Raw genomic sequence first — 71,348 nt, forward strand, 5'->3', positions numbered from 1 at the left:
AATTATATATTTTTTACAAAAATAAACAACACATTTTCAAGTAGACTATAGGCCTATATAAAAATATATTACCTTAAACCTAATTCGAAATGAATGGATATTAATTTAAAAACATTGTAACATTTATTTAATACAGTAATACAGGTTAATAAAAACATTAAAAATTACATGCATTGTAGTGATGAAAATCATAACAAAGAAAGAAAAAGAAAAACAAGAGTAGCCTACCAGATGCAATTTCTTCTTTTTTGTCACATTTTGCGTTTTCCTGTTTTTTAAATTATTTCATGGGTTATATAGCCTTAATTCTTTCACTGTTTAAATTTTACTTAAAGCCAATAGATAATGGCTATGTGACATCTTAAGCCATATTGTGACAACATGACCCAAAAAGGTCAAAATGAGGTCAGTGAATTGTATAATTTCCTGAGCATTGACACATAGAAGAAGAAGAAGAAGAAGAAGAAGAAGTTTTATCTATATAGCGCCTTTCCGTAGCTCAAGGTCGCTTTACATTGTAATTTACGATACATTTATACACTTACAGACACATTACAGTCACGGACTGTAATGACACATGGAAATGTTCAAATTTTTGTAGCCAATAGCCTACCTCATTCAATATTTGAACCTACCGTGAGAATTAGTAAAGAGGCGGAGAAACCCCCTTACCTTAATCTACATCCTTCCTCATAGTCGTTTCATATCTCTCTGGATTATCTCAAAATCGCTATTAAAATCCACCCAGAGGACAATTAAAAACTAAGAGGCCAACTTCGACCCAGCCTTTCTGATTCCTGTACGCCTGAAACATGTCTGGGAACTCCACCAACTCATGCATTGATGCACTCGATCCTTCCAACCGGTTCCTGGTCTCGTCTGTCGTGTATGGACTGGTTCTGGCAGTGGGTCTTCCCCTCAACGCGGTGTCCCTGTGGATCCTCCTGCGCAGTCACGGGCTCCGGTCACCATGCGCCGTGCTCATGGTGAACCTCGCCGTGTCCGACCTGCTCCTCGTGCTCTCCCTGCCGCTGCGCGTCTACTTTTACGCAACGCTCCAGTGGCCTTTTGGAGTGGGCACGTGCACCGCTGCCATCCTACTGTTTCGCGTCAACATCAGGACGAGCTGTATCTTCATCACTTTAATAAGCGTGGACCGGCTGCTCGCCCTGGTCTTCCCTCTGCGCTCCCGGTCTCTGCGAACCACCGCGTGCGCCTGCAAGTGCTGCGTGGCTGTGTGGATCCTCATCACCATCCTTTGCATCCCGGAGATTTTACATCTTCGCAGCAAACTGAAAAAGTGCCCCAACTACACACCGTGCTTCGAGTTTCAAGTGCTCGCCAAGGGTTCGCCAACCTCCGCGATTGCACAGGCGACATTTATATTAATTCTGCTGGTGGTCAATATCGTCTCCACAGTCGTGGTCATAGTCGCACTGAGTAAGCGTCCCAGCACTGGCGCCGCCAAGATCAACAACAAAATGAACGTGATACTGATTTTTGCAGTCAATATGTTGGTGTTTATTATATTTTTCCTGCCGTTTACTATAATACTCTTAATAAAAACGCAGGACAAAGAAGGACAGATTTTACGAGGGCTCATCTGCCTGGCGAGTGTCAACTGCTGTCTGGATCCGCTCATCTACTATTTCTCCCTGGACTCCTTCTGGCAGGACAAGGGGAAAAGACAAACGGATGTGGGAACGTATTCTCTCAGCAGGACGATGGAAAGGTCTTAAATAGCTGGAAATCGTTAGGATATAGCCTACAGTAGATAGGCTACTACGGAGACTCTAAGGGGACATGTTTGTCATGATTAAAAACAAAACAAATATTTCAATGCTTTAGCGTTCCCTCGAAAAAGCACTGAATATGTTTTTCTTCCGCGTACTTTTGTTTTCTTCGCAAAAGTTTGGACTCTGAAAAAACATCTGTGCCCTCAGAAATTTGGTAAGGAAGACACTTTGGGTGTCAAACGTGATTAATAGATCTATGGTGTTTAATCTTTCAGAACAGCTGTGTGAACTTCAGAACTCATTTCATACACCATGAGAGGGTTAAACGGCATAAAAAAAGATGGTTGGATATTTTGTTTAAAGTCTCATTGAAATGTCCAAATACGTGGTCTAAATACACCACATGCTATTGGATCTGTTTGACTAGAATATCGTATTGTTATTATATATATATATATATATATATATATATATATATATATATATATATATATATATATATATATATATAAAATAATATTTAATTGCATTACATTTTAACTGGCTTATATGTAAAGACTTATTAGTCAGTATCACATGTGGTTTTCAGAATATCTCCAACAGAGAAAAGTCATATTTTTGTTGATAATGTAGTCTATAAAACATGTTATTAATTGTATATATTAATATTTATTTTCACGGTGATGACTGGTGAACCACATTGAAACTATGCCTTTTTCCACTTCCTGTGTTAACAAGATGAGACAACTGTGTCAATGTAACCTTACCGTTTTTAAAAGCAAAATATTTGGGCCTAAAGTCTAATGTGTGCATCTGTTGTGCATCACTGGCAACCACAAAAATGTAAATTATGTCTGTGGGTTTCGTCTAAAATTCATATACCATGAAGTCTGAGATCAGGTGGGGACGCAGATGATCAGACTCAAACTTTAAACTTGCTTAAATATGATAAATGTGTCTGTCATAAAACCTGCGTCATTAATGTCTGATCCTAAATATGGATTATTTATATACATATATATTATATGGATATGCTTATTTTTGTAAAGTTAATATATAGGTGATTTTAAAGAACTTCTTCGATTTTCTTTAAACTCTTAAAAAATTTATCAATTCAATTTATCAAAGAAATTTTTTTTTTATTTTAATGTCCAGAATAAAAAAGTTTTAGGACTTTGTTTTTGTTTCTAAAAAGTCTTAAAAGTGACCGCTATAAACCACAACATTTTTTTTTTAAATTACATACGTGTGTGTGTGTGTGTACAGGTGACAGGTAAAAAGTCTTAAAAGTGACCTCTATAAACCACAATAATATTTTTTTTAAAAAGTCAACATGCAATCAGCAATCAGCATGATTCTGATGTTTCTGGGATTTCTCAATCAAGGTGTCTTTGATCATATGAACTAATTGTTGTCATATTATATTACAAGGGTGTTTATATTAATACCCTGACATACAGTATATGTTTTTTGTGTTTATGGTTAACATAAATTTTAAAATGTGTCAAAACTGTTGCCTTGCAGGTGTCATATTTTCATGTTGAGTCATGTTTCCTGTTCTTTCTCCCTTTGTGCCAAACAACTAGATACACTAATACAGTATAGATTTAAATATAAAGAGCAGAAGTGGAAATTGTAAACTATTTTAGATTGACTAATGCAAAATAGTGTTTTTGTTGTTTTATAGCTGCCACACACCTAACAATCTTATATAATCCTAATAAACCCATTTGGTGAAAGTCTCAAGCATGACTTAACTGCTGAGAATTTGTTCTATAAACTGTGTTTAGATTGTGTAAACTAACACTGCTGATGCATAAAGCAGAAGGATTGGTAACTATGCTGTGTTTGGAAGTGGTCCTTTGGACTTGGTGGCATATTTCATCAGCTTTCCTACGTCCCATAATGCTTTGTGTGAATTATTTAAGTAACTTCCGTTAAACTGTAAACTGGTAAAAGGTTCGCTTTATGAGTGTAATAATAAGCATTTTCAAAAACTGTGTACAATGAGATGACATTATTCTACTCACCCTTCAACCATCGACATTAAAAACACATTTAAAAGTGTAAGAAAGTACTTCAACAGAGCATGAATAACCCTAAAAGTTAGATTCTTTAAGCAGCAATATTACAGTATTATGTAACATGTTGCCTTAACAGCAATGTTCATTAACTGGAACATTGAGTAATAATATTTCACAATGCTTTCTGTTTTGACAGATAACTATTATTCTTTATGTTCCTAATAGGGATTAGAAGTGAAAAGGGGATTTGAAATGATGAGTTTCTGTCTTCTTGAGTGGAAGTTCCCCAAACCTGACGTGCCTAGTCTGCACATTATTCAAAACGCAGACGACTCTCAGGAAAAAGGTGGACACAATAACTTCAAAAATCATTACATGATACAAAGGGTCAAAAGTCAGAAACACTGCATTCAAATAACTTTAATATGAGTTATTATATTGCTCGCAGGGTTTTTGTCAGTAATATCTAGTTTACTCACATTAAAAACTATTTTACATGAGGATTCTGTGATTTACTTAGGCCTACCTTCATGTTGTTCAAAACCTGTTAGGCCTACTGTTTGAAGAATCCATACAGAAATAACAGTTCATAGCGCCAGATCACACCAAGAACGATAACAGATAACTATATTAGCGTCCACACCAGCGGACGATATTGGTCTGTTTATTAAACGCGTGCTGAAGTTTTGTCCTCTGCCGCTATTAAAGGTGCAGTATGTAATATTGACAGCTAGTTGAAATGAGTACTGCAGTCCGAATTTAAATATTGAGGAGAGTTGTTTCCCTGCTCCCTTTGCCTCAGACTCGAATGCCATATTGAGGACACACAAATAGAGCAAGCGCAACTGACAATGGAAGGCGAGGACACTTATGGTGTGTTCACACCGAACGCGAATAGAGCGTCAAATACGCGTCTATCGCGTCTAGTTAGACACTTGAACGTTCGCTCGAGTTCAAATTTTTCAACTTGCGCGGAAGACATTCGCGGCAAACGCGTCGCCCAATTCGCGTCATTCGCAACGCCCGGCGCGAATCATGCGTCTATTCGCATCTTTGCATTGACTTTGTATGTTATCTACTCGCGCAAATAATAAAATTCGCGTTCGGTGTGAACACACCATTACACTTTAAATTGAAGTAATCCAGATATACTACATTCGCCATGCTGTCATTATCATGTGACCTACCAGCGTCAGTTACTGTCGCTTCACTGTCATTCACAATCCTCTCCTGTGGCCTCATGGGCCTCAAAACACATACTGTTTTTGGTCTATATAGGGAAGCATGTAGGCTAATTTCGGATGCAGCCTTTGATTAGGTGTGGGGTTAGGATTAGGCAACCAGGAGGGGGGAAATAATTTGGCAAGGGGTTAAAATTCGGCACAACACCGGGAGTCTCCCGCATATTTATAACGACTCCCTGACGCCCACAAATTATACGATATGCTGGAAATTGAGCGAGCGAGAGAGAAACCCTGTTCTCTCAAATGCATCTCCAGTTACCATTTGCGGATTATGCGAAGACCGTCACACTTTATTTTGTCACACTCAACTACATCACTTTCAGTTTTGGCGCACGTATATGCTACTATAGAATGAACAAACCCGTCTGAGGCTGCTTAAGTGAATGAGTATAATGTAATTAAGTCGCATTTTTATATATTAGGCGAAAAACAGTATGTGACAAAAGAAGTATGTGTGAATTCACAGTACTCATAAAAGAGTAGACACAAAGTACCCGGATGACCTACTACTTCCAGCGAGATTCCGAGTGTGCATACGACGGACACTTTACTATCCCATGAGGCCACGGGAGAGGATTTGAGAATGACAGTGAAGCGACAGTAACTGACACTGGTAGGTCACATGATAATGACAACACGGCAGATGTACGTCTGGACGTCTACACACATTCATACTATGTAGAACATACTTTTTTAGCGGTCGTGGAGTAATTACTTATTCAAAATAAATACTTTTTTGGAATATAAAAATAAAATAAATACAGCAATATTATACCTATAATAGTATATCGACGGGTGAGAACCAGAGGGGTGTTAGTAACATATTGGGTAAAATGGAGATATATATTTCAAATTAAAGCTTTTAGGGATTACTAATTTGATGCAAGGACATTTTATGTGATATTTAATTTTTTATCACAATAGATTGTTATTTCTTTTAAACTCATTAATGTAATGCTTTGCTCATATTGTCATCAGATGTGCCCATGTTTTCATACATACGAAATGGAATCAAACCTAGATGCCAAAAAGGTGCATGTGTTTTTATTTTATTTTTTTATTTAGATTAAATTTTTCTGATTAAATGTTAAAATAGTGTTCAATAAGTATACTGTCATCCATGTGTGTACACAAGTTTATTATAAAAGATTGAAATCAGTACAAAGTCAGATCAAACTATGGTCATTTTTTGTTTTGGCCCTCCTGTAAAGTTGGTGAAATGTCACCCCTCGATATGTTTATGTTATATATTATATTACACGGCTCTGTGGAATACTTGATTCTGCTGAAAAAAGATAACAGTTCTTATTAGGAGTGAAGCTCCAAAGCCAGTCAAATTTGTTAATACATTATTATACATTAATACATTATTCTAATTCTTTTTAATAAACCAGTTGATCTCACAAATCGAACTGAATGATTTGTTCACAAAGTGAACTGATTCAGTTCTAATCAACTCACTGACTCAATTGTCCAGTCGCAGTGTTTCTCAAGTTAACAGTGAATGTAATAATGACCTAAATGATTTCAATTTGTTCTTCCCACAAATCTATCACATGCCTCCAAAAAACTTAGGGCATCATATTGATTATTTTTATGGTGCCTTTTGTCAGTTTGGAACTTTTCAGATGAGTGTTTCATGGTGAGTAAAAGAAGACAGAATGTTAGCTTTTGATTGAACCATTCATGTGCTGTCAAACTAGGAATTATACACTACATATGACTCATAAGTAACAATCTTACAGTCTTATTTGTAACCGCTGACTAAACCGAGAGGGGGAAGATTGGCATATGTAGATCACTGATTAATTTATGAGAAGAAGTTTAGACAAGATCATCTTATGACCTTACAAGATTATTTTGAAGGCGTGCACAAGAATAATGGTTCACAATGAAACGCATGTATTTAATTTCCTCTTTCTTACAATTTTTCAAAGTTTCCCTGCTGATTTCACATCACAATGGTCTACGGTATGTGTTTTGCAAGCTGTTTGGTCAGCAGGATATCTTTATAGTCCCTGAAAAGGGTGTGGAACAAGCAATTACGCAACATAAACTACAATTTTTGTAATTGTGAAATGTGCTCGCTCATGCTGTCAGTGTTTTGTAACAGAAAGATGCTCAATGACTTAGGTAGGTCTTAATGGTTTATTTACATGTTTGATTCACCTAACTAAACCAGTTTTTTTTTAAGTTCAACACACACACATAAACACGAAGAGCTTTTGAGATTGTATACATTAGTCCAGGGCATGAATCTGGCCTAAGGCTTCACTCATATGATAAGAAAATACTCAAACAATGCATGTGTTCTCTTCAAAAGCATGCAGAGAGAGAAAAGAAATGAGGAAGTGGCACAGGAAGCATGTTGTAGAAGCACTACAAGTGGCATACGCCGAGTACTGGATATTGAAATAGATACGTAATAAACGAACACGTGTGATAAATGTAACCAGGTGCTATAACTGGCTCTAGGATCAGTTAGGATATCCATGAGTAGTGATGCACCGAAAGAAAAGAATATACACAACACAGGGGCAAGACACAGTTTTGCTAGAGAAGTTAATTCACCTTTACAAATGTGTGACGATTTGTCTTGACGTTTATTATACAAGAAGTTGAGCAAAATAGCCTTTAATAATGTGCCTTTAACCAAGACTGTGATCGATACGTTTTAAATTAAAGTACAACGTGAATAGTGAATTTGCCATTTCTACCACAATATGCTTCGACTTCAGTGAGTTATTTGTGCTCATCAATCATACAGAAAGCTGTAAATGAGATATATTTCCATTTACATATGATCTAACGTCATCTGCACTGAACAAAATTGAATTTCTAGTGTCTAGTTTTCCAGTACAAAATATCTAAACATTCTTAAATCAAGATACACTTACATAAGAAGCGAAATGACCTAAGATATTAAGTCTCGCTTTCTGAAAAAATATACCAAAAATGAAGCAAGTTTGTTTAGAATAAGAAAAAAATATGTCAATGGGGTCAGAAAAATAAACTTACCTGAAAAGGAAACCAATATTATTTTTTTTCTCACCCTAATCACATATTAGTTCTTGTTTTATGCATTTTTGTCCAGAAAATAAGACTTAATATTTTCTCAAGAAAATGCATTGATTTTGATATAAGATTTTTTTTTGTTGTTGTTGATATTTTTGATGGAAAACGAGAAAAAAATACCAAGAAAATCTTTTTGGTAGTGTACATTTAGCTACATTAAAGATCGGATGTTAGAGTAACGCTTCCTGTGAGTATTTTTGGCCAGTTTTCTCTTCATTGCATGGCATTTTGACCAAAATTTCGATGCATCCCTATCCATGACTGAGAAGAATAGATCTAAAAACACGCAAATATATAAGAGAGCAAAGAGGACTTTGATGGAGCACAAACAGCCAGTGACACGCAGGTACAAGCATGCAGGCATTGTGCAGCTTAATGCCCATGTGTTCTTCTCATTTTAAGACTTCAGATGCTACGGTTACATTTTTAATCAAGTTGAAAATGCTCATTATTGCAAATATGCAGAAACAAACTGTTCAGATAACTTCAAGGGAACATTTGTAATGATACACATTACTAGAGAGAGAAGTACAAAAAGAGAGAGAGAAATGGGATTTAAAGACATGAGGGATCAGAGGTAAAGAGTGTGATTTTCAAAGGGGTGTGGCTACCGAGAACAACGGATGTGATCTCATCAGAAATGGGCGGGGCAATGAGGCAAACAGCCTATGGAGTCTCACAAATCACTGTCTCCACCACGAACGTGTTCTCGAAGTGGCGGATTCGGTGACAGTTCTGCGCATCACGCTTGGTGATACCTAATGGGAAGAAAACGAAAATTATGTAAACAAAACAAAAAATAGTTACGAATACGAGTTACTTGCATTAAAGTCCCGCCTGTGGTGAAAATCAAGCTTTTAATGTTGTTTATATGTCTATGTGGTGTTTTTATTACGCTTTAAGACAAACCATGTGCAAATTCATGAGTCAACAGTATTTTCTCTCTTGCAGTGAACCAAAGACAGTTTTAAATCGCTGGTGTTTCTGACATCACACACTACCTTGTAACCAATCAGGTCAACGTGTGATCGTCAACGAGTGGATCTCTGAGCTGGTGTGGAGGCGGGGTTCATTTGCATATTTATATAACCGCGTATGCTAAATGAGGCAAGGGTGTAGCGTTACATTTAAGCCATTTTAAGGCATTAATAAAAAAAATTTCAAGGAAAAAACTTTTAAATAAGTCATTTTGGTGATCAAACGATGAGTTTTAAGGGATACAATTATTGACTACAGGGGGGCTTTAAGAAATATTTTAAATACTTACACTATTATTTATTTAGCGTATGGATTAGTATCCCAGCTAACAAAAATATGTTCTAAGAACATTTTGCTAATGTTCCTATTAAAAGGAAGAGTTCACACAAAAATGCTGGAATCATTTACTCATCCTCGAAGTTGTTCCAAACCTGTATGGATTCCTTTCTTCTGCTGAACACAAAAGAAGATATTTTTGAAGAATTTCGGTAACAAATCAGTTGATGGACTGCATTGACTTGAATGGGGAAAAAAAAATACTATGGAAGTCAATAGGGCCTATCAAATTATTGGTTACCGGCATTCTTCAAAATATCTTTTTTGTTCCACAGAAGAAAGAAACTCATAAATGTATGGAACCACATTGAGGGAACATTTAATTTGATAATGTTACACATATTATGGGAATGCTTCTTATGAATGTTCTGAAAACGTTGGACGACCATTTAGTTTAAAAAAGTTTCATGAACGATGTATAAATAACGTTTCTGTGCTAATGTTTTGAGAACATCATTGAAGACCAGATAACTGTCTGTTATTGAAGGTGTCAAATAAGGCGACCGGACGTTCTGAGATTGTGTGAGATTGTGAAACATTCCCTGTTAGCTGGGACTCTGTGTACAAGAACTGTATACACACATAAGCTCACATGAATTTCAAAATATGCTATACAGAAGTAACACAATATCAAATATTCATGGATCATAATAGCTTGATCCGTTCTAACACAGATGGCCTCCTTCCATGAAATCGTCCCAGTTTTCCCAAAGTTTGTGGTTGTCATGGATATTATCATATTATATTCTCACAAAAAAGCCTTGGATCTCCAGGAACCAGGGAGAAATAGATTGCTTAATACAGGAAGCCATAACGTGGGTGTTACTTAATTGTTCCGCTAATTAGCTGCAATGAGCTATTAAGCTGGACGTCAATCAGATTTGCATGGCAGCTGTGAAGCCACACCGGAGCACAGTTTCCTCCCACCAAGAAGATGAAGAATTAGTTAGGCCGTAAGTTGGCATTGCCAAATTGGACTCGTAGATGTCAACATTGACTAAACCGTATCCGTCGACCACTACTATAAACACTTATGAAAAAAGACAAACATTTGTCAACTTACGACGGCGTGAGTTGCGGCGACGGAGCCTGTACGTGTCTTTACCGTTACACAGACGGTAAATAAAGCGGCCGAGCTGATGCATATTATTAACACGTCCAGCCACGACCATCTCTTCCTGGACAATGTATGTCTGGGGGAGGTAAGTCCCCTTCTACAAAAAGATAGAAAGGCAACATCAAGTAGATATAATTCACATTTCAAAACTGCCATTACACACAAACAATAGAAGCACCTTGACGTTGATGAGCAGTTCCCAGAGGTTACGTGGAGGCATTACCACACTGGTGTTGAGCTCGATGACATAACACTTGTCTAAGGCAATGTCATGGTAGGCCGTCAGACCCTAAAAAACCCAAACACATTCATATAATTCAGATAAAACTCAAGTCAAGTCGTCTTTATTTATATAGCACACATATAATACAGATTGTTTCAATAAACAAACAGATTCAATGATGCAAACAGTTCAATTCTAAAGGGACAATTGTAAACAATAATGTGAAAAAGTGCATAATGGAAACTAAGTCATGTGTAACTGAACGTTTGTGAGCTGTTTTCAAGTGTGTTACCCTGTGGAAATCATGAATGATATCAGCAGGGTCTGTGTTGCTGAAGTCGGGCACAGGCACGCTGATTTGCTCGTAGTTTTCCTTCAGATAGATCCCCACGTTCTCCTCCAGCTCGTGAGAGCCTCGCAGTGGAGCGGCCACCGAGTCCTCGTACACAACACGGCAGTGGAACCGACTCTGATCCGGAACCTGAATCGCCATCATTCAAAATACATGATTTAAAGTTATGTTATAGTACTGTTTTGATCTTATGACTGCTATCTTTTAACACAAGAACATAAGATAACAACAGTATTTATATTAGGGATGCACTGATAGGACTTTTTTGGGTCGATAATGATACCTATTTTAACAAACAACTATTGTCCGATACTTGTCACTTGCTCTCTTATTTGAACTTTTTTCATTAAAATAGATTAGTGTTTTGATCATGTTTTAAATTAGAAAAGTCCAAAAAACCCATGCATTAAGGTATACTTGCTACAGTAGTTTATTGCTGCATCATCAAATGATTTCTATTGAACATGGATTAGATACATAAATACTACAGAACAAAGATACATATGAAATAAACAGTGCTTTTCAGGTAGGTCTAAGTAGTTTTCAAGTAGTAAAATAAAGTAATCACATGTAAAATATGTTTCATTGTATAAATTAAATATATATGTATCCTTATTTAAGTTACAAAAGGTATTTAGTCAAGAGTAGTGAGTGATTTTTTAGTCTTTTGTGGTTTGAGTAACATTAAAACAGGAATATTAGGCTGTCACAGATCCAATATACTGGTACACAAGAGTATTATTTCTCAACTGTTTATGTTAATTTAAGACATAACTGACAATGTTTACAAGGACACTCGCCAAGATGGACGTTTTGATATAATTTTGAGTGAATTAGAAGATAACTCAATTCAGTATTTTTGCGCTGTCTATAACGTGGCGTCTAAAACGTCTTTATTGTCGAGTATTTTGTACAGATTTCATTTTGTTTTAGCAAATATTTAATTATTTTACCAAGAAAAAGTAGAATTATGCTAAATAAAGTCTTTTTCATGCTATAGCCAATATGCCGATGGTTTAAAATGTATAAAAAATCGGCCGATAAATATTGGCAGCTGATAAATCAGTGCATCTTTCTATCAAATAGGGCTTGGAAAACGATTTTATAGTATCCTAATTGCGATCTCGACCCCTTAAATCTACAAATCGATCTTTACTATGCACCACTTTTAGCAGGTGTGCACCTTGTGTCTCACTCTTATGTATAAATGCTTTTGTCAATCATAACTATGACGTAAAAAGTCGAAATCATAACACCTAATAAACACCTAATAACACCAGAACATAAAACATAAGCTGTGGCTGAGCCAAAAAGAAACAATTGGCACTACTGGAATCTGCCGCTTATCATCTAATTATCTATTCATTATTTTGAGTTTTATGCCACTCGTATAATTGTGTGCTACCTGAGGAATGATGTAGTACCGGTAGATATATATTGAAGCATATATCAAACTGCAGGTGAAGACAATCAGTGCAGTTGTCAGACAGCAAAGTCCACTCAGAGAGGAGCGTTTCCGTCCGACAGGCAACACCAGCTCCTCTTCCACCTACAAACACACACATTTTTATAACATTTTGTTTTTATTTCCCTTAAATAAAGCATATAATATTACCCACAAAGTAGCTAATTTCATGTTGTAGCCTACTATACTATCTGAGGACATTTGGTCCTCATCAAGATGGCAAGACCCAATCACACACTGCAGGAATAAATGCATCATGTCCTCAAAATACCGTGCCACTTTCAATACGATCACCCACACGCTGGGAGACATGCTACAATCGGCACTACGCTCACTTGTATCATGTGCGGACAAGAATGGATTATTCAGTGCTCTCTCGTACTACAGAAGGAAATTATTAGATGTGCGATGCCAATAGGCAATGACTAATAACGCCCCCAGTCTTGCAACCCATCTGCCAAACTGCACGGCACATGACCTGAGCTGGCCTCCTTCTTAACTTACACACGCACATTTGGTTTACTATTATGGTGGAGACTTTCTTTTGACTAAAAGGCCTATTGTATTAAGATAATTAGATTTAAAATATTTTGAAACACACCAACCCAACACTTCTTACACCATACAATCACTTTTTAAAATAAAAAACATTAAAGTGAAGTGTGTTTTTTATTTTTCAGTTATGGCTCCTCAGCTCCCTTGGTTTAGGGGATAGCTAAAAGATTTTGTTATTGAATATATTAAATTAATGTTCAAAAGGTCTGAGAACGCTCCCTGTTAGCTGGTTGTTCACATTTGACATGTTTTCTGTATAGTAGGCAAGTATGTGTACATACTGACTAAGTGAAACATTAGAGATAGACTAAGGCTCAGAAATGACATCTTCTTTCAATTGTTTTCATCGTGGGGAGATCATTTGGCCTATAAAGACAGCGAACACATACACGCACCCCTTTGAGTAAAGGAGCGATATTAAACAGCTAAAGCTCTCCAAAGTCATTTCCCCTCACCGTAGCCATCTGCCATTTTGTCTCTGTTGGATTTGTGTGTGTGTGTGTGTGTGTGTGTGTGTTGCATAGACACATAAACCTGTGCTGCACTATGTCAAATTTCAGTCCCTGCCATTATAAGCTCTTAAGAATAAGGCCTTAACCTCTGACAATAACAACCCATATATTACAGGTAATATCTTTTAAAATGCAGGGCAAAATGTTTTAAGCTATTTTATATTTATTTTATCAATATGTTTACCCCATCACTTGGTTAAATTATTAAAGAAGAGCAATCTGATAAAAAAAAAAAAAACATCACAATAATGCACACATATTGAGTGCTCAAGGATATAAAGTGCACATTTTATGGCAGAGATGGATATGATGAATGTTGCATGATGTGATGTTATTGGTGCAGGTGCTGCAGCATCCATGTCCTCTTGTTATGAAACCAAAGGGCAACAATGTATATATGCAAAATAGCTACAAATATATACACGCGTGTTGATAGAGCATTATCAATAGATCATTTTGCTCCACCAAATGACGTGATTGGTGGTTTAGCAGGGATGTTCTTTTCTTTTCCGGCTTTTGGTTACTTTGAAGCGCTGTTTTCCGTGACATTTCGGATGATGCACACAAAAAGCGAAACTTACGTGTGGATGCGGTATGAATATTTGAGTTTTATCTCCATCTCCCTCCTCTTTCTCTGTTTTTTGTCCTGTGATGGGCTGAAAGCTGATCTTCACCATGTTGAAGGGAGAAAATAACGCTGTTTTTAGCGTGCACGCAGATCCTTTGTCCCCTGGCTTTGTGACACAATATTTGCCGTTTTAATAGACCGGAAGAATCTTTTATAATTTATTTATATATTTCTCTCTCTATATATATAAAAGAATCGTTCTTAAAGTCACAGTGCTAGCGACACTGGTGATGATGCGCGCGACCCAGGAGGAGCAAGCGCGCGCACGTTTTGTATACATCATATGTCTGTGTACGATTTTTATTTTAAATATTCAGTTTTATCTATCTATCTGATGGTAATACTGTGGTACTTGCATATATGCCATATAAAAATGCCTAATAGGCCTACAAATGATAATGACCGAGGATAAGTAAATGTGCTAACGTTCAAAAATCATAACAATACGTCTTTATCTATCTGGCTACAGACAAGGTGCCAGAATGTTAAACAAAATTATTCCAGAATGAATATAGGCTAGTATAATATAGGCTAATGTATTATTATAATATAATTTATGGCATTACTAAAACATGGTTGTAAGTTTGTTGAATAACCACCGCTTTTTAATCAAAAACAAAAGACAGTAGAAACATGTATTTTATTCCAAACTTTATTTCCAACTGTTAGTCTGTCTACGGATCAACATTTTAGATGAAAGTCCAGGTTTCTGTGCCCAAGTCTTATTCCTCGGGCCAGATCTATATAGGTCAGATTGGACTGTTTAATTGAACAGACAGCAGGCCAAGAAGTTTCCAGCTTGTCCTTTAGATGCCCATGCTTAATCTAAGGCTGCAAAATAGAAACATGCACTGATGCAAGATAAGTTTACTAATTATCAGAAATCTTAATGCTTTGGGCCATTATAATGTCAGGCTTACAAGATGACTGTGATTGGCCGTTGTTAAATGTGCCAACCAAGGAAAACTAGTCCAACCTGAACCACAGATGCAGACAAAACCACAAATGATGGTGAGTTGCCTGTCCCCATTTAAACAGGATATGCTCAGACTGAAATATGAAAAATGTGCATCTTTAATCTCCGTAAGGTTTATTGTATTTTCCACTAAAATAAAATACTGTTATAGTCATGTCAATCCCTGTTATTCTGACCAGTACTGTAAACATTCGACAGAACGTGTTTTGATGGGAGTGTTCTGCATTGAAAATGAGCATGGATGCCATTATGAATTACAGTTGCATTTGTTTAAGGGAGAAATGAAGGATTTATGGCAGATGATTGTGGGTAAATCTATCTTGTGAGTAAAGGCAATCATAACTTGGAAATGATCGACCAAAACCCTCCATATCACTTTCAGGTTTGTGTAGTTTTGCAGACTTGCACCAACTTTAAAGTATTAAATGACAACCCCCATCAACCACCGCACTGTTACTAAAACAAACATAAGTTAAAACATTCATAAAGGAAGTGAGTGCTCAAAGCGGCTCCTCTACATCCAACCATTTCAGATTAGTCTGCTGCTAATAATATCACATTTATTTCTCCCAAACTAAAAACAGCAAGGCCAGAGATACAGTATCTGAGCTGGTGCATTTAGTCAAATTACACAAAACCAGAAAATAACTTGTCCAGGTCACATTTCACCTCAAACTCAAAAGCAAGACATAGGGAATTATAGATTATAGCTTGTGTAAGGTTATTGGACTATTAAAGATTTGTCCAATTATTTATCCCCCCGACATCCATATATATATATATATATATATATATATATATATACACATTACTGTAATTTATACTTGTTGTAAAGACTCTACTACTCTGGTAAAAAAAATAAAAATAAAAAAAAAATATTTAGAATTTAATGAAAAGTACTATTGACAATTATTAAAAAAATTATTAAATACGCAAAAATTAAAATACAATTAATTAAGACCAGATGCTTTATAGTAATAGGAAAGTCTCAACATATTATTTTCCCTTTTGATTTTGAGGTTAAATGTGATTTGTTTTGTGAGATTCACTCATGCACTCACCAAATGATCAAAAGAATTGCCCTAGTTAACACAAATGTATACAGTATGCCAGTGGGGGTTTAGTTTTACTGAAAACAAGACTAAAGCAGGGCACAAATCTTAATGTCACGACCACAAGAAAGCTTTCAGATTTCAAGTTAACTTTCCATTACTCCCACTTAATGCAGTGACTAATACAGTAAGAAAGGAATGGTTAAATCAGAATCGACAGCACAGCCACAACTAACTCACCAAAACACTCATTTACTCCTTTCCATACGACTTTCAAAATTTATCTGAAACAACCATAAACAGTTATAGAGGCTGTGAGGTGCCGTCGCACATCCAATGAAGTCTACAAGCCAAAACAAAAAAGGGAAGATAAAAAAAGCCTACAGTACGTAGGGCCTACACATTTATTCACCCAGGATACGCAACCTCAAAATGTGCAAAACATGTTGATGCATCACATTTGTAGCTTTAATGCAACTCCCCGGGCGATGGTGAGCAAATGAGTTGACAGGAGTGTGTTTGAATGCTGCATAAGTGCTTTATGCATGTCAATAATAATATCCTCAACTTGCATGGACTAATTAGCATCGAGAGACATTTGAGTGTATGGTTGTGTATGAGGTACAAAACCCTCCTTCTTTATGTGCAATAAAGCAGCTGCATCTACATCCATCCTTTCTGTTCATTTTGCTCGTTTTTTGGAAACATGAGAATTAAACATTGTAAGGGTTGTATGTCCAGCGAAGCAAGACTCTTCTTCATCCTCGTCGCCATATAACTCGCCCCACCGAGCTCAAACGGCATCTGACGGTTCCTGCAAAACACAAAAACATGCCCAGTGCTACGGCCACTCAACGTCCCAGAGAGCCAAACATCGTCCAGACGTTGCCTAAAACACTGTCTAGACGTCCTCTTTGCACTTTTAACCGTCCGTCATCCTTCTCAGGCGTCCTGCGGGGTTGGCCTCTTGAGGTCTCGGATCTGTTTGATTAGATAGGTCTTCTCGTCGCCGAACTGCTCGTCCTCGGCTCGGTCGTTCTGGAACTTGCTGAGGAACTCGATGAGTTTGGTCTGGTTCTTCAGCAGGATGTCGAGGATGGGCTGCGTCTTGTTCGGATTGGCCACGAACACCTGAGTGCACAGAGAAAGACCTTGTCACCTTGCTTGAGACGAGTTTTTCTGGCGAGTTGGTGAAATAATAATAATAGATTTAAACCTTAAACACATGGAAAGCCTCAAACTGGATGTTGCGGCTCTTGTCTCTCAGCAGGTTCATCATGAGTTTGAGGTTCTCTGGTTTGCTAATGTACTTTGTCATTATAGTGAAGTTGTGTCTGTCCAACAGCAGCTCTCCCAAAAGCTGAGAGGAAGAGGAAATACATAAAACACAGCAGAAGCACGTAAAAATAAAGATATAATGGCTACAGTAAACATGCGCACAGTTCAGTTTTAATGCTTTATAAAGCTGTACAATAACACAACAACTATACACACGTATAGATATACACTACTGTTCACAGGTTTGTGAGCAAAACGATTAAGAAATTGTTTATTCTATTTAGCAAGGACACATTAAATTGATCAAAAGTAAAGACATTTATAATGTTACAAAAAATGTCAAATAAATGCTGTTTTTTATATATTTAATACTGAAAAAAAGAATCAGTTTTATGGATCACGTGACACTGAAGACTGGAGTAATGACGCTGAAAATTCAGCTTTGCATTACAGGAATAAATGACATTTTCAAATATATTCCAACAGAAAGCAGTTCTTTTAAATTGTAATAATATTTCACAATATTGTTATTTCAAAAACTTATTTCAAAAGACTCCAACCTTTTGAACAGTAGTTTTAATAAGCACAACAACATGCATATCAACCAGTTCCTTACCTTCAGCGACTGCCTTTTAGTCACATAGTTTTCTGAGTGAAGCAGTTTCTCATATTCACTAAAGAACTGAAGACCAAAAGTAGAGAAAAAAAGAGGACAGAGATATACAGTAAATATCAGATTGTCTGGCTACAGTACATACAGTAGCCCCGAAAAGTAAAGCATACTTACAAACACACTTGCATTAGATAAAAGATCAAACCAAGTGGTATTTATTTGAAAGACAAGCAAAACACGTCCTGTATTTGAGTCCTTAAAATGGTTATGTTCACACACGGTTCAGTTATTTACAGGAGTGACACAACCGCATTCTATAACCGAACTCACACCCGTACATTTTCAGGGCTCACAAAACAACTGCATTCTCGGAAAACCTGCGATGTGTGAAAGGAAACGGACTGGACAACTAGTTGTCTCGCGCCAGACATTTGGAGAGAGGTCTCCTACACTGCACAAACGCTTCTCTAAAGTGTGTTGTGGGTTTGCATGTGTAGTTTCGATTTCAGTAATTCACAGAAACAGCGAGATATGAGCTGTATGTCATCTGAAGGTTTTCTCCACTGGAGTTGCTCCTGTCAGTTTTGTGAAAGTTGCTGTGAGAATGGGACATTTCGATACTCACACTTGTAAGTAAATGCGGTTGTCAATCCCATAACTAGCAGTGTGAACGCAGCAATACTGTCTAAAATTATGACAAAAGTATTTGGACATGTGGTTGCCTAATGTTACAAAAAGCTGTTGATGTGAAGAACTTACTTCATACATCCACTAAAATCAACTTGACACCAAAGTCATTATGCAAATATGATTTTTTGCATTTGTAAAAATTATATTCATATCTAAATTCATATGTAAAGAAATTCAAATATATTAAAGTGTGACTAAAGTATTTTTTTGGGCCCACTTCACATTCAAATCACTTCCAAAATTTATTGACTTTCACTTTAAGTGCAAAGAAACAGATGCAAATTCAAGGAACTTGTTGTAGAATGACTGACAGATCCAATGACAACAGACAGTGATGGAAACCAAATAAATGAAAAGAAAAGTCAGTGACTCACTCTATCATAGTGTTGCTCCAGAAACTCAGCGCTGAGCAGTTTGTGTCTCGTCAGCAAATCCTGGAAGAAAACCATACAAATGGAATTGATCAGACAAAATAATAATACAGAGCATCTGAAGATGAAATACTCAGACAAAACAAACACCTAGGCTTGTTTGTTTGCCAACATACTAACTTTAAAAGTGGCAAAAGCATCCGAGGCGATGTCGAAGGTGGACATCTCCACGTATCTGAAGAAATCGTAGAACTGCTCAGAGCAGAGGGTGATCTTTGCCAGCGGCTCATGCCGTATACATTCCCTCAGCATGATCCCGCAGTTCAGAGCGATGTCTGGAGACTCGTAACTGCAAAAAAGACAGGAACATTTGGCCACCATATACACATCCTCATGTTGTTCTAAAACTTTCTTTCATTCATAGACCCAGAAAGAGATTTAAAGGTGCAGTATGTAATATTGACAGCTAGTGGTTGAATCGGGTACTGCAGTCCAAATTCAAAATATTGGAGAGAGTTTTTTCCCGCCCTCTCCTCATTGGAGTCGATGCTCACGTGGGTTGCCAGATTGAGGACATGATCTGCGATCTCTGACCCAGTTTGTTTGCAGACTTCCTTTGCTGCAAATCCCGGTGTTTCCCTCTTACTGGCAACCCGGGAGTCAAATACTATTGGGTAAATTGGAAGTGGATGGGATTAAACAGACCAAAAGAAAAACAGACATTATGACACGGAACGCACATTTAAAAGTAAAATAACTGACTGTCTGATTGCGTTTTTTCAGAGAAACAAGTATTTGAACTTATCATGTTTCCAAAATTATGGTATTTTTATGCTTTAGTACAGTCAAAAAATTACATATAGCACATTTAAGTTGGATGTTCATGCTACTTTTTTCATACAATGAAACTAAATGGTGGTAAGGGGTTATGAATAACAAAAAAAAATACCATAAAAGTAGTCTAAAATAAAATAAGTTACTCAATATATGAATGTAATTTTATCCGTCACTGATGTAGGATAAGATGTACCCACTGATAATGCTGACTCACTAGAGTAAATACTCATCTGGGATCAGATACCTCCTTTAAAATATTTACCTATAGTCTCATATTAGTCACCAAACCAGCTCAATGATATCTCAGTTTGAGATATGATCTAAACACCAGGTTCAAAATTAGAAAAGCAGATATAACTAGTCTGACAACTGCCACATTTTAGGTTATATATTAAATAGGTGAATATAAAAATCGAATTAATGTCTTCACATTCACAATATGTTTGTGTGTGTGTCTCACCCTTTAAGCAGCATGAAGAGTATATTTTGTTGAGTGCACAGGTATTCAACAGTGGGTGTCCGTGTGCCGATTTGACGTCTCAAAATATTATTAAAGATCTGTGCCACGTCTTTCTTGCCCTAAAGAGAAAAAAAATGCAGATTGGTTACTGAAAAGCTTAATTACTTAAAAATAAAAACATGTATTTCCACAAACTGGAATTTGAGAAATAAAGTATGTAAATCTTGTAAAAACTGTTTACACCTGGTATCAGAACCGTCTAGGCGGATCCGTTCACAAGTGACATCTGTTAATACACGCAATATTAAAGTCTCTCAGTTGCATAAGAAGAAGCCACTTTTGATTAGAGGAGAGGATCTCTTTTGTGGCTATTGTGATGGATTTTTTTTTTTTATAAAATAGTGAATTGTATTTTAAACTAATCATAATTCTAACATCTAACATTACTTCTCCTACAGGCCTAACTTTCTAACACTTGAAGAACAAAATGTACTCTGTTGATGTGTTGAAACCAGTGGAAACTTTTAGACGCTGGCTAGACAATATCCAAAATAAAATATTCCATAATAGTCTGATGACATTATGTAATCAAATGAACTTCTAACCTCTTCCATTTTTTTTTATGATTTTGAGATCTAAATTTGCTCTGCCAGTAACAGTGGGCGAACTGGGGGCTTGTTTTGCACAGATTAAATAGTGAATGATCATATTAAAAAAAAAAAAGAACCCAGAAGATATTATTCAGACAATGGGGTTTTACTTTTCAAATTTACAACAAAATATATAGGGTTACTTTTTCAAATAAGTAACGCAAGTTACTTTGTTTTCCCATTTATTGCCTGACAGCTCTCTTGTCCCCATGCCGAGACAAGTGCAGAAGCGTTGTGTGTAAACATGATGGTTATTGTAGTTATAGACAAAGTGTGCATCTACTCATCTCACTTGCACAAAAAAAGATTCAATATTCCTCAAAATAAATAAAATCAGTGCTCGGTGCTCGCTTATCCGTTGAGCTTTCCGCGACTGCGCAACTGGGGTATAGGTTGCCAGGTTGAGATGACAAACGGGTTGAAATTGTATATGATGTGTGGATTGTGTGAATATAATGCAAGATCTGGCAACTGGTCAACATTAGACAAACATATTGGTCCGATTATTCATAAAGGAGTTTGGGCCATGCAAATTACGGGAAAAACCCGGGAAAAACGGGAGTGTTGACAGGTATGCCTTAAGTTTATCAAGCGACGAGAATACTTTTTGTGCGCAAAAACCCCCCCAAAATAACGACTTTATTCAACTATTCATTTCCTTCTCTGTGGGCCTCGAGTGAGTTCACGTAGTGTAACAGCGCAGCGCTTCTGTGTTGTACGTCAGAACGTAGGCTCACTATTGGCCGACGCTGGTCATGTGTGTGATGCCTGAGCCTACGTTCTTACCGGGTTTGGAACAACACGAGGGCGAGTAATTACTGACTGAATTTTCATTTTTGGGTGAACTAACCCTTTAAAGACCCACTCCGATGAAAATAATGTTTTTCTAGGTGTTAACATGTTCTTGTGGCATTTTTCTGATGTTAGAGGACATACCTTGAGAAAAATAAGCTCAAAGTTGTATTTCTGAGTATTTCTACATTCAAATGGCTGTGAATCAGTAGCAGACGCTAAAATGCCGGCTAAAATAGACTGGAGTTGTGACGTAGTAACTCCACTGGGCGGGGCCACAAGCTCATACTCCCCTCCGCCCCGCCCGCTCAGGTTCTGAGGAGTAGAGAAGACGGTGGCGGATCAACACCTATGTGCGGTAGCGGGTTGCAATGCTGGAGAGATAGTGGTATTAGCTAGTGGTGGTAAGTAATGAAGTAAAAATACTTACTTACGTTACTTTACTTAAGTATTTTTTTCGGGGATCTGTACTTTACTTGAGTATGTTTTATTTGCATCTACTTTCACTTTTACTCCACTACAATTTTAAAGACAAAGTTTACTTTTTACTCTGATACATTTCCCCATGCCTGCTCCAAGTATTTATTACACTGGCTTTCCAAACCAATGAAAAACTTGTTTTTCTTTTGAAAAAAAGAACGCGCAAGCTCTTTGCCAGTATACGCTCACATAGCAGGCAGTTCGCCATTGACCGCAGAAACCGGTGAAGGTGCAGCTCTCGCTGCCAGCAATGATCCCAAGATTTCCAACAGGGATCACCCATGGCCATATATCAATGATATGTTCGAATTCACTGAAGTCAAGGGAGATTAATATCGGCTGAAATGTCTTCTTTGCCTGCCACGGGTGAATTAAATTTCAGCATTCAAAACTTCACCCTCAAAACTGAGAAAACATATTGAAGTGAGTTGACGTTAAAGCAACACAAAAGAAGATTTTTTATCTTAAAATAATGTTTCCAAAATCGTTTCAGCGGTTCATCAAGTCGTAACAGGCTGAAAGGCACTTCTGCCTTCGCTTTGTGGTCCTAGAACCACACTATATAAGTTTGCCAGATCGGGTCGCGTTTCTGTAGTTCGAATGAGACATCAGAAAACTACAAATTTGACTTGCGTTACGGCAAGCGTTACAATTGGACATCATTCACTCTAAAGCCGGTGCTGGATAAACAGCGAGCATGCGTGCGACAGTAGGCTGTGGTAGGCTAAATTATTTACGACAGCGGTAACGGACAATGCCGCTTCCAACCTGTAGGGGGACTGCAGAGGAAAAGTTCTTTAGTGCTTTAATGTTACTATTATTAGCCAAGTGATTTCATATTGAAACCCGTGTAAACAGCTAGCTAACAAATTCTTAATTGCAGTATCTAATCTTATCATTTGTTCAAATAAAACATTGCATATCACTCCCCAAACAATTGATCTGCTTAATTATTTATATTTACAGTTAATTTGAATATTTACTTTTTACTTTCGGTACTTAAGTACGTTTTAAATCAGATACTTTTGTACTTTTACTCAAGTGATGTTTGAATGGAGGACTTTCTACTTTTACTGAAGTAATTTTTTATTTAGGTATATATACTTTTACTCGAGCATAACTTTTGAGTACTTTTACCACCCCCCTGGTATTAGCTTTCATGCTTTACCAAAACATGTTGCTGTGAGAGATAGATAGATTACGTTCCTTGGTCACGGCAATGTTAAAAACCACACATCGGTTTGCGGTCAGCACTTCACAGAAGACTGTTTCACCAACTGGCAGGAGAGAAAAATGGGCTTCGTCAGTAAATTGTTTTTGAAGCCGGATGCAGTGCCTTCCATCAAGACACCATCAACTGGACAGCCTGTGTCTTTACCGGTAAGTTTTTGTTTTTTTCTGTCGGGAGCTAGTTCAACGATCCCGCCTGTTTGCTAGCACAGTGCGGCCAAAGTGGCGCTTTTCTGTCAGGAGCAAATGACAGGTTGGGGTTGTAAGCTAGCGGGAGAGACAGAGCTCTCAGCAACGGGGAGGGTCGTCTCCGTGCCAACGGCTCCGCCCACAACGCAAAGGCGAATTGCTAATGAGCTACTGCCGCTCTCCTGAAGCAAAGTCCCAGAAAACGGCACAGGTTTTGTGATTTTGGCTAAAAGAAATCATAATTTAAAGACCACTGGGAATGTTTAAAAATAGCTCAAAATATGATCGGAGTGGGACTTTAAGAATAACGAAAAAGAAGTATATCGGGTCTTAAAAGAGCATTTGAAAGCTGCTCAGTGGATCTTGAGGGACTTTACTTTTCAATTTTGTGGCTTAGTGTATTAAACTCATCCCCCCACCTCAAAGTCAATGAGCTGCAGATCTGCGACGAGGGTGCTGAGCAGGCCGCTGTTGTAGAGCTCCTGAGCCAGCTGAGCCACGGCTTCTGTCTGCGGCTCCTTCTCACTCGTGCCGTAGAGAATCTCCTTCATCGCCAACAGAGATTTGGACACCTCTTCAGAGGCCTGAAGAGTGCAGACACACACCTCTCTTATTAATGGCCTCATGAAACTCTTTAATAGGTGACATTACCAGTACAAGCCCAAAGCACACTGTAACACACCCGTGTGTAACAGCGCATTGTGCAAATACCTTCTCAGCCTTCTTGTCCGAAATGTCCTGCTTCTCCAGAATGGTCATGCTGTCCTTTAGATTCTTCACAATGTCCGCGGGACACTTGTGAGACTTACCGAAAGGGAACGGCATGGCAACACCTTACCAGGGCAACCAGGTAGCAGAGAGCCCAGCTGTGGAAAAGTGAACGAGAAACAGAGAGAACGTCAAAGGGAGGGAAAGAAGACAATGACAAATGGACAAACAATCAAACGATAACTCATTCATGAGCAAAAGAATAACCAGACCAAAATAACAGATCCTAGAATTGACAACCCACTTAATCAGCTAAAGCAAAAACGTAACTCTGAAGTCACAGAAAGAAATAGAGCAAGGGAAAACAACCAATAATAAACAAAACAAATGAACAAAAACAGAAAAAAATGAATGAATTAAACACAAACATAAGAATGAATAAATAAACAAATGAAAGAATGAACAAACAAACAGAAAAACGAATGAAAAAATTAACAAATTAATCAACTAAGGACCAAACAAATGAAAGAATGAATGAACTAACACATACATACATTAATGCATTTGGAAGACTTTCAATGTACACATTTAATCAGTTCTTGCTTTCTCTGGGAACCAAACCCATGACTTTGCGGTTGTTAGCGTCATGGATGTCGACGCGTCCGCCATCTTGGAACAGTCAACGTGTTGTCACTCACAGTAAAAATCAATGAGTTTTTTGTAACATTGTGCAGCCTCTGGTTGGAAAAACCGCAGAGATTTAAAATGAGAATGTGTTAGTTTGTCTCTCTTTATATGTTTTAGCTCAATATTACAGGTTTTTATACTACGGTAACTTTTAATAGTCATGTTAGCTAACGCCTTTGTCTTGTTGTATTGTGTTAATCTGCTGAACTCTATTGCAGATATAGATATCCATACATGATGCGTCTAACTACGTTTGCAGACGCACGGTCACTCGAACTCTCGAGTGTTTACGGGCCGGCTTTGACCTCTCCAGTATAGCAGACGGCTTATGTACAGCGGCCCATAGACAATAACCAGATTAAAGGAAAGTTCAGTGCTCACTGCCATCAACATTTCTCTGAATCTCAGGTACATTTCAGCTGATAATAGAAGAAAGTTGATCTCCACAGGCTAGGGTGTGAGTTCACACTTTATGTTCAAACACACACACACCCACGCGTGTCAGACATAGTGCAAATGCGAGGTGAGCTTTGCAAAGTCGATAAACAGGAAATGTGCAGCAGGAACCTCTTCAATAAATACGGTGTGCTGGTTTCCTCCATAAAGATCACCACAGCCAAACTCAAGCATGAAGTACTGACCTGAAGAAAACAACTAATAACTCCTGCTGTGTTCTCATTACCCTTTCCCAAAACACAAACTAGCAATAATGTTACAGTGCCGCATGTGCTCTGAATACTCCATGTGGCAGCTCGTGGGATCCGTGCGTCACAGGACCATACGTCCAGCCGGTTAATCTCCACTAGCTTGTGCAAGTTCACCAAATCCTTGACCTGGTGACCAACCACGCTCGCCGTGTCTGAGCAATGCAAATCTGAACCCAAACAGATGCCACTGAGGCTCGCGGACTTTACATCTAAACCAGGGGTGTCTAGTCCTGCTTCTGGAGGGTCACTGTCCTGCAGAGTTCAGCTGCCCAATTAAACACATGAACCAGCCAATCAAGCCCATGCTGGGCATACTGGGAACTTCAAGACTGGGGTTGAGGCAAGTTGCAGCTAAACTCTCCAGGACCGAGTTTGGACACCCCTGAACTAAACTTTCATAGTTGCATGAGATCAATTACAGGTTAACTGATCAGCCACACGAATATGATGCTAATAATACCAATCATAATTGTTGCACATGATGATGTTAATAAATACATTGCATTGCCAACAATTACCGCTGCATGCTGTACTGTCACAATCAACAACACTGTACAATACGGGGGAGAGCAGGGTTAGTCTTCACATATCACAAAGGCTATATCATCATAGTATCTATAAAACAATATTATTAGTACATTACTTTATAGTCAAAGTGTTTTGGTGTCGGTTTCAAACAGGTATTTTGTCACGAATGTGTTTCATGAATACTATATCACACTATATACATATATATATATATAGAGAGAGAGAATTTATTAATTCCAATTTATCTTGGTCTATTATATGTTTTTTATAAATAAATACACACACAGCTTGATGGAGACCCCATATTATAGTGTTACAAACAATAGTAACAATAACTTAGAAATATAAGGAAACTGAATAAGTAACACAGGGATGTATTATATGCATATTTATACGAGAACTCTAAGACTAAAGGTTCTTATCAAATGAAAAATATAACAAAATATAACAGTGAGGTACAAAATGATTTACATTTATTAAGGGAGTTGGATATTGCAGGGTATATATATATATATATATATATATATATATATATATATTTCTTTGAATAATTATTTTGTATGTAAAATGTGTCAATCTTCTTTATGGCATAATATTCTGGGATATAAGCCTATTCTGTGAAACATTTATTTAATATTGTTTTGATATAATTAATCTTCATATTTATTAATCACTTTTGATTATTCTTTCAATATTCTCTTATAAATAACATTACTTACTTAATTTCACTCAAATACACTAGAAAACAGGACTTTCAGAAAATACCCGGATACTCTTGGCAACATGGAGTTATCGGCTGATGTCAGCAATATTAAAATTGTCATAAGGACTAGTTTAATGGCATCGTCTAATGACAAAGATTTGGAACAGGTCAAATAAAAAGCAGTAGTAGCATGCATACTTGTGTCCTAACTGGAAGATAATGTAGATAATAGATCAAAATCACAACTATGTATTGTTCAGCTGTGAAGTATTGGTATATTGGACGGTGCAACTGTTAATACCCAAAACATTATACACATATTACTGAATTCAGCATCAAGATCTGTGAATCAGCTGAAGTTATTAAGCTTAACGTTATTCACCTGCAGTGTGCAGTCCATGTCTAACTGTGATATAATATAAAGGGCTCGATGATCTGATTGACAGAGGGGCTTCACTCTGACTGCGTCTCAATCCTAGTGAGCTGTCTACCTAGAATCAATCAATGACGCCCCAAAATGATGATTCCCCAGTTCGGACATGTCTATGATGTTGCCTTGGTAGGTAGCAGACTACTTTGAGACACAGCCCCCTACTTTTGCGCAAGCAGAGCCCCAGTGTGATGCACAGGATACAGATAAGGCAGGCATCTAACGTTAATCTAGTCAACACCCTTGTTTATCTTTAAACCAGTGTACAAACCACAAAAGATACAAACCCCTTCTCATCTTTAGTGTCACTCCAGCCTCACACTGTGTGCGTAAATGCAGTTGAGCTTTTGCATAGGATGGTTCTGATAGGCCTCTACAGGCTCTTTACAATATATAACGTTAGCTTCACAACAAGAGCCAACAGAAGAGAAGTAAAAAATATCACACCTTATTTTGGGGTCTCCTTTGGCCTTTTCTATCGAATAGCGGTGTGATTCCTGGGATATGATGTTTTGGTGTGTTATTTCTAAGTCAGATTTGAGCGGAGAACCGTCTGTGTATGTGTATGAATGTGTATGTGTGTGTGTTAGGCTACAATCAGCAGCGAGAACTTCCGCGGCGCAAACCTGCAGTGAGGAGGATTTCAAAATAAAAGCCCCAAACAAACGCTCTCTCGAGAAAGAAAACAGAACTGTTCATACCTAAATTACTACTTTTTACTATTTTTTTTTAAATTAGGGTAAGCTTATTGCCTTCATACATTAACAGCATCAACAAAGCAAAAAGACTGTACATTATTGTAAAGACGTAATTATTTCGTTTGATTTATTCACAAAACATGCTGATGCTAACATGTAGTGGCCCATGCTATTTGCTTATCAAGCGGTTATCAAGATGCTGATATACCGTATTGTAATATTTCTTTCTTTTTTCTTTTTCTCTTCTATTAATATCCTTCTGTTGACTTAGGTATTTGATTTGCGATTGATTGTTATTGTTAAACATTAACATTGTTTTATTGCAATAAAACAACTATAAATAAAAAATAAGTTAAATAAAATATTTTTGTAATTAAAGACATACGTTTAATATATGTATATATATATATATATATATATATCATATATATTTATGAAGAAGCTGTCTTCTTCATAAATATATATATATATATATATATATATATATATATATATATATATATATATATATATATATATATATATATATATATATATATATATATATATATATATGAAGAAGACAGCTCAATAAATATAAACAAATAGACATATTGAATCAGGCCCAATAACTGACTAATAACAGTGAGGAAGATGGATCAGTTTCCCAATACAGATATTTGCCATTGTTTCTGTGTCTGTCAGTTTTTGTTACTACAAGGAAACTTTTTCATTAATTCATATATAAATAAATAATAAATGGTGAAAGGAAAACTGAAGTTAAATTAAACTAAAGTAAACTGGCATAACATAGGCTACAATTAAGAGATAATGCAAAATCAAATACACATGCAGTTTTATATTTTTGGCAACTCATTTTCAAACTTATCGAATGAAAATATACCAATAGCCTATAACATCGAATTAGAAAATAATTGTAGGGAGTTGGTGTTTAATTTGCTTGATATATTGTCCACGGACACTTAGTAGACCATGAGGTGTTATTGTCCAATTTACAAAATAAATCATATTCAGACAAAATCCTACAACATAGGGGATTTGGATGAGGAGTGTCTTAAAGCAGTTTGACTCCCTTTGTCCAAGACATTATTGTCTATGCTGTCTATGTGCCTCTGGTACCTTTGTTGTAACAAAAATAAATAAACTAAAAAATGTGTCAGTTTAAATTTGTGCATTACATTTTTTTACATATATAAATTAAATTAGTTGTTTAAAATATTTATTTAAATAATTTTAACAGAAACTGAAAGTTTGCTGAGGGCCCTGGGCTCCTGGTTGAGAACCTCTGCCCCAAAGCTCGAACCCAAATACATGACCAGACCACTTGCACTTGTCAATACTTACAGGCCGTATTTTCGTAGTTTGGCCAAAGTGTTCAAGTGGTCTTGAAGTGTTTTGATTTTTGTTTTCTCAATATGACACGTGTGATTGTGGGGCTTCATTTTCAGACGTTTTACAAAATACATGTAATCTCTGCAGTCTCCACCTCTAAAATGTGCAACAATTTACGTTTTGAATCCGAATTATATGCAATATCTAATTAATTTAACTTACAATTGAAAGGTTTCCTAGACATGACGCGAAATCGGAAGATGTATGTAAGTTCGTGAATGACGGGATTAGCCTCAAAGACCGCTCTGATAGTGTGGATTTAGTGTGCGTTGAGTGTAGGCTGAACTTTGCCATTTTCAGACCAGGGACAATGCAAAGTACCAAGAGTGTGGGTATTTGACCCCGATGATTTGGACAGGCCCCTTATGCTTATGGTAAAGCCCAGAGTGACTGTAATTTTTTTTTTTTTTAAAGGAGTGTGGAGAGAAAAAAAGCTAAGTAGCTTATTGTGTGTGTGTGTGTGTGTGTGTGTGTGTTTGTGTGTGTATGCTTCACCGCCCTCTGCTGGTTAAATAATATATTTCAATAGAGATCCAGGATAATGCATGCGTTTGTAGGTATTCAGAAAGACATACACTGAATATTTTGTGATTCATTTGATGATTGTGGTGTAAAAAACAAACAAACAGGATTTGTGGCTAAGGTGTCATTAGCTGGATATCTGAAGATGTAATGCCAGCTAAAAATAAGAAATATAAGCTCTGCTGAAACAAACAGCATGTAAAAAATTGTCGGGTGTAAAGCGGCTTTTAGTCTTAATTCCTAATTGATCAAACATTTGTTTGCAATTGATCGGAAATTTTAATAAATTTAGTGTTTATTGCTACACTACTTCTGTCTCATTTTTTGATATAGGTTTTTTTTTTACTTGTTACCCAAACCTCAACCCTAAAACAGCAAAACTCATTGAAAAGCAACATTTTCTAGAGGTTATGTGCACTGTCTAATTTACCATTTTTTGGGTAATATTTGTGCACCCTTATATTCCCAGTAAGTGGCAGGTGGCGATAACTCCCCTCAAGCGTCCGCAGAGAGCGCAGAAGAAGAGCGCGACACGGAAGCGCTTCGAGCGGAAGTGGTTTTTTTCTCGGCCCTCGTGTCGCTCTTCCTTTCCGCCTGCTCGAGTGCGCCATACACACACACGCTGCGAAGGTAACGACGAAAAACAGATTTTAAACCCTTTATACCCTTTCCATTCACATCAAAATATGCTCATCTGGTTGTTAACAGAATCATGTTCATATTTTGACTCGTATATGTCATGTAGCTCGTCAAAACGATGATTTTGTGCGTCTTCTACAAGCGGTCCATGAGCCCGCTGTCTCTCCCTTAGAAAAGACCGAGAGTGAACCCGCACATGTGAATTATGACATTCACAAAGTGTCAAATTTGGATGAATTATGTTAACTGTATTATTGGGTTACACCGTACTGTTTAAGAGTAAATTTAGGATCTACTTAGTTTGGGATCATATTCATAATCTATATGAAGACTCGAGATCGTGATTCTGTATCCTTCTTTTAACTTTCAACATACATGTGTTTAAATGGAATAAAACATTATGTATTGTATTAATTAAAATTCGCTGCACTTTTTTTTGTGTGGGACACCCTTATCTTTTAAAATAGAATTGCGTTATGACATTTAACTTTGTTATTTTTGTTGAATTCAGCTTGCTTTTTCTCCCTCAATTAATATAGGATTATTTTGCTACCCCTATGATTTTTGTGGGTTGGTCTGTGTGTTGTGGACACCCTTATGTACATATAACTTTGACTTTTCTCATTTGATTGTAAAGATGGCTGAAGATTGGGAGGCTGCGCCAGCTGTTGCTGAGACACCAGAGATAAAACTCTTCGGGAAATGGAGCACAGATGATGTGCAGATCAATGACATCTCACTGCAGGTGTGTTTGACACTTTCACACAGCTGGACATAAACATGACATGGTTTTGTAAGGAGTGAATATTTGTTTTGTTTTATTTTGCCATTAACCCTGTAGTCTTACATATGAAATCATATGTGTATTAGACAAAAAAGCCTTTTTGTTTAGCATTGTACAAAAGGCTTTTATGGCACACTGAATTATAAGTGAGTATGGAGCTTACACTCAAGGAGGAATAACATATTCAAAGGACCAAACTGGCCACAAATATACAATTTGGTGCAGATGTTATTTGTATGGCCAAAAAGCAAGATGAAATTCTGATAGCTTACAATTGTGAATCAATGAGATGTTTCTATAACATGTCTTGGTAAGATATTAAAATGCTTAATGATCAAAGCAATGTAGTTTTAATTTTGGACAAAACATAATGCAAAGCAATATGAGTGAGAGATGTACAAATGTTCCTCAAAAGCCTGTTGTTTAATATTTTTAACATGATTTTTTAAAAAGTTAAATATGAATGAAGTAAATCTAGGTGGCTACAGTCCTGTATATGTTGAAATATTAATAAGAATATAAAAGTTATTCTTAGTTTACTATATGAAAAATCTTTAAATATTTCACAGCAAAAATATCATAACCTGAAAGTGGACATTTTTACAATTACACTGACAGAAGGCATGAAGAAGGTTTTGTGCCATTGTTTTGATCATGTTTATTTGGAAGCTGTAAGTTTTAAGCACATCAACGTATGTCTCTCTCTCTATAGGATTACATTGCCGTGAAGGAGAAATATGCCAAATACCTCCCCCATTCCAGCGGCAGATACGCAGCCAAGCGTTTCCGTAAGGCTCAGTGTCCCATTGTGGAGCGCGTCACTAACTCCATGATGATGCACGGACGCAACAACGGCAAGAAACTGCTGACCGTCCGCATCGTGAAACACGCCTTTGAGATCATCCACCTGCTCACTGGCGAGGTCAGACCATTTTACACATTTATTCATGCTTAGTTGCCTTGTTTTGTCATAGCAAAGTATAAGGCCTGTCTAAATATATTGCAGAAGTAACATTTGGTAATTCTTTTTTTAAACCAATTCTGAGATCTTAATAGTCTGTATTAATAGACAATTTCTATTTCGTTTCCAGAATCCTCTGCAGATTCTGGTGAACGCCATCATCAACAGCGGCCCCCGTGAAGACTCCACTCGTATCGGACGTGCTGGAACCGTGAGGAGACAGGCTGTTGACGTGTCTCCCCTGCGCAGGGTCAACCAGGTCTGATTTTCTTGAAGTGTCGTTTTGAGATAACTTGCTAAAAGTCTCTCTATCTGGCTATTTAAAGTGTCTTTAGGGGCCGTTTACACGACATGGAAACTTTTTATGCGTCTTTTGCCGTTCATTCTTAGTGTTTTGGTGGCTATCATTTACCATAAATCAATTGGTTATTGGTTAACTTATTTATTTTTGTAGTGATGTACACAAAAAAAAAAAGAAAGTTCCAAAAGGGTGTTTTCACACTGATGTCGTTGAATATAATGAATCACTGTTTTTAGTTCCCCAAAGAACAGTTCTTAAAGTAACCCCTTTTTTTTCTTTGTGTGAAGAACATTTTAATAATCTAAAGAACCTTTTGTTCGATGTAAAGGTTCCATGGATGTTAAATGTTCTTCATAGAACCATAGATGCCAATAAACAAACTTTTTTTAAGAGTGCATATCAGTGACACCAGGAATGAAGTTATTTTGAAGTTAAAATGAGTTTTTGTGGGTTGCATGTTGACTTTTAAAGGGACTTGTCATGAGTTAGGATGCTTTTGGTAACTCAAGACACTTTATTAGGCCTTTGCGATTTGGTTGTTCATAGAAGTGGCCGGTGAAGATACGGTCCATATGTGAAAGTGGTCACTTATTGTCTGTTGGTGTTATGATTTCAGGCCATCTGGCTGCTCTGCACTGGTGCAAGAGAAGCTGCTTTCAGGAACATCAAGACTATTGCAGAGTGTCTTGCTGATGAGCTCATCAACGCCGCCAAGGTGAGAGAGACAATCTGATTGGAGTTTATTATTATCTACACCTCCGGAGCATGTACAGTTAATGTACACTAGGGCTGGGTAAAAAATATCGATTTCTCGATATTAATCGATTCTAATTTTTACGAACCGATATCGATTCTTAAATCTCAAGAATCGATTAGTCATCCTGTTTTCATTTGATGAATGAATGGAACATTATAGCGCACATCCCATCCAATAAATCGCAATAATCTTTGTGCTTTGTTACTATTGATATGAAATAAAGTCTCAAATTTCAAATTACGTCCATTTTCTTACGAAATTCAAAAACAGAAATACCGTTTTGGCGCTGTGGCGTGAGATCGCTCTGGCTCAGCTCAAGAGAAGCAGCAGCGCACATGATCTCCTCTTCTGCCTTAATAATACCAGTTACAGCGCGAAATAAACATGAATGAACGTCTGAAAGTGTGTTAAAAGTTAGAGTACAACTTATCGAAATCCGTATCATGTCACATGGAATCGCTCAATCAGTGTTTCAACCGTGGAAAGACGTCAGTAAAACAACTTGTAAACAATGTCATGTAAGGTCACATTTACCTCAGAAAAACCATATGTGACCATAAACTCGTTAGCTAGCTAGAAAAATTAACTCTAAAGAGGAGCATTTTGCTAAATATATATCCACCATATTACATATTCATTATAATTTTTAATGTTCTTCGATATTTAATGCATGTTTGAATAAATCTGGCAAGTTTTTATGACAGCCACCATTTAAATGTTTATATTTCATATAACTTTATTATTATAAAAATAAATAAGTGTAATTTAAGTGTTTGTACAATATTATTGTAGGCTAATGAAGCCTAGTAGGCTACAACTGACTCCCATAGTTTACAGCATTAGTTAAGAGATTTGTTTTCCTTGAGAAAATTTGCCATGTATTGTACCTGATATCCAAAATAATCAATATTGAATCGAATTGCAAGCTTGTGAATCGAAATCGAATTGTGAAATTTGTGTCAATACCCAGCCCTTATGTACACATATTTAATGTACATTAAATTAATGTAAGAATCTTGTCGTTTTTGAGTTTGTTCTACTATTACAAAGTTCTTTTTCTGTTTGTATTGCAGGGTTCATCCAACTCTTATGCCATCAAGAAGAAAGATGAGCTGGAGAGAGTGGCCAAATCTAACCGCTAATCTCCATGTAGAAATTTGGATTACAATAAAAGAAGTGAAATGTATTCATGTCTGGTTGTTTTTATTTCTCTTAATATAATGATGCAATGCTGATATATCTCCTGTATTTAGAGTCGGGTGAACGAGGATGAGCGCTTTAAGGGCTGTGTGAATCTTTTCTAGTTGAATTTGGGTAAATGTGATCTACCTCAGATAAACAGTTTTTCCCCCAAAGTATTGAGTCAGTGCTCCTTGTTATTTTAGCAGTTGCATTGTCTAAAATGACAACTGATTGGCTGTAACATTTTATATCTTGTTTTAGTTTCTGATCTAAGCTGCCTTGAGAGAGCACTGAATTTAGTAGTTAAATCTTTATATAAAACTGATTTTAACCATCTCTTTGAATCCTACAGTCACAAGACCCTCAGTCATTTGACATTCCTCTACCCTGCATGTCTTTCATTAACAAATATATTCTGTAATTAAATTTGTGCTGCTGCTTCACCTTTGCCAGCAAAGGCATCAGATCGTAACCTCAAGATTTGAAATATGTATGCTGAAATGAAGCCAGCTGTGTTGAAGATCTATAGTATTGATGGTAACTTGTGTCTGCCATCATGTTTGGGATTGGTTGGCAATAAAGCTGCTAAGGAAGAACTTCAGTTGACAATGTAATGTATCTGACGTTAAACCCACATTGATTCTGTACATTTACAATAAATGGCAAATGGATTGGATGCATACATAAACTATACGGGGTGAATCCAACACTAAATCAAGGAGTTAATAATTATTATTTTGAAAATAGATGCTTACATGGGAATATAAAGGGCATTCGGAGGCCTCTGCCAGTGATATTCTCACCTCAGCTTCACCAACAAACTGCTGTAGTCTGAATTGAATTATGTTCTAGGGTGGAGTCGCATTTTGATGTTAAAAAGGCAGGGTTAGAGGAAAAGATGATAATGTACAAACTGGACCATTCTGACCTGTTAAAGGATTACGCTGTAGACTAAGACAATCTAAACATGTCTCAACATTTTAGACACATCCTCTTCTTTTGTCTTCTCCCATCTGTGGGTAAGTTGAAGTGAAGCGATGCCATTGGTTTTCACATTTGTTGTAATAGTTTTTCACTTCCATAAGCTTTATTACTTAAAATAGCTCTTATACACTGTTATTAATATAGCTCTTAAACAGTTTATGTAAATGTGTGTATATTTATGTCAACCCTTTTATATTACAGTAATTTTTAGGAATAGTTAGTGACCGTGCTTTAGGGTGCACTTTAATGCTTTTTTTTCTATGCACTAAGGTAAAAGAAAGCTTCTAATTTAATTCCATTGTATCTTTGCATATCATCTTCTACAAATTTTGCTAATGTATCTCTTTTCATCTGTTCTCTTACAGTTCCTCTGTTCTGTTATACATGTGTATTTCCTTCCATCTCACCCCTGGACTGTCTCAAGTTCCCCACCAGGTGTTCGCCGGGTCAGCTCTGTCTTTCTAGCAAAGCTGTTGGACAGCGAGGTATGTACATGTGTCATTAATGCCGTTCAGTCTGTGACAGTTCCAGTGATCATGCTGTGTTGAGCATTGTGGATGTTACTAGAATTTAACAAACAAATTTGCATAAGCCGGACATTTTCAAAAAGGTGCCATGCAAATTGAGCATGTAGCCTATTTCTGTGCTTGTCATTATGTGTGTTTTTCTTTGAACAGGGGATTTTCAGGTCACCCTGTATGAAAAGAGCTGTGCTCTTCCTCCCCTGTGTGGATTAACAGGAGAGAAGTTTGCCTTTGGTTTAAACTTTACCTTCACCAGTGACTGTTGTGATACTCTGCTCTGCAACGGCATCTCAGCCAGTTCTGCTGGCGTCTGGTCCAGCACTCTGCTCTCGCTTCTTCTGGCATTGCTTTATTCACAGTAAACTCAACTAATGGATTCTATTTAAAATAAAATAAAAACACAAAAACAGACAAAATGTATAGGCTAACACCACCAACAACAACAATAACACACTTTTGGGGATATCTTGAATAATTATAAGTTCTGTTAAAGAATAAAGTAATTCCTAGAACCATTGGGTTACACTTTATTTTAAGGTGTCTGTATTTAACTACATGTACTTACTATAGGATTAGTATTGGGGTTTGGTTTAGGGTTAGTTGCATGTATTGCTATGTCAACACTTTACAATAAGGTTAATTTGTTAACATTAGTTAATGTATTAAATATGATTTAATAATGTATTAGTAAATGTTGAAATAAAGATTAATAAATGCTGTAGAAGTGCAGTTCATTATTAGTTCATGTTAACTAATGTAGTGAAATAATAAAACCTTATTGTAAAGTGTTATGTGCAACAAGGACACTAAAATAAAGTGCCACCAACCCTTGTATCTATTTTTATAACAATGCTAGCAAGAAGCCTTCACTGTTTTAATCAGCATTGCTGCATTTCACACATGGATAAATTCAACTTAATAAATAACATTATTTAAATTGTGCCTATAGTCGTGCTTGATTTTTTTCTTTCTTCTATACAGTAGAAATGAATGCATTTTTGTATGGGTTTTTTTTAAATAAAAAAAGGGAATTGGTTTTGTGCATTAATCACACACTAGTTTTTTTTTAAATGAACATATAAAAACAAATACGTACAGTTACAACTCAAAAGAATTTAACAAGAATAATATAATTATAAACAGTAGACAAAGAGCCAGTCAAAAGTTCTTTGCAAAAAATTAAAAATTAAAAGTGGTTTAACAGACAAGAAATGCACTTATGTATAAAAAAAACTTGGCTAGAAAAATAAATAGATTTATAAGAAAATACGTGTCTTTTAGATTATTGTCAGAAAAAAATCCAAAGACACGAGCAACACCAAAGAAAAATAGTTTAAGAAAAAAAAGCACTAGTGACGCGATCGAGGCGCGCGCTCGTGTTTTGTTGTCAGAAGACTGAAAAAACTAAAACAGCGGCGACATTTTGTCGAATAACACCGAAAAAAAACCTAAACAAATATTAAAACAGCGGATATCCTATCTTTTTAACGCGTTCGTTATCTTGTTAGATACTCGAACACAACTTCAGAAACCCCCCCCCAGAGAATTTCCTGTTTATTCACTCCGTATTTTCCTCAGGGGAAGGGACAAAATACACCTTCATCATCTATGAATGGCGTGGACAAGTGTAAATGTATAAAAGTACAGTGTTTTTACACAGTGAAAAATGTCTGAAAGCGATATTTTAAAAGAAACAGAAAGAGCTGTGAGTGTAAATGAAGCTGAGGAGGATGATGAGGGAAACTATGAGGTAAGTTAAATAAGAAGTATTTATTTAATAATATCTCTGTAATAATGTTCTGCGTTAGTAACAGGGATATGTGGTCGTTTTGTTTAATTTTAGATTTCTCTGAGTATATTTGTTCAACGAGCTAAAATTGGACTGAGTTACTATGACAGTAGCGATTATACGCTGCATTACATGCTGGACACGATGGACAATGACCTCCACCTGCTGGATAGAGGTAAGTTACTGCATCTCTCTCTCTCTCTCTCTCTCTCTCTCTCTCTCTCTCTCTCTCTCTCTCTCTCTCTCTCTCTCTCTCTCTCTGCTGTATTTGCATGGGTGCACAGCACACAAGCTCTCTTTCGTGTCTCTCCCGCTGTCTTAGATTTTCTAGCTTGTGTCAGTTGGTTGTATCTGCCAGAATGCATGTATTTGCTCGATTGCCATTGTGTTGGTTTGTTTTTGCCATTATTCATTTTCTGTTTCAGTCATTCAAGAGCTGAGTCCAAATGTCATAATAACAAGTGCCAAACAAGAGCACAGCTTGACCAAGTTTATCGAAACGCTTGGTAAGCCATTACATTTTCTCTAAATCATGATTTTAGATGATCAGCAAAGACCATCTCTCGCTTAACGGTCTCTCTTTGTAAAAAAAAAAGTGTCATACTATCAAACTTTTGCTTTAATTTCAGAATTAAACCATGAGTATAAGCCTGAAATCGTCATGTTTCCAGATTCAAACTTTGGTAAGTTTTCACCTATAGCTTTATTTTGCTCTCTATCACAATTTCCATGGATATTTGTATTCTGTGTAACACACAAAAAAAGTTTAGCAGGATGTTCTGCTCTTTTCCTGGATGGGGATTCTGTAGAACTCAAAAAAAAAAAAAAAAATGACACAAAAAGCTTCGATGTGCATAACGTTTAGATCTGGCCAGTCTTTCCCCAAAATCTGTCATATACTGTGTATATATACACCAATAAAAAAATGAATCATAACAAATAGAGGTATTGTCAAATACTGCATATGTGTGCATGACATTTTGCAGCGTTTTACCAGCTTAGTGAAAAATGTCTCACAGTAATTGATCCTCTCCCATCCTCTGCAGGTCTGGAGGTCAGCAAACAGCGACTTCTCTCCGCACACCTCCGCTTTCTCCCTCCCACCATCACAGAGAGCGAGAAGATCCCGTATCTCTCCTCCTGCATCCCACTAGACTCAGTGCTGATGGTGAGACATCAGAGATGATTTATGCTGGATAAATGAACAGGCATGTCATGGTAATCTTCTTTGTCGTAGGTGAGGTCAATAGGAGGACTGTTGAAGTGTCTGGAGAGGAGAAGAGTCAGCTTAGACCTGGAGGACTGCTTAGGCGTCCCCATATTTCAGTTTCTGACGTACACGCTGTAAGACATTGATACATCAGCCAATGATTTAATATACAGTTGTTCTAATTTTTCCAGTGATTACAATACAATAGAATACCGTATTTATTTATAAAGCACATTTTAAACCAACCGAAGTTGACCTGTACAAAAAGGAAAAATAATAACTACAGGAAATACAAAACAGTCAATAAAGTAAACAACAAATACTATATAATACTATAATACTATATGATACTATAAATACTATATATATACATTATATGTATACAGTGCTTGGTAGTAACTGATTATATGTAATCTGCAGTTCCTCGAGGGGAAACCCTCAAGTAATGTAACGCACTTCATGTTGTTGATAACAGAAAGTGGAATAATTTTTCTTTCTCTTTGTATTTTCTATCAATATGGTGCAATATTATACTACTTAAATCAATGTTATAAACGCGTTAGGTCAAAAGTTACCAACTGCAATTAATTAACTGATTAAAAATCTGTTTTGCACTCTTTAATTTGCAGGAAGGATGTTGTGTACATCGACAGAGACACATACAGGTTGGTTGTATGAACGGGTCCTTTTATTTGTTCCATTCGTTCTACTTTTTAGAGATGTAAAAACCTGTTTGCACTTCTTCCTCAGCGCACTACAGATCTTTAAATCTGAGCTGCATCCTTCCGTCTTTAAACTCCAGTCAGGAGAGAAAGAGGGATTGAGTCTTTATGGTAAAACATATTCTTTTGTCCACCATCTACAGTTAATTAAATCCTGTTGTGTTTTAGTGCAGGTTTTTTTAAAACTGGGGTGCACACAGGGGAGCGGTAGCAAATTGTAGAAAATTGTAGCGAAAAACTAGCCTGGCTAACGTCGTATTTGAGAAAATGGTTTACGAATGCCCAGAGCCGTTTATTGGGTGCTAAGAATGTCTATCAAATGCGCCTGTACGTTAGCCTGGGAAAACCCAGACAACTTCCGGCAAATTTAGATTTGCTCTGAAAGTTAGTCTGGCAAAGAGCTCATTCAAGCTCATTTCCAATCCGCCGAAATCGAGGCACCAATCAGAAACGTATGCAGAGCGACAGAAGACAAGGAAGACGACGATGGGTCAGAGATTTATGTGTACACGATGGCGTGTATCTAACGGCCGTTTCACACCGCATGCGTGAGCGGCGCGTATTTTTTTCACCGTGCATGTTAATCAATGAGTGCATTCACAACGGGAGCAGGAGCGGCGAGTCTGTTTTTGCTGCTCTGCTCACGCCCAATTAAAGTGAAAGCACACTTTTGATGGACAAAAATAAATATGATTTCACACAAAAAGTGCCCAAAATGCACAGAATAAGCATGTCTAGTGAGTTCTCTTACGAGAGTATCTCTCGTACTGCGTAATAGCTTACGCTAGGGGAAAAACTCTTTTCCACGAGATATTGAAGCCAAAAATTATCCTTAATTTTTTATTAATGTAAAACGCTTTGCAGCAGCAAGCAGACATAGGCGAAACAGCTCGCGCGCATATTGGTTGCTCTGCGGCAAATGCAGCAGCCTATCGAGAGAGACTCTGCGTGACGTAATGACCAATGGGGGCAATTCGCGCCCATATCGTCACGTCCCGCCAGAAGGGGCGTGGTCTCACCCTATAAATATGCTCGTTAGGCTGGTACAAGCTGATTTTTATCTCTTCAGCGACGCACACGCATCGCTGGATCCGGAGTGAGAAGCCGCGCCGTCGAAGCAAGTCTTTCAGCGGGACGAGCTCTGGAGTCGCTGGCCTCGCCGCCTTCAACTGCCGTACCTGCTGCGCTTTCCGGCGTTCTATATCCTTTTATACTCTGTGTGTATTTACTCTGTTGAGAGTGTTTGCTCGCTTACTTGACGCGACTCACACTTCTCTCACAAAAGAGCTGCGTCTTTTTAAAGATGTCTTCCTGTGGCTCGTGCCGCGCCCCGCTCAGCGATGGAGACCGGCACGTCATCTGTGTTTCCTGCCTGGGTGAGGATCACGCGGCTCTCGCGCTCGCTGACGGCGGATGCCCTCATTGCGAGTTTTTGCCTATGGTGACTCTGAGGACTCGCCTGGCATCATTCTCCGAGCCTTCACCGCAGCCCGCCGTGGTGCCGCGCCGCAAGAAGCGCCGCGCCCAGCGCGCTCCCGAGCTTTCTCCAGCCCGCCAAAGCTCGCCGGTTCGCCCGCCAGCTTCGCTCGAGTCGCTCACTGACGGACAACGGCCGCCGCCTGCCGCCGCGTCCGTCCACGAGTTCGACGAACCCACCGAGGCGTGTTCTCTTCTGGCATCCGATAGCGAGGATTGGGCGAGCTCCGTGGACCTCCCCTCCGCTAGCGTTTCCCGCCAGACCACTGGTAAGAGAGCCGGCATTGAGACTGAGCTGATGCGTCTGCTCTCTCAGGCCGTGGAAAGCATCGGCCTCGATTGGGAGGCGCCCGCGCAACCGCCGCGCAACAGGCGAGCTCTGTGGACCTCTGCCTTCTGTCCGCGAGTCGTCAAGGAAACGGGCCAGCATCAAGACCGCGAGCCCTAAAACCGCGGCTAGCTTTCTTTACGTTATAAGAAATCTACCCCGCCCCCCATGGGCGTGCGTCACCGGCAAATGAGAAAAGAGTGTGTTTTAGTCCCCGCCGAGGCCGGACTAATCTCCATTTCTTAAACATTTCTCAGCTCCTAGTTTGAGCGGCTGAAAATGTCATTATTGCAGCAATGAGCCTGTTGTATAACACGCACACCTGCATACAAACGCCGACACACACAAAACTGTGATGACGCTCTCTTATCTGCTTGTGCTAGTGTAGTTCTCCCTGTGGCCCAGTGGCGGAACCCGAAGCTTTCACGCGAGAGACCCATGTTCGATCCCGGCTCTCGCAGCAGATAAAAATTTAGTCTCGCCGCGGCCAGACTTCCACCAAAAACTTTTTGCTCGTTCAGTTCCAGAAAATGCGACTGTTCCAGTGTATTTTGCAGTGAACAAGCTGGTACCACGGCCCGCTTGCCTGCACATAAAGGCCGTTTCCACGGCGACCCAGAAAAATCATGTAATCATTGTATTTCTGGTTTTCCGGCCACAGCCGATGGTGTTATAAGTGTAATAAAATGCTCACAGCCCAGTGTTCATTTCTACACACAAACACAGCCCGCCACGGTACAGGGCTCGCACAAATGAAATCGACGCATGTCAATTGTGCATTAAATGTAGTGAATGTGCCCACAACCCAGTGCCCACAAACACTACCACGGTTTCTGTAAAACGAAACCAACACAAGTCTTCCTAGCCTCCTAGGAAATCGACGGTGTTTCAGTCTCGCCGTGGCCAGACTTCCACTGAAATTTTCGCTCGTTCAGTTCCAGAAAATGTGACTGTTCCAGTGTATTTTGCAGTAAGCAAGCCAGTACCATGCCCGCTTGCCTGCACACAAATGCTGTTCCCACGGCGACCCAGATAAATCACATAAATGGTGTATTTTCTGGTATTCCGGCCACAGCCGATGGTGTTATGAGTGTATTGAAAATGCCTACAACCCAGGGCTCATTTCTATACACAAACACAGCCCGCAAAAATGCAGGGCTCGCACAAACAAAATCGCCTCATGTCGATTGTGCACTAAATGTAGTGAATGTGCCTACGTCTCAGTGCCCACAAACACTACACACCACATGTCCCACGGGTTCTGTGAAAACGAAACCAACACGCATTCAGTCAGCTCAGGCCGACGGTGTTTTTCAGTGCAGTAAATGTGCCCGCTGTCCTGTGCCCACATTCACTCACAGACATGTTAAGCCCCACGGGGCTGGCCCCGCTCTCTCTCCCTCAGCAAACTGCTATAAGGGTTTTGAGCGCGGCCAGGCTGCCCGCCGCGATCGGCGCGCCCCCCGCCTCACACACTGTAAACACAGTGTCTGTGTTACAGCACGCCGGAGCTCTCTTGCCGTCACTATGTCTCGGCTAGAGCCCAGATCTCATTCTACCCCTAGCTATTCACGCGAAAGTGTGGGCACAGCTTCCTGGGGTATCAGAATGGGTGCTGAACACTATAAAAAGAGGCTATTCGCTACAGTTCGCTCGACGTCCCCGCCGTTATACGGCGCGCGTCGAGACGACGGTGGAAAACGAAGTATCTCATCTACTTCGAGCCGAGATAGCGAAACTACTGAGCAAAGGTGCTATAGAACCTTTATCTCAAGCTCAGAGCAAAGGGGGCCTACACAGCAGATATTTTCTGGTACCGAAAAAAGATGGAGGTCTCAGACCCATTTTAGATCTGCGACAGCTGAACAGAGCGCTTGTGAAGCGCCAGTTCAGAATGCTTACGACCAGGAAAATCCTTGCGCAAGTGCGCCACGGGGACTGGTTTATGTCAATAGATCTGAAAGACGCCTATTTCCAAATACAAATAGCGTCCCATCACAGGCGTTTCTTGAGATTCGCTTTCGAGGGCCAGGCATATCAATACACAGTCCTGCCGTTCGGCCTGTCCCTAGCACCTCGTACATTCACGAAGTGCATGGACGCGGCGCTCGCACCCCTGAGACTTCAGGGCATGCGAGTCCTGAACTACTTGGACGATTGGCTGATTCTAGCTCGATCACGATCGGAGCTCATAGAACACAGGGCCGCATTACTCGAGCACCTCGAGGAGCTGGGCCTCACAGTCAATTGGGCGAAGAGCTCACTGTCTCCCAGTCAGAAAATTTCCTTTCTGGGAACCGTGTTGGACTCGCTGTCCATGACAGCACGCCTGTCACCAGAGCGCGGGCTAAATATTCAGCGCGGCGCGAAATCCTTCCGCCACGGCGCGATAGTTCCGCTCAAAAGGTTTCAGAAAATGCTGGGGCTGATGGCCTCAGCAGCCTCTGTACTCCAGTTGGGCTTGCTCCGCATGCGCCCACTGCAGATGTGGCTGAAAGCGCGGGTTCCACCCAGGGCATGGACAGCGGGTCTGTTTCGCCTCAGGGTCGACCTTCAGTGTGTTTCAGCTCTGGAACCTTGGAAAATAACCGACTGGTATCAGTCAGGTGTGAGTCTGGGGACCGCTTCGAGTGTGAAGGTGGTGTCTACGGACGCCTCCACCTCGGGGTGGGGAGCGCTTCTCGAGGGCAGACCGCTAGCTGGCCTGTGGTCAGAACGGGAAAAGCTCCTTCACATAAACTGCTTGGAGATGATAGCAGTCGACAAAGCGCTACGGCGTTTTTGTCCCCAGGTAACAGGCCACCACGTCTTGGTCCGGTCGGACAACATGTCAGTGGTGGCATACATAAATCGCCAGGGCGGCGTCAGGTCACGAAACCTTCACAGGCTGACGGAACGCCTCCTGGTCTGGGCTCAGCACAACCTGCTCTCACTGAGAGCAGCGCACGTGCCTGGTCACCTGAATGTGTGACCAGACAGACTGTCCAGGAACAATGTTCCAGCAGGGGAATGGTCGCTGCACCCGCAGACGGTCCAGCTGCTGTGGAAAACGTTCGGCAGAGCACAGGTGGACCTATTCGCGTCCCACGAAAACGGAGTTTTTCTCGAAAAGCAAGGACGCGCTGGCTCATGTTTGGCCCCGCTGCCCCCTATATGCTTTTCCTCCTGTCTCGCTCCTGCCTCAGGTGTTGGAACGAATCAGGGAGAACGGATGCCCAGTGCTGCTCGTAGCTCCGCTCTGGACAAACCAGACGTGGTTCCCTGCCCTGATGCAGCTGACCAGCACTGCCCCATGGCCTGTACCATTAAGGAGAGACCTCCTCTCTCAGGCGGAGGGCTCGATTTGGCACCCTCGCCCGGAGTTGTGGTCCCTGCACGCATGGGCCATCAACGGGTACCCGCTAGACTCCCAGAAGGAGTGTTAAACACGATCGCGCACTAGAGCCGCCGTCTACCAGGCGGCTCTACTCCTCGAAATGGTCTGTTTTCTCTGCATGGTGTCAAGCCCAGAGCTTTTCACCTGTGGAATGCGGGGTTTCGGAAGTGCTTTCCTTCCTTCAAGAGCTACTGGATAAGGGCAGGACCCCATCCACGCTCAAAGTATATGTGGCGGCCATAGCAACGTTTGCAAAACCGGTGTCTGGCCAGTCGCTGGGGAAAAACGACTTAGTCGTGCGTTTCCTTAGGGGAGCTCGGAGGCTGAACCCTCCCAGGCCCCCTTCAGTCCCGACGTGGGACCTTTCCACGGTCCTGGAGGCCATGAAAGGCGCCCCGTTCGAGCCAATCCAGCTGGTGGACATGAAACACCTGTCGTTCAAAACAGTGTTTCTCATGGCTCTCGCTTCAGTGAAGCGCATAGGGGACTTACAGGCGCTTTCAGTAAGCGCGTCGTGTATGGAGTTTGGGCCTAATGACTCGAAGGTCATTCTCAAACCAAAGCACGGGTATGTCCCGAAATCCCTCAATACACCGTTCAGGGCCCAGGTAATTTCCCTGTCCGCCCTTCCGGTTCTCAGTGAGGAGGAGGATGCGAGTCTCCTTTGCCCCGTCAGGGCATTGAGAGCTTATGTGTCGCCGCCTCAAAACAGAGCCTATCCAGATGGATAGTGGATGCCATTGCGCTCGCTTACTCTGCGAAGGGCCTACAGTGCCCCTTGGGTGTCAGAGCGCACTCCACAAGAGGCGTGGCCTCTTCGTGGGCGTGGTCGAGCGGGGTTTCCCTGCAAGATATCTGTACGGCCGCGGGCTGGGCCTCGCCGTCTACATTTATAAAATACTATAACCTGGAGGTACCCGCCTTACAAGCTAAGCTTTTGGCGGTCTAAAATTCAGTGCTATCTGCCCCGCTGTGCGGCCCAGATGCTGAGTTTACTGTAGCCCCATGAGTGTTGACACACGTATGGCCACCTAGATCAGGCTGAAAGCTTTCACCCTGGCTGCGCGTTTTATTGTCATATTATAGCCCCTCTGGGTGCTTTTTTATAGGGAATGACGCTTCCAGCCTCTCTTCCTCCACTCTATGTGAGTTTATGGTGATTATGCACTACATGAGCCCTGGGCTTCGGCCCCCGGGACTTTGGTGTTGGATCCCTGTACGCACGGCGTGTTGCATTGTGTTCCCCTAGCGTAAGCTATTACGCAGTACGAGAGATACTCTCGTAAGAGAACGTACTCGGTTACTAACGTAACCTCGGTTCTCTCTAGAGAGGGAACGAGTACTGCGTATCTTGCCGTGCTTGGAATACGCTCTGGTTCGCTTCAGCGATAAAAACCAGCTTGTACCAGCCTAACAAGCATATTTATAGGGTGAGACCACGCCCCTTCTGGCGGGACGTGACGATATGGGCGCGAATTGCCCCCATTGGTCATTACGTCACGCAGAGTCTCTCTCGATAGGCTGCTGCATTTGCTGCAGAGCAACCAATAGGCGCGCGAGCTGTTTCGCCTATGTCTGCTTGCTGCTGCAAAGCGTTTTACATTTATAAAAAATTAAGGATAATTTTTGGCTTCAATATTGGCTTCAAAAAAAAAAGAGTTTTTCCCCTAGCGTAAGCTATAACGCAGTACTCGTTCCCTCTCTAGAGAGAACCGAGGTTACGTTAGTAACCGAGTACGTTTTAACAAGAACTTGAGTAGGCAAATAAAAGAAAATAAAGACTCAAAAATATTTATAGAAGATTTAGGCTACCCGGTAAAAAATTGTTTTTAATTATTCAGTTTGGGTGAAAGTTGTGTATTATATATATAAAAAAAACTAAAGTAAACTAGCCAGAAAATATTATATATAAACGTTCAGTCGTTCATTTAGTTTATGTAACACACAGACAGCTACAGGCTAGCACAACCCAAATCAAACCCAAGTGTGTGGTTTATTTGTGTGTTTTGTTTTTTATCCGCGGAGTTGCAGTCTTGTAAACATATCGAAAGTTTCAGTCATACTTTCGATGTAAGTGGGTACTGAGAAAAGTTGAAAATGGTTGTTGCTTTAGTTCAAGGAATTTTAAAGTCGAAGACAGTGAGACTTTTTAACACTGTACACAATGGCACCTCGCCACTCCCCAATTTGTACAAATTTTCAGTAGTGATCATCAGAATGTGCGTCGATCTAGAGATGTAGTTTGTGTATTATTATGTTCATGCAGCGGTTGGTTGTTTAGATCCGTCGGTCAGCACAATGAGAATGGGCTGCTCCAAAACTATCACAAAATACGTACAGTAGGAGAGAGATCTTGCTCTGAAGCCAACTTTACGATTTACGGCGAAAAACTTGCTTCTTTTCGCTATTTAAAGTACTGTTTCCGCTATAATGTATTGATTGAAATTATTATTCAATAATGAATTAATTTAAAAAAAATATCAGTTTTACCACTTTTGCGACATGACATGCTCTGCTGCCCCCCTGGGGAGGTGCACCCCACACTTTGAAAAAGCCTGCTTTAGTTTATGGAAAGTTATGTTCTGTCGTCATTTACGCACTCTCACATCATTTACAAACCGTCCATGCAACACTATAGGAGAAGTCAATGCAAAAAATTCTGAAGAATATTCATGCTAATCATGCAATAAAAGTGAACTGGAATAAATGATGACAGAATTTAAATTTTAGGGTTAGCTATTCCTTTAAGAATAGTTTTAGTTCTTTATATTTGTGGGAAAACTATGTGTGCTTTCTGTAGGTATTCTGAATCGCTGTCGGAGCAAGTTTGGATCGCTGCTTTTACGGTAATGTCCCCTAGTTTTATAACAGAGACTTTATCACATTTAAAAGGTGTTTAAGTCCTTATTGGATGAAATATAGACTTCCTTTCCCCCTCTGTTTGTTTCAGGCAGTGGTTCCACAGACCAACTCGAGATCTGAACATCCTGAATAGACGGCAGGAAGTGGTCCGTTTCTTCACATCCCCTCGTAACTTTGCTGATCTTTGCACTTTACAGAGTTGCCTGCGGAATATTAAGAACATCGTGGTACAGTTTTCAACATTTTGTATAACGCTCAATATTTAGCAGAGCCAAACAGCAAAATGTCCCCCAAATGAACTGACTCTTAACTTGTCTTTCATATAGACATTGCTGCATAAAATGTCTCTCTCTACTCCGAAGGTCGCAGTCTGGCAAAGTCTATATAAGGTGTGGTGGGTTAATTAAGTAAATTTATTCCTCCTAAAGAGGCTTGGCTATCCTGGTTTGATTTTCCCCCCCATGTTTCTCCTTTATAAGACGGTGTACAGTGCATTGTGCATTAGGGACACCATTCGCTCCATGCCCCAATCCATCCAACTTTTCAGTGAAATCAGTGAGAACTTCACCGATGATCTTTTCTACATCGCCACATACATCAGTAAAGTGGTGAGACTGAATAATGGAAGCAGTGCATGGTTTTAACCAATGTTTATGTTAAATTATTACTGATTTAATGTAATTGCTTTGACTTTGTCATTCTCCATTGCAGGTGGACTTTGAAGGAAGTTTAGCCGAGAACCGATTCACTGTTAGGCCGGATGTCGACCCTGTTATCGACGAGAGTGAGTGGTTTCCATGGATTTCTTCAGTTTTGGTTTTGATTGTATTGTAACTAAAGTTGCACAATATATCGGTGGCTGATTTATTTGTCACAGATAACTGGGAATATTCTTTATTTTTCAATGTGAACGTAAGCTATTTCCTGTGGACGTGCAAGACTACCGATTCGATTCTGATTTGTTTACACTATTGTTGTTTTTTGCAATGTAGATTTAAGATATAATCAGTCTTATTTGTCAGCACATCTGTAGGATGTTTTTAGTTGATTCCTGATAATTCTTTGATTATTTCTAATTATCAGTGAATAATTCTAGGTCTGTGAGTAAGGGCAAGCTCACACTGCAGGACTGTAAGACTACTTGAGTTGCTGTGGTGCTCACACTACACAGTTTCTTGTCATCTATTGTGGTCTTGTCATAGCAGCACGCTTACTACAAAACACAATGCTGATGAGGTGCACAAACTGCAAGACATTTGGTCAATAGACAATTCCAACCAACATCAGACAAAACGTTTTTTCAAATAATTAATAATTTCTCTAAAACAATTTATAAAAAAGTGACTATTCCTTTTAAATGATCTGTATTTTGGAAAAGGCCACAAGCACGCAGTTATTATTTCAGTGGTTTGAATCATGAAATTTGTAAACGTTTGCTTCACTTTTATTATATACATTTTATATTTTTGTTTTATCCTCTTTACAGAGAAAAGAAGGATGATGGGTCTGCCAAATTTCCTGACAGACGTGGCTCGTACAGAGCTGGAAAACCTGGACCCTCGTTTCTCCACCTGCAGTATAATCTACATCCCTCTGGTCAGGACGTGATTAACGGTCCTCTTCGTTCATTAAAATGTGATGTGTAACCTAATTGTTGACACTGAGCTGTTAACATAAAGGTTGCAGGTTAAAATCCATGTTAGAGCGAGCCAATAAATGAAGAGTCAGTAAGGTTGGCATTGTGCCCCTGGGCAGGCCACTTGACCCCAACTTGCTCCAGGATGACTGTTCCTGTAATTAGTGTACAGTGCAGCTAAATGACAAGCAGCTGTAACAACTGTAGTAATGGCTATTGCATCTCATCTGGGTTAGCAAAAGCAGCAAGCACCGCTGTTTTATTAAATAGTGAAATAGCTTGTAATTGGTCACAGAATTTCATATTTTGTGACATATCTGTGCCACCAAACAGAATTGCAAAAATAATGATTGTTTCCAAACATATTTCCCAAAAGCTAATCCTCTTCTTGTTCCATCGTTCATGCAAACTCATGCCATATAAAACACACTGCACTGTTGAAAGCACCACACTTTCTGGGGAAAATCAGCCTATTAAAGGTTTACTTATAGAGGTCTCTGCATATTAAACATTGACAGAAGTATTTTAACATAAAAAATTACACTTTTCACCTTAGGAGATCTTATCATTGAAATAACAAAATGAGTAGATTTTAGAGATGCTAACTGATAACTGAGCAGCGTAAGGTATGCATTTCAAGGCAAATTTAGTTAGAGCAAGTATAATAAAATGCCTGTATAAATGTTGATGGATAGTGATTACATTTTTTAACTGATATACATGATGACATCCTGGTATTTCATTCTGTGTTTGATGACAGATTGGATTTTTACTGTCAGTGCCAAAATTACCCAGCATGATGGATAAACAGAGTTTCGAGATGGAGGGTCTTGATTTCATCGTGAGTATGCCAGTGCTTTTTATTACAGTGTTTATAAGGCAACACAATTCCATAACCTTAAATGTCCTGGTTAGGGTTTGTTTTATACTTTTGCAGTTAATTTGGCCTGAACTGCTTAATGCACAGATTCCATTCAGATCACAGATAATTTCAGTCTTATGTGTGCTTTTCTATTTTTGGTTCCTATAAACTCACTGCTGTTTAAGATTAAAGATTGCAAATCTTACCAACATGAATGTGTATGGATCAGACGTGCCTCCTTTCCAATTTAATGTGCACATGTGAAGTAAATACATCAGGCCTCTTTGTCTTTGACCCATTCAAGTTTGAAGGGTTGGTAAGAGCTGATGTTTGTGTTTTATTTTTGAATTATTTCAGTTTCTAGCAAAAGACCAACTGCATTACCGCAGCACTCGAACCAAAGAGCTGGACAGCATGCTGGGAGACCTGCATTGTGACATCCTAGGTCTGTCTTTCCTTCTTTCTTTCTTTCCCTATGTCTTTAAACGGTACGTAACCCTGTTATTTTTTGTAGATATGGAGATGGCGGTAATGAGGAAGCTTCAGGCCTCAGTGCTTCAGCATAGCGGCTGTTTGCATAAGGTCATGTCCCTGTGTGCAGAGCTGGACTGTCTCATTTCTCTGGCTCAGGCCTCTCGGGATCAAGGCTACTGCTGTCCAACCCTGACTCCAAGCCAAAGACTGGCCCTGATTGAGTCACGGTAAAAATCAACTCTTATAATGAAATGAATGTTACATTTTGTTTTTTTGGAGTTCTTCCACTCTTTTTCTTTCAGACATCCTTTGCTGGAGCTGTGTACCCCAGTATTTGTGTCAAACAACTACATCAGCTCTGAAACTGAAGGCAAAGTGAAAGTCATTACAGGACCAAACTCATCCGGCAAGAGCATCTATCTAAAACAGGCAAATGCAGCAATAAACTTTACAGGCCTTACATTCACATAACACTGTAAATTGAACTTATTTGTGATAAATGAAATTTCACAACAATACTTAAAGTGTAAATTGCAGGTAAAAAATTTCACGAAGATAATGCAATGTGCTTACTGAACATAAAGATAAGAACCGTCCACCATTGTTTTTTTATGTTTTTTATACCAAAATGCTGAATATAATATGAAAAGTTGGTACGTTTTACAGTGGTTTTAAGCACGCCCCCTCCCTTCCACTAGCTGGGCGTGACGTCATAAAAGGTACTCCAAGCTTTTACTGTCTATGCTCCAGGCCTAGAGTTACGTTATATTGGAGACCTAGCTAGCAAAAATGGTTAACTATTGTGTTTGTGCGGGATGTACGAATACATCAAAAACGGGGGAGAGGCTCCACAAGTTACCCAAGGACAAACGGCTGATTCGTGCCTGTAAGTGTTAGCATAACTTACCCGAGGTAGAGCTTAGATCGGGCCCAAAAAAATCAAGCAAGACCCTACCCGAGCCCGTTGTGTCCGAGCCCAGGCCGGCCCTGCCCGACACATTAACTGTAATTATGAGCCCGAGCCCGGTTTAAACCCGACTATTTTTTAATACGTGGGTCATTATAACTGACGTTCTCAACTACTTTCTATATTACTTTCTCCCGCCCGCAACATGTATGTTTTGTCCCGCTCCCGTATGGAAGTAAAATAATGACAAATGTTTTTGAAACAAAAAGCCTGTTGAATTGTACTACTTGAAAAAAAATATATGCATTGCATTAACCCTGCTTGTATTTTAATGCATTGTATTTTTAGGGCTTGCATTTTTATGGGCTGAAATTTAGCATGGTTGAATATTTAGGCTGTGAATATTTCAATTCAAATCATTTCTGTCAGGTCCATTAAGTCAAGAACACACAGACAAAATAATTAAGAATTAATTTGAATAGATTGCAAACAGGTTGATGTTCCTGAATTGAAATTTGGCGGTATGGCTCTGTTCAGGGAGTCCTCTGACCTTTCATGAGCACCATGAAATAGCAGAGAGTCAGAGGACAGCAGCAGCAGCATTAGGGAACGCTCACACAGTTTTAGACTGTGAGAGCTAAAATATCCCCCTGTGAACAGAGCAGGCAACATGACATAGCAAATGCCACGTTATGCATAAGGAGGAGCTGGGGAGGTGGCGGGCAGCAGAAGCGAGCAGCGAGCCAGCGGAAGCGAGCAGCGAGCATGTATGAGCAAGGTGAATGAGCTTTAAATAGGGCGCCTTGTTTGAGCTTTGGCCATTGCGCAGCGAGGGGAGTTAACCAGCTAATGCAGCTCAGCTGGAGCAGATCAGCTGACGGGACAGTGTTGATAGCAAATAGCATAAGCAGCGGCTTGACTACCTGGCCTGCCAGAACTGACGCTGACGCTCAATTTCTGTCAGGTCCATTAAGTCAAGAACACACAGACAAAATAATTAAGAATTAATTTGAATAGATTGCAAACAGGTTGATGTTCCTGAATTGAAATTTGGCGGTATGGCTCTGTTCAGGGAGTCCTCTGACCTTTCATGAGCACCATGAAATAGCAGAGAGTCAGAGGACAGCAGCAGCAGCATTAGGGAACGCTCACACAGTTTTAGACTGTGAGAGCTAAAATATCCCCCCAAACAAAACCACACCTGGCAATCCTCTGTGATTCAGAGGATGATTTATTTGACCACACGAGCTATTCCCCCCAAAACAAAATTGAGTGTCTCGAACGGTGTCGACTGAGCCGCCCTAATTTAGCGATTTATAATAGTAAAAATATTAATTAATTACTGAAATGACTAATCAAGACCGCAATAGCTAAAACATGCTGTTACCTAGATTATCTGTATTTAACTGTTTGACAGTCTACAGTGTAAGCTCTATGGATAGATGACTAATCCACCTCTGAGAACGAGCTAGATGAATAAATTAACAGCTGATAGCGCATTCAGGGGCGTTAACTGAGCAGAGCGCGAGCAAAATGATGATCAAATGTGTTTTATTAATGAAACAAATCAGAGACTTGAGCTCATGGCTTCTGGTCGTCAAGAATATCCCGAACATCGAGACGGAGGTATCGTTGGTAAGCAGCAGAAACCACCGCCCCATAGCTTAAAGGGTTAAACCGGAGCGAGTGTCACCGCCGTAGTTGTTGCACAATGCGTTAGAATGAGCTGTATACTGTCCGAAAAGGCAGTCCGCAGAAGTGAATTCCTATCACAGCAAGCTGTTTGAATCTGCGCTGCATAGTGGTAAAAGCCAGCGTGAGCAACGCGATCAGTTGCCAATGACAACAGATAACGCACGTAGCCAATATGATCGCATAAGCATTTTTATGAAAACGATTAGTTAGATAAGCCCAAATGCCACACGGATAGCATTAACAAGAAGGATGTTGCCAACACACTGATAGCTTTTAGCAATGAATATTAAAAAGGAACTTAGCTTCGTGAAGATTTTCAGAGATGAATGGAGAACGAATCACGTCGAGTCCTGTGTCAATATTGCAGCAGAAGCGAGCAGCGAGCCAGCGGAAGCGAGCAGCGAGCATGTATGAGCAAGGTGAATGAGCTTTAAATAGGGCGCCTTGTTTGAGCTTTGGCCATTGCGCAGCGAGGGGAGTTAACCAGCTAATGCAGCTCAGCTGGAGCAGATCAGCTGACGGGACAGTGTTGATAGCAAATAGCATAAGCAGCGGCTTGACTACCTGGCCTGCCAGAACTGACGCTGACGCTCAATTTCAAACACATTTTCATTAGTACAATTTCAATAATCCATTTTCACCTTTCATTTTTCACTTACAAAATATTCAAGCTGATTAAAAATACAACCTATAATTGTTACGGTGTGTGTAGGCAGGAAGCACGAGGAGATCAGGATTTCCAAAAACAATATACTTTACTAATAAATCAAACTGGTACAGGCAGGAAAACAGACAGAGGATACACACATCTTACATAAACGAGAACCGACCAGGAGTGAGGGAGAACACAGGGTTTACATACACAGAGAACGGATCATGGGAACAAGACACAGCTGGGGCAAATTAACTAGAAACAGGTGAAGGAACTGAACACAAACGAGGAGCGGGAAAACTGAGATACAGGACTGAACCAAAACACAATGCAGGGGGAAACACAGGACACACATGTAACATAACGCCCCCTCCAAAAAGGCGCGTCCTCGCGCCGTATAACTTCAATAGGGGTGGGGGGGCGGGCGCCCTGGAGGCTGACGAGGGCAGGGCCTACCCTGAGCAGGAAGCCTCCAGGGCGGAGCAGGCTGGTCAGGGGGCCATGGCGGAGTAGGTGACCACCCCTCGGGCGGTCCTGGCGGAGAATCCCCTTCGGGCGGCCATGGCGGAGAATCCCCTTCGGGCGGCCATGGCGGAGAATCCCCTTCGGGCGGCCATGGCGGAGAATCCCCTTCGGGCGGCCATGGCGGAGAATCCCCTTCGGGCGGCCATGGCGGAGACGCACCTTCGGGCGGCCATGGCGGAGACGCACCTTCGGGCGGCCATGGCGGAGAATCCCCTTCGGGCGGCCATGGCGGAGACGCACCTTCGGGCGGCCATGGCGGAGACGCACCTTCGGGCGGCCATGGCGGAGATGCACCTTCGGGCGGCCATGGCGGAGACGCACCTTCAGGTGGCCTATATCCCCCCCCCAAAACTTTCTTGGGGGGAATCACAGGCTCTGGGACAGGCTCTGGGACGTGGACAGTCTCTGGGTGGGCAGACGGGACGTGGAAAGTCTCTGGCTGGGCTAGCAGTGAAGACCCGGCTATGCTGGATGGAACCAGCGGTGAAGGCTCAGAAGGGCTGGACGGGACCAGCGGAGAAGGCTCTGAAGGGCTGGACGGGACCAGCGGAGAAGGCTCTGAAGGGCTGGACGGGACCAGCGGAGAAGGCTCTGAAGGGCTGGACGGGACCAGCGGAGAAGGCTCTGAAGGGCTGGACGGGACCAGCGGAGAAGGCTCTGGCTCGGCCGGCGTGACGCGAAGCTCCGGCCCGGCAGGCGTGACGCGAAACTCTGGCTTGGCAGGCGAGCAGGTAAGCCCAGGCTCGGCAGGCGTGCAGGTAAGCCCAGGCTCGGCAGGCGTGCAGGGAAGCCCAGGCTCGGCAGGCGTGCAGGGAAGCCCAGCCTCGGCAGGCGTGCAGGGAAGCCCAGGCTCGGCAGGCGTGCAGGGAAGCTCAGGCTCGGCAGGCGTGCAGGGAAGCCCAGGCTCGGCAGGCGTGCAGGGAAGCTCAGGCTCGGCAGGCGTGCAGGGAAGCTCAGGCTCGGCAGGCGTGCAGGGAAGCTCAGGCTCGGCAGGCGTGCAGGGAAGCTCAGGCTCAGCAGGCGTGCAGGGAAGCTCAGGCTCGGCAGGGCTGCAGGGAAGCTCAGGATCGGCAGTGCTGGACGGGACCAGCGGAGAAGGTTCGGCTGGGCTGGACTGAACCAGCAGTGAGGGCTTGGCTGGGCTGGACGGAACCAGTGGTTTGGGAAACTCGGGGCTGAGTTCATGGGCTGTAGCTGATGTTCGTGTAGCCCACACATACAGGATCGCCGCAGACATTACAATCAGCGCAGTGTCCTCTTGGATGTACTCACGTACGGTGTGCTCAGTCTCTAACGGGCAGGCGACGGGCTCGGGCTCTGGAGGGCAGGCGACAGGCTCAGGCTCTGGCGGGCAGGCGACGGGCTCAGGCTCTGGCGGGCAGGCGACGGGCTCAGGCTCTGGCGGGCAGGCGACGGGCTCAGGCTCTGGCGGGCAGGCGACGGGCTCAGGCTCTGGCGGGCAGGCGACGGGCTCAGGCTCTGGCGGGCAGGCGACGGGAAGCTGCGGTGCAGGCTTGGCTGGGCTGGACGGAACCAGCGGCGAAGACGGCTCTGAGCTGGACAGGACCAGCAGCGAAGAGGACTTTGAGCTGGTCGGAACCAGCGACGAAAAGGGCTCGGGAGGATGAGACTCAGATTGGACGGTCTCAGGCTGGATGGTCTCGGCGAGACTAGACTCAGGCTGGACGGTCTCGGCGGGACGAGACTCAGGCTGGACCAGCAGTGAAGGCTCGGGATCGGTGCTGGACGGGACCAGCGGCGGAAGCTCTGGCTCGGGCATCTCGGGTGCAGCAAGGGACACTGAGTTCTTAGAGAGGTATGCAGCGGGTTCCGGATCGAGGTGAACTGGGGCGTCTACATACTTCTGGAACTGAACACAAACGAGGAGCGGGAAAACTGAGATACAGGACTGAACCAAAACACAATGCAGGGGGAAACACAGGACACACATGTAACAATAATATTCCACAGGCGGGTTTCGGTACATTTTATTTCGCTTTCAAATTCGCTTCCACAAATTCAGTGGTTCAAATTCGACAGTAAATTCAACGTTGACATCCAGGAGCTGCAGGAAAAGTAGTAGATTACCGAGCATAATCTCCATCTGCTGTTAGTCGACCTCACCAGCAGGGGGTTCAAGCGCGTGTTGTTGACAACGTCATCACCCAGTTACGGTAAAAAACATGCTACCTTTGAAGAAACCCCAATAAAATGTTATTTTAAGGCATTTTAAGACAGAAATTTTTAAATGTATACATATTAAGCACTTTAATTTACACATTAATTGGTTGTGGTGGTTAACCTGCAATTTACACTTTAAAACAAAGACTGTAAGACAGTTTACTCATATTACTATGAATGGGAGAAAGTGCAATATGGTGGAATAAGTCCCTCCTTCTAAATGAAAGAGCCAATCAGCAGTTGGTAAAGTCATTTCTGCCATTAAAAGCTCCAGTTCCTATAGCAACAGTCAAGTGTTCTGAGATGTGCGCTTCAGACTGTACATGCGCATTGGCTGGACCAAGTTAAATACACATTTTTTAAATGATATTTAAGGATAGGAAACAACATTTATGGGTCAGTACATTGCAGATTTTTATTGCTGATTTGAAATATTTTATTTAAATGTGAGTTTGGCAATCTCTCTGTATTTTCCCCATTCATGTGGGCAGGAGTTGCATGTCCACAATAGATTGCTGCAGGAATGATGTATTTTTTTTTGGGCCAAAACCTTGAAACAAGATAACATTTTAGCATTTTCAGCAGTTTTTTGAACGGGCTTTTGATTAAATGCTTCAAAAAAGGAGGAAGGCTGCAGCAGGAAGGATGCTTTTTTGTTTGACAAAGCTTAGTGCTTAGTGATGGTGACGTTGAAGTCGAGCGACTGTGGTGAAGTTTCTTCATAGCCTACGTTTAGCTTTTGACTAATGCCGATTGTATTTATGCTTCAAAATACATAAAGTTGTGTTCATTTGTGAAGATTATCACGATGACAAAATTTTTTTGTTAGTCATAAAGATGATTTTCTGCAATAATCCAAAAGCCAATGGAAACATCATTTGGGGTTTTTGTTGAAGGAACCAGGGTGATGCGAACTTCCGGGTTGGCCTACAAAAATACATCATCACTGCAGCGCTACAGGGGCATTGCAAATATCCACAGAGTGAACAGACTTTCCTTGAAAGGAGCTTTGCTTAAAAATTAGACTTAAGGAACTAAATACAGCATTCCATGACAATGGGAAAAATCCTGAATGTTGGCATTTCATCATTTTTTGTAAAATCCTGTATTCTGTTTGGTCTTGAAAGGTGGGTCTGGTTGTGTTCATGGCTCTGATCGGCTCAGATGTTCCCGCTAAAGAGGCAGAGATCGGGCTTGTGGACGGAATCTTCAGCCGCATACACAGCCGTGAGTCTGTATCAGTGGGTCTGAGCACCTTCATGATAGACCTGAACCAGGTGAGACCATCTCACACTAACCCTGTACACACAAATGCCCTGTATACACTTTATTTATATAAAAACAAATTGTAACATCCATCTCAGATCATCCGATTTTGTGAATCTTACCCAAAGGTCATGTCTTTCATTGATGCAGCATGCATTTGTACAGCGTTTTCAAGGCAGCCATTGAAAAATATTTACATAGCTAATTGCAATATCATCCTTCAGATGTTTTCTAATAATTATAATTCCTGTTCAATCTAGATGGCTCATTCTTTGAACCACAGCACTGCAAATTCTCTTGTCCTGGTGGATGAATTTGGCAAAGGAACCAACACGGTAAGAGTGGTAGAGCCAGGAGGAGCAAACAGGACTTCAAGAAGAGCAAGGAGGCATTTTAACTAATATTGTGTGTGTGTTTATGATTAAGGTGGATGGATTGTCTCTCCTGACCGCATGTCTCAATCTCTGGTTGCGTGGGCCTCAGTGTCCTCACGTACTTATGTCGACATGCTTTCACAGCCTTATTCAGCTTGGCTTGATCTCTGATTCCCCACTGCTGGCTTTACAGGTGCCACAGAAATAGGCTTTTAACAATGCTATCATAGGAAAATCATTGTCATTGTTTTTTTAGTTTCTATCACTGTGATTTCAAGACCATTTTTTGTTTGTTTGACAGACTCTAGAGACAGCTATAGAGGGCGAAGAGCTGGTATTTTTGTACCAAGTAAAAAATGGCATCTGCCAGTCGAGTTGTGCGGCTAATATCGCCACTCTGGCCGGCATTCCCACTGACCTGGTCAAGAGGGCAGTGGAGGTATGACACTGAAATACTTCTTACAGTCATTTTAATGCATTCTATTCAAGTCAGATGTGGGACGTTTCTACTTGCTATGTCCTTCTTTTGAAGGTGTTTCATTGCCCCTGAACGAAAATACATTTAAAACACTTTTTTTTTTTGGTTATGCAAACATTAGATAAAACATTAAGGGAACTTTCTATGTTATAATTTTGCAAACACTATGGGAAAATTACTTTTAAATGTTCTTTGAACATTTAATCACCATATTTATCTGATGTCCTGCTTGTGTGTAATATGAGTTGTGAATATTCACATACATTTTTTTATTTATTTATTTTTTACTCTGAGTAGCGTTCTATTAAATTTTTCCAAGGAGTAGTTTGGAAAATCCATCAAATCCATCAGTTGAATGGAACACAAAGTTAAATAAAATTTTGCATGCTGATGTATTTGTTTTTTAAATTTAATCCCTTGTTGACATTATAGGATTTAATCTCCTAAATATCATGATCTGTGCAGGTATCAGAGTTATATAGAGCGGGACGAACCATCAGAAAGATGGACCGGCCAACTACAGATGAACAGAACAGCAGGTAAAGGATGGTTCTGGACAGCGAAACAGTATTATTCTGAAATTCTCTCCTTAACTACTTAAAATATATTTTCTGATTCAGGTGTGCAGAAGTGGTGGAGAAATTCCTCCACATTGATCTGGATGACCCTGAGGTGGATCTATATTCTTATTTGAAAGACGAAGTGCGCCCAGCTGTTGAAGAGGTGCTGTGACAACATGGAAACTTAACTAATGGGACTGTGGGCTCGCTTTGTGGAGAAATGTGCTCTTCGTTTTATTCCAAGGTTTAAACGGCTCCCATTCCCGAACACACAAGTTTAAAGCTGATGGTTTGAATTATATCATATTTGTTCCTGTGTTCCAAATTGGAATTGTTGTAAAATATTTAAATGACATTAAATCGGAACACTGTAGATTTAAACAGCAATAAATGGCTGTGGTATTTGTTTGAATCTTTTTGTTATTTACTAGATCTAGCAGTTAGGTCACATACCTTATTTGAACTAACCAACCAGTGTTTTCTACAGAATGCCAGTTTTTGCTTCATTTCGAGTAGGACATCACTTCAGTAACAGCTCTGACAAGTTAATTCATCAGATTGATTCAAACCAATCTTTTTGGTGTTGTTTTTTCAAAGTTTCTAATCATTAAAAGAATTAGTTACTAAAATTAATTTGTTCATGATTTGAACATACTAGAAAGACGCGTTGTCTTTGCAGTATTTTGCAGTAAACAACCTTTTTGTTTTTATTTCTTCACCTATTCACAGGAGTGCTGCCACTGAATGGTGGTGCAGAAAACACTGCAATTACTAACTCTCTAGGGGGCTGACTTGATTTCAGAGGACTGTTAATGAGTTTCCTCAAGTAATCACTTGTCACAGCATTAGAAAGAAACGGCAACTTGCTGAGAGTTTATCAAATCAATTAAGTTCTCGAGCCATCTGTAGCAAGAGAACCAGAATCTGCTCTGGTAGGCTTGCCTCCTGTCTGAGAAACAGCAGATAGAGAACGCCCACCACAAGGACCTTAAATAGCATCCACGTCATTTATTGCAGAATCAAAAGCACTGAAGAGGAGCAGTTTTGTGAAAGATACAAATTTAGGGATAGTCGCTAGATTAGTAATGTTATGTTAGTGTTACTAGTGTAGTATTTTTAATTAGCTTTTGGTTTTATATTTTCAGTGTTCATTTTAATTTTAGTTTAAGGTTTAGTCATCTTATGTACTTTTGTCATTTTCATTCATTTTGTTTAATATTTTTATTGGTAATTGTAGTACTTCAAATTCAACTTATTAATTTTAGTTTTAAGTTTTAGTTTTTCATGCACTATTTATACTTTATTTACATCAGCTTTATTTCATTTACCAAAGACACATTTTTAGTTTTAGTTAAGGGTACACTATGAAGAACATTGTTTTGGTTGTGCTTCGGATGAATATGGTTATCCTTCTGCTCATAAAACATTCACTATAGGTTTAAGAGATATAACCAGTTTAGATGGAAATGATCTCAAGCTGACTAGCTAAAGACGTTACTGTAGCTTTACCCATTAATAGACACGGTACTTGAAAATAAATTCCAGCACAGCGCTAACAACAACCATAATAATACAAAAAAATACTCTTCACAATAGATAATGCTTTACAATAAATTAATTACATATGGCAATTTATCTGCTCAATAAAATAGCTTACTCATATATATATATATATACACTCACCGGCCACTTTATTAGGTACACCTGTCCAACTGCTCGTTAACACTTAATTTCTAAGCAGCCAATCACATGGCGGCAACTCAGTGCATGTAGACATGGTCAAGACAATCTCCTGCAGTTCAAACCGAGCATCAGTATGGGGAAGAAAGTTGATTTGAGTGACTTTGAACGTGGCATGATTGTTGGTGCCAGAAGGGCTGGTCTGAGTATTTCAGAAACTGCTAATCTACTGGGATTTTCACGCACAACCATCTCTAGGGTTTACAGAGAATGGTCCGAAAAAGAAAAAACATCCAGTGAGCGGCAGTTCTGTGGGCGGAAATGCCTTGTTGATGCCAGAGGTCAGAGGAGAATGGCCAGACTGGTTCGAGCTGATAGAAGGGCAACAGTGACTGAAATAACCACTCGTTACAACCGAGGTATGCAGCAAAGCATTTGTGAAGCCACAACACGCACAACCTTGAGGCGGATGGGCTACAACAGCAGAAGACTCCACCGGGTACCACTCATCTCCACTACAAATAGGAAAAAGAGGCTACAATTTGCAAGAGCTCACCAAAATTGAACAGTTGAAGACTGGAAAAATGTTGCCTGGTCTGATGAGTCTCGATTTCTGTTGAGACATTCAGATGTTAGAGTCAGAATTTGGCGTAAACAGAATGAGAACATGGAACCATCATGCCTTGTTACCACTGTGCAGGCTGGTGGTGGTGGTGTAATGGTGTGGGGGATGTTTTCCTGGCACACTTTAGGCCCCTTAGTGCCAATTGGGCATCGTTTAAATGCCACGGCCTACCTGAGCATTGTTTCTGACCATGTCCATCCCTTTATGGCCACCATGTACCCATCCTCTGATGGCTACTTCCACCATGTCACAAAGCTCTAATCATTTCAAATTGGTTTCTTGAACATGACAATGAGTTCACTGTACTAAAATGGCCTCCACAGTCACCAGATCTCAACCCAATAGAGCATCTTTGGGATGTGGTGGAACGGGAGATTCGCATCATGGATGTGCAGCCGACAAATCTGAGGCAACTGTGTGATGCCATCATGTCAATATGGACCAAACTCCCTGAGGAATGCTTCCAGCACCTTGTTGAATCTATGCCACGAAGAATTGAGGCAGTTCTGAAGGCAAAAGGGGGTCCAACCCGTTACTAGCATGGGGTACCTAATAAAGTGGCCGGTGAGTGTATATATATACATAAAATACCTTACTCTCTGCGTCAATTTTACAACATTTCAAATCCATCGGTTCTTGCCATCTCCGAAAAGCCAAGCCAATGTTGGTTCTTGTTTTATTACGAGCCCTTTCACGTTATCTTTTTGCCAGCAGACTTTTTTTTTTGCAACGGGTGATTCCCCGGAGGTTAAAGATTTAGCTACTTTATGCCAACCTTTCTTACTCGTTGTGACAACTAACCTCTGTGTCATAAATCAGAATGACACAAACAGGTAGAGTAACACAAGGTTTATTAAGAGGAACAGATTCGGCAGGTGAGTAGCTGGTTAGCAGATGTATAATGGAATGGATGAAACGTGAGGGTTGACAAAGTCTCTTATCTGATGCAGGTTGGAGATGATACAAGGAGAGCAGATGGCTGACGGGTTGAAGACGGACCGGACTGGACAGGAAGACAGGTTTCTGGAAGCAGACGGGTGAGTCTCTCAGAAAGGTAAGTAGCATCAGGTTTGCAGAGTGCTTAGGTAGCGAGAGTCAGGTAGTCGTATGGATCGACGAGACCAGACAACTGTGAAGGTGAACTGGTGTGGTTTATAAGGTGTGGGTTAAGTGAGAGCGGATGACAGACAGGTGGTGATGACAGGTGCGGATGATTAGAATTCGGGCGAGGCAGAACGAGTGGGCGGAGAGTAGAAGTCTGGCGCTGAAGCTGGTGCATCCGTGACACTCTGCCACTCACACACGCGTCAAAGTAGCCGGAGAAACGTTTCTCTAATTACGAAAATGATTTCCCACGAAAACATCCCGGCAGGTCTAAAATATAAACACTTATAATAGGCTTACCATGGTGAGTCAGGGTAAGACAAAAACATGTTTTGGATTTATGATGTATTGACTCGAGATTTTAAATTTTAAAATGAGATTTAACTCATTTTTATCCAAAAAAAGTTCCATAGTTTACCTTTAACAGTAACAACATTTAGATTAGGCAGACTTGATGCTGAATATTCATGTCTCCTCCATCCATTAAGAGCCAAATTGACAAGATTTCTGTAATTAATTTAGGTTACAACACACTTGAGAGGTGTGAACTCATCTAACAAGTGCAAAATCCAGAAAACAATCAGATTTGGCTACAAAAGTGTGTGTCACTTCCAGCCCTGGATTATTTTTACATATTAATTCAAGCATCTATTCAGCTTTCTGAGGCCCACTCAACTACGGCTAGCTGCGGTGCAATTACATTGATTTATGTGCTGATGTTAGTGAAATGCATCTACAGGTAGTACATCCACAAGTAATAGTGTTATGGCATAATGAAATGAATTTACGGTCTGCTTATGTGTGTGTTAAGTGTTGTTAACTGTATTTGGGAAACAAATAATGGAGATTGTAATGATTGTGCTTGGACACATTTTTAGCTGCATTAAGTGCTGTTATTTTTCCATAATGACCAGACATGCATATTGGCTAAGTCAGCAAAACTGACACTATTAATTTAAATCATGAAACATATCTGTGATGATGTAACACAGTTGAAACAACAGTTAATTGGGCACGCTTAATTACTTCATGCAGCTTGAAAACCATACCAGAAACATCTACAATGAAAAACAGGAATTTGGCTGTATATAGAGTAAAAATAGGGAAACGCTCAAATTAAAATGAGCAAAACCATTTGCTCAGTGTTTTTGGCATATTGATGCACAATAAAAATGGGTCTGTCAGGTGTTTTGAAAAGGCCCTTGGTGTGCTGACATTTAAATTGACTTTTTATTCAAGTCAAAATTATAATTTAATGTGACTGAAGGAACTTTTTTTTTTTCAGGTATGTTTTTTTCCTGAAAAAAAGAGACAACATTGAAAAGCTGTTGCAATATATAATTATAATGTAATAGGCAGATTTGAGCAACTTTTTCGCCTGTACGGAAAGAGAAAGGGAAACAGACATGGTCAGCTCTGCTTTAACGGAAAATGGTATCAAAGTAAAAAGAGGCTGTACAAAAGAGGACGTAATGTCTCTTGTCCATCACATCTTGACCCAAAAGTGCAGTTCACTTGACATTTGTATGGCATTATAAATGCATTTCATATTTGTGTCGGATTTGTACACAATAAATCACCCCCTTTTCATTAAAAGCAACTTCAAAAGACACTTGTGTTGGCATAAATGGCCCGTCACACGATCACTGCTATTCTGGAACAACAATTAAGTGTTTCTGCTGTAATTTAAGGTGGGTCCTTGTCAAGACAGAGCTCTTCATTTTTGCCACTTACTGTCAGTTTGTGAAGCAAAGAAATGACATTTGACATTTGCAGAGGCAGATGATGAAAGGGTCAGTCAGTCGATCAGGATTTAGTGTCTTGCGGAAGAACACGAGTGCTGGGGGTCTGACAGAATAGGATAAAGTCTACATTTGATGGGGTTTCTACTTCCTTCTTTCTTATACGGTTAAATAGATAATAGATCAAATAAAATAGATAATAATTGTAATAATTTTTTTTCCACCAAAACAGTAAAAAAAAAGAAGATTTATTTGCTGGCAAAAATTAAAGCTTTGATTTAATTAATCTACTTTTCTTTTCTTTTCTTCTTTTTTTTTTACAATGCAATGTTAATGTTATAATCTCAGTAATGCTCTCATAGCCATACGTACTCAGTAGTGACAATTATAATGTGCTTAACGTGCAATTGTTTTGTGTAGTTGCTTATAATTACATACTATTAATTATTATTATGCAGTATGTGTGATATAACCACTAACGTACATCATTCCCACAGAGTTTTATCACTCAACATGATAATCCCTCAGATCTCTTGTTGGACTCGACGAGCAATTGTTTGGCAGGCTTTGCTCCTTTTAATGAAGCTCCATTAGATAAGCTCTCCATCCATCAATTTACGTGCATCCATCCTGATCCCATTTTGTCTCTTTCGCCAGTTATCTCTAAGTTGATTTACTGAAGGTATAAAAACCACTGCTGCGGTGCAGAAAAGCACAGAAGAGTTTGACTCCTGTGGTCAAGGGCCAATACAAGCACTTCTTCCAGGTATCTGACACTTGCAGGGATGATCTTTGTCTGCTTCGGCTCACCATAACTACAGCTTTGAACGGCTATTCTTGGACCAATCCGATGCGTCGTTGAAAGTTTCATGTTGACACTTGAAGGTGAGTGATGGAAGATGTAAAGTTGCTTGCTATAGCCTTTTTAGATATAAAAAACCATCCAGCCATGTCTCCAGTTGATTTCATTTTAAGTCTTGAATTTAAGATTTTTCATATTTGATTTAAGTCTTGAATTTGTCCAATTCCCCTTTCAGGTATGAGGTAACTCAAGTCCACAAGGAGCTTTAAATTCACTGCAGGGCATGCTTTGGATGGAGTTGTCTTGGTTTATGGCCATTGATTGTATTGCCACACCATTTACTGGCTGGTCTAGGTGAGCATATTTTCTATTTAAACCATTTAAACTGTGCGAAGGTGTGGTCATGAGGGTCGTTGTCTATTGTCAATAATGTAGACATGTATGAACAGCTCAGCTCACAGTAAAGGTTGTTTTCTGGGTTTAAAACCCCCCAGTCAAGTTGCTTATCCTCTTGTTACTGTTACATGTTCATTGGCCACTTTATAACTCATCATCTTCACTTATGGATCACTTGTATGCAAAGGCAAGGTCGTAAGAACACTACACAGTAAACTCTGCACACTACAATCACTCTATAATTTTGCATAATGGCTTTTCAATCTTATTGTAATTATTAAGGTTGGCGTCATTCAAATCGATCTGATTTGAGAACACTTTTAAACAATTTAAACAATTAAATTCACTAGGGAAGACAGAATGGCTTTCACAGAACAGGCTGTGAAAGGATGTCAGCACACTTCACATGACTTGACAAGCCGCGGCACAGAAACAAGAACGTGTCGCAGGTCCTTCATTTTATAAATCTGATTTCTGTCACCACAAGAAAAGAGATTAAGGTCTACAGGTTGCAGGGAGTTGCTTAAGATTAAAGCAAAGGGGCTTTTTGGCTCCCTCTAGTGGTTTGACTCTCAAATTGTTTACATGACGTGTATTATTTGGGATTGTATCCAATTTTAATTTGCATTGTTGTACATTTCTTGGTTTAAACTGGTTATTCTCTGATAATCATGTGTCCATGTTGTTTTGAACAGAATATGGTTTGACAATACCATTGTCAATGACCAGACAATGAGGGTCTGGTCACAGGTAACGTGCAATGAGGCGGTTCACGTGGGTTACTTTAAATGAGAACACAATTTTTATGAGAATTTCTTTTTCACGCAAAGTTACATGCAATTTATCTACAATACAGATCACTAAAATAAGAATGGCAATTATGCATCAAACCCATGAATAATAATATTAGGTATAATCACACAGAAAAAGAGAAGGGGGACATTTTGTGCTTTTTGACACACTTCCACACTTCTGCTGTGAGTAATTTAGTTTTTGTGGCCGTCAGGATTTGGATTCTGGTCCATAATCAGCATGAGCAACTTTGACTGGAAGAAGAGCCAGATGATGCTACAGACTAACGCTGTGTGTTCTCTCTCTATCCTTCTCTTTTTCACTTTCACTTTTCTTTTTGTTTTTAGAAATACATGCGCTTGTTATTAAAAAGCAATTTGCTCATCTGACCCTTAAAACTATTTTCATCAAATAAAATTTCGGATGAATTCCAAACCTATCATAATAACCAAAGAGAGAGAACAAGAAATTATAGTTTGTTAAAGATACTGAAGCCTTTTAGTATAGCCATTAAGATTTCTTTTTAATTATGACATGATTTTCATTACAGTTAAGCACATTTCTCCTTCAAATTCTTCAAATGCAGCAAAATCTCATTCTCATGACAGTGATGTGAAAACACAGTGGTATGCTATTGATATACACTATTTTCTTCTAGATCTGCTGTACTGCTGTTTTCCTGTTATCACTTTTAAGCTGCTTTGAAACAATCTGTATTGTACAAAGCGCTATATAAATTAAGGTGACTTGACATAAATTACAAAAACACTCAAAAGTATAACATAATTTAAGTGAGCGTAACTGTCAGAAAACCAGTGTTAATGATGTATTTGCTATAGTCTCCATTTGTTGACATTCACATATTGACCTAGCCAATTATACCACTTTTCCCTTCATTAGAAAGATGCAGTCCATATTCATCCTTTTTCTCAGCAGCATTTGTCTCTCTTTTGAATTAATTTTTTTTTCTTTCCAGCTTCTCTCCGGCTTTTCTCGGTGTAGCACATTCCCGTTGCAGATGTCTTCTAATCGATAAGGGTTTTTGCCTTGCATGAGCCTCTGTGTATGTGAGAGAGGGAGAGAAATAGCGAGTGCGAACACATGTATTGATATTTCAGGTAAATTGCATTGCTCACTTACAACCCGCTGGATTTTCCGAGACAGCTTGATGCTCATCGGAGACTGTAATACGTGTTCTAGTTACATTAATGCAGGAGACTGTGAGCCTCAACACACAGACAGACAAAAGAATAGACAATGAATGGTTGTTTCCTCTAATCATGGTGTTTAAAACACACAGACAGCGCTCTATCGGCTTCCGTGTCTATCACTATAGTGCTAGTCGCTATTGGCTTAATGCTGTGAAAAGAAAGATCGTTGCCAAACTGATTGTGCATTAGAAAACAGATTGTTCTGAGTCTAAAAGCTGAAAGCCATGTAAAACAATGTGACTTCACAGTTGAATTATATATTAATGCACAAAGTAGCTACATTAGACTGACTTTATCTAAGTTTATTTCTTGGCAAAATGTTAATAAAAAATAATGAATTTTTCAAATCAAATTGCTGTTGCCACCATTTTAGAAAATCATTAAAGGACAGTGCTTTGCTCTGATTTGTACAAATGTTTAGGTGTTTTGGGCCCTAAAACCTAAAAACACCCCTCACACATGTTAAAATCACTGTAATGCATATCAGATTCATTCATTATGTTGGATTTGAATAGATTCTGTGTGTATTGCATCTTCAATCAGAGCAGTTGTATTTGAATTGCACTTGCATGACTGATCTAGACATCGGTGGCCTCTCTTAAATCTTCTTTCGTCTTTGCAGAGAGACTTTCAACATCTCGCCGACTATAATGGGCTTGACAGAGTAATGTGGACACGAGGAAAAGACTGGAACTGGAAGGTTGCAGCCCATTCTGGGTTGGGTTAATGAGAGGTAGGTGGTCTGTCAGAGAAGAGGAGGCGCCATCATGGCCTTTAGCGTTTGGCAAAAAAAAAATACTCTCATGTTTATTCATGTGGGCTTCTCGTGCAGCCCAGAGGAATAGGTGTATTGCACCGTAATGAAACCAAGCTACAGGCATGCACGATATGCTCGAGTAGACCTTTAATTGCGTTTGGCTTCTACTAATTTATCATTTCTGGATGAGCTTTTAGTTTTTTTGACCCTGTGTAATGATTTTCAAGTTGGCTTTTGTGATTTCTTTTAATTGTACTACCAAAACGGCTCTTTGTTGTAGTTAAATTATTGCGCCAGTGTCAGCTTAGTTTCATGGCAACAAGCAACAAACGTGGTGCTCACTATTCATAGTACTCACGTGATGTGAGTCAGGTAGGCTTCCAGAGGTAATGTAAACATTGATTCATGAGGGGAGATTTGAAATTCAAATTGTATCCGATGAGACACAGAGCTGTAAATATATATTGGAATAACCACCTCTGCGTGTGTGCGCCGGTCTATAGCAAGAGTCTGCGATAATAGGATTCATGTAGATGATGGGGTTTGTGTGAGCTTTGCACTGTGGGGGTTGGTCCTCTTTGGATGAATCCGGCGTCTTTGGCTTCGTCTCAGAATCTCGTCGGTGCTGTGGGACAGCGGGACAGCTGTTACCAGTGACCAGAGGAAAAACATTGATTCCTTATCTTTCTGCCAGGCTTTTGTCTGAGAAGCGATGGGATGTTGCCAAAAGCACTTTTAATTGGCTGAAGGTGCATATAAAGATTTCTTTGTCTAGACTAATAATGGAGGCATAGGACAACGTGCGGTGCAATCATCTCTGATGAATTCCCAAATTAATTTCTGATTATTTATGGAAAAATAAATGATTAAATTTGATTAATTAAAGGTATAATATATATATGTATGCTTTTAATTGGTATTTTTCTAATTTAATTCAATTATTTCTGTCATTACAAATTACATTACCAGCATAACGATTTGAGTTTCATTTAAATGTACATGTATAATATGGAATTATTAGCTTTGAGTTTAGGGAAACGCATATATTGAATTAATTAAATGGAGTTCTGAATGGAGGAGTATGTTCATCTAATCCTGTCAATCACAATGCAATATAAACTGCAGCTCATATAAATATCCGCTCCCAAATCCTCCTTTATTTCTTTTAATTTCTGTTATATGTTCAGTAATTAATTAGTCAGGGAGAATTTAGAGCTTGTGAATGAGCATTTAGTATAATAAGTATTGCATGTATATAGATGGAGTGTAAGTAAGAAATGAGCAGATTATAATCAGGGTACAGAATTAAATTAATGTTTTTTGTCTAATAAATTATATTTATAAATATAATATATGATTATATAATATTTATAAGATTCATAATGTTAACTTATATGTATTAAGTTGTTAAACATGGTCATGTTTTTGTGCAACCTCTTGTGTCTCTCGCATTGTGTGTCAACACTGTCAGATACAAAAATAATGTGTACTGCCATGTCAAATATTTATTATAAATATTGACAAATATAGCATTCAACTTTGAATTGGGAATAGGGGAAGTTTTCATACTGACTGTCAGCTCTGTCAATTAAAAAAAAAAAAAATCTGAATAGGTTGACATGATGGTGTTGACAACATAACCATAAATTAAATAAGCGATATTTTTCTGGTGTTGCAAATAGGACTTTTAGTCGCTTTGAAATTGCATAATTCTTTTAAATATTTGAGGTTGACAAAAAGCCAGGACACCGCTGTGAATCCTTACAAAAGTAAATATATAAAAAATAAAAAAACTTTTTTCAAGTCAGTAGTAATGTTTCATAAAGATACATGCTTTATTTGTGTTATTCATAATATATATTCTTAAATACAAGGTATAAGATAATATATTCACATAATATTTTTAGATACTTTTTTTTAGCCTATAGGAACTATAGGAAAGGTGTTGAAGTTGAGTTTGGCAGCACTGTGTTCATCTTAACAATAGACTCTGAGATATTGGTCTTTCAATTTGGTCAAATCAAGACCTCACACTCAGAATGCATGAGCTCATGCCTCAGAGGACTTCACTCTCTCTTTTTTTTATCAATTACTTTTCAGAAAGGACAATTGAGAGCATTAGACATTTAGTGCCACCGAGTTTCTTGTCGGAATACCAATCACAAGCAAATCTCACTGACACGTGAAAGCAAAACTTAAGCACAAGTCAGCTTCAAAGTGTCTGTCTTTGCTCCAATTAGCTCTCTGTCTTACTTCCCTAGCATCCAAAAGGTTCCAACGGTTTTCCTGAAAATAATTGGTAGCAACTGAGATCATTTTAAATGTTTTTTTCATGGAGAGATTCAGAGAAGAACACTCGGCAGATTTGAGGTCTGTCCCACAAACTGTCATGTTTTCAGTCACATTTTCCTCTTTTTAAGTTGCAAGTTTACAAAAAAAAGTCATGAATTATCAAGCCAGCACTGGTGGAAGGTTTGCTTTCACTACATTTGCATT

The 71,348-nt window shown here is 39.7% G+C and overlaps 6 protein-coding genes across 6 annotated transcripts; 4 read left to right on the plus strand and 2 right to left on the minus strand.

The window, feature by feature from the left end:
• The first annotated feature begins 676 nt into the window (after positions 1–676).
• lpar5b (lysophosphatidic acid receptor 5b) lies at positions 677–1,740 on the plus strand. Its single transcript, XM_056265965.1, has one exon. It carries the CDS (start codon positions 813–815, stop codon positions 1,737–1,739), a length of 927 nt encoding a protein of 308 aa, XP_056121940.1. The 5' UTR covers positions 677–812; the 3' UTR covers position 1,740.
• A 6,436-nt stretch (positions 1,741–8,176) lies between these two features.
• Positions 8,177–14,418, minus strand: itm2ca (integral membrane protein 2Ca). Its single transcript, XM_056265953.1, has 6 exons — positions 14,199–14,418; positions 12,491–12,634; positions 11,026–11,214; positions 10,689–10,799; positions 10,457–10,607; positions 8,177–8,837 (listed from the first exon to the last, which is right to left on the minus strand). The coding sequence occupies exons 1-6, from the start codon at positions 14,292–14,294 to the stop codon at positions 8,746–8,748; spliced, it is 783 nt and encodes a 260-aa protein (XP_056121928.1). The 5' UTR covers positions 14,295–14,418; the 3' UTR covers positions 8,177–8,745.
• Positions 14,419–17,003: 2,585 nt separating this feature from the next.
• Positions 17,004–28,237, minus strand: cab39 (calcium binding protein 39). Its single transcript, XM_056265952.1, has 9 exons — positions 28,074–28,237; positions 24,575–24,729; positions 24,283–24,447; positions 20,523–20,641; positions 19,406–19,574; positions 19,229–19,288; positions 18,168–18,233; positions 17,490–17,633; positions 17,004–17,404 (listed from the first exon to the last, which is right to left on the minus strand). The coding sequence occupies exons 2-9, from the start codon at positions 24,686–24,688 to the stop codon at positions 17,216–17,218; spliced, it is 1,026 nt and encodes a 341-aa protein (XP_056121927.1). The 5' UTR covers positions 24,689–24,729; positions 28,074–28,237; the 3' UTR covers positions 17,004–17,215.
• A 2,494-nt stretch (positions 28,238–30,731) lies between these two features.
• rps5 (ribosomal protein S5) lies at positions 30,732–34,866 on the plus strand. Its single transcript, XM_056265954.1, has 6 exons — positions 30,732–30,868; positions 31,515–31,622; positions 32,374–32,583; positions 32,753–32,881; positions 33,540–33,638; positions 34,754–34,866. The coding sequence occupies exons 2-6, from the start codon at positions 31,515–31,517 to the stop codon at positions 34,820–34,822; spliced, it is 615 nt and encodes a 204-aa protein (XP_056121929.1). The 5' UTR covers positions 30,732–30,868; the 3' UTR covers positions 34,823–34,866.
• Positions 34,867–35,682: 816 nt separating this feature from the next.
• lypc (ly6 domain containing, pigment cell) lies at positions 35,683–37,078 on the plus strand. The gene is made up of 3 exons (XM_056265955.1): positions 35,683–35,881; positions 36,212–36,331; positions 36,524–37,078. Exons 1-3 carry the CDS (start codon positions 35,830–35,832, stop codon positions 36,730–36,732), a joined length of 381 nt encoding a protein of 126 aa, XP_056121930.1. The 5' UTR covers positions 35,683–35,829; the 3' UTR covers positions 36,733–37,078.
• Positions 37,079–38,036: 958 nt separating this feature from the next.
• msh5 (mutS homolog 5) lies at positions 38,037–60,142 on the plus strand. The gene is made up of 24 exons (XM_056266003.1): positions 38,037–38,120; positions 38,214–38,334; positions 38,585–38,665; positions 38,789–38,842; positions 39,206–39,327; positions 39,397–39,503; positions 39,999–40,034; positions 40,120–40,202; positions 48,072–48,117; positions 48,222–48,360; positions 48,460–48,522; positions 48,613–48,741; positions 48,845–48,917; positions 49,620–49,729; positions 50,530–50,610; positions 50,989–51,076; positions 51,146–51,332; positions 51,408–51,534; positions 58,193–58,342; positions 58,592–58,666; positions 58,758–58,898; positions 59,007–59,144; positions 59,649–59,722; positions 59,804–60,142. Exons 1-24 carry the CDS (start codon positions 38,037–38,039, stop codon positions 59,913–59,915), a joined length of 2,421 nt encoding a protein of 806 aa, XP_056121978.1. The 3' UTR covers positions 59,916–60,142.
• Positions 60,143–71,348: the final 11,206 nt, after the last annotated feature.

This window comes from Rhinichthys klamathensis, unplaced genomic scaffold, assembly GCF_029890125.1.
Source record: "Rhinichthys klamathensis goyatoka isolate OS25496 unplaced genomic scaffold, OSU_Roscu_1.1 h1tg000243l_1, whole genome shotgun sequence".
Lineage (NCBI taxonomy): Eukaryota > Metazoa > Chordata > Actinopteri > Cypriniformes > Leuciscidae > Rhinichthys > Rhinichthys klamathensis.

Coding starts and splice junctions, on each gene's coding strand:
- lpar5b (XM_056265965.1), top strand. CDS start 813: ATGTCTGGGAACTCCACCAACTCATGCATTGATGCACTCGATCCTTCC.
- itm2ca (XM_056265953.1), bottom strand. CDS start 14,294: ATGGTGAAGATCAGCTTTCAGCCCATCACAGGACAAAAAACAGAGAAA. Junction 10,800..11,025: donor TCATTCATGATTTCCACAGG/GTAACACACTTG, acceptor TGGGTTTTTTAG/GGTCTGACGGCCTACCATGA. Junction 8,838..10,456: donor TCGCCGCAACTCACGCCGTC/GTAAGTTGACAA, acceptor TCTTCCCATTAG/GTATCACCAAGCGTGATGCG.
- cab39 (XM_056265952.1), bottom strand. CDS start 24,688: ATGCCGTTCCCTTTCGGTAAGTCTCACAAGTGTCCCGCGGACATTGTG. Junction 19,289..19,405: donor ATGCTTTTGCCACTTTTAAA/GTTAGTATGTTG, acceptor GTTTTCTTCCAG/GATTTGCTGACGAGACACAA. Junction 18,234..19,228: donor TGGAGCAACACTATGATAGA/GTGAGTCACTGA, acceptor TTTGGTCTTCAG/TTCTTTAGTGAATATGAGAA.
- rps5 (XM_056265954.1), top strand. CDS start 31,515: ATGGCTGAAGATTGGGAGGCTGCGCCAGCTGTTGCTGAGACACCAGAG. Junction 31,623..32,373: donor TCAATGACATCTCACTGCAG/GTGTGTTTGACA, acceptor CTCTCTCTATAG/GATTACATTGCCGTGAAGGA. Junction 32,584..32,752: donor TCCACCTGCTCACTGGCGAG/GTCAGACCATTT, acceptor TTTCGTTTCCAG/AATCCTCTGCAGATTCTGGT.
- lypc (XM_056265955.1), top strand. CDS start 35,830: ATGTCTCAACATTTTAGACACATCCTCTTCTTTTGTCTTCTCCCATCT. Junction 35,882..36,211: donor TTGTCTTCTCCCATCTGTGG/GTAAGTTGAAGT, acceptor GTTCTCTTACAG/TTCCTCTGTTCTGTTATACA. Junction 36,332..36,523: donor CAAAGCTGTTGGACAGCGAG/GTATGTACATGT, acceptor TTCTTTGAACAG/GGGATTTTCAGGTCACCCTG.
- msh5 (XM_056266003.1), top strand. CDS start 38,037: ATGTCTGAAAGCGATATTTTAAAAGAAACAGAAAGAGCTGTGAGTGTA. Junction 58,899..59,006: donor CCCCACTGCTGGCTTTACAG/GTGCCACAGAAA, acceptor TTTGTTTGACAG/ACTCTAGAGACAGCTATAGA. Junction 59,723..59,803: donor ACAGATGAACAGAACAGCAG/GTAAAGGATGGT, acceptor TTTCTGATTCAG/GTGTGCAGAAGTGGTGGAGA.